At 43.4% G+C, this 63,368-nt stretch overlaps 1 protein-coding gene and 2 long non-coding RNA genes across 3 annotated transcripts; 1 reads left to right on the forward strand and 2 right to left on the reverse strand.

Annotated features, from left to right (window-relative positions):
* Positions 1-17,661: 17,661 nt before the first annotated feature.
* Positions 17,662-20,645, forward strand: LOC306930837 (E3 ubiquitin-protein ligase TRIM35-like; the record flags this gene model as incomplete). Its single annotated transcript, XM_079511933.1, has 4 exons — positions 17,662-18,015; positions 18,454-18,631; positions 18,719-18,811; positions 19,594-20,645. The coding sequence occupies 4 exons, from the start codon at positions 17,662-17,664 to the stop codon at positions 20,643-20,645; spliced, it is 1,677 nt and encodes a 558-aa protein (XP_079368059.1).
* A 7,876-nt stretch (positions 20,646-28,521) lies between these two features.
* LOC306931722 lies at positions 28,522-31,663 on the reverse strand. The gene is made up of 6 exons (XR_013791047.1): positions 31,600-31,663; positions 31,021-31,076; positions 30,595-30,663; positions 30,276-30,397; positions 29,715-29,778; positions 28,522-29,265 (listed from the first exon to the last, which is right to left on the reverse strand). It is a non-coding gene; the product is annotated as an uncharacterized lncRNA (long non-coding RNA).
* Positions 31,664-33,506: 1,843 nt separating this feature from the next.
* LOC306931723 lies at positions 33,507-42,711 on the reverse strand. The gene is made up of 3 exons (XR_013791048.1): positions 42,657-42,711; positions 42,068-42,123; positions 33,507-33,574 (listed from the first exon to the last, which is right to left on the reverse strand). It is a non-coding gene; the product is annotated as an uncharacterized lncRNA (long non-coding RNA).
* Between the last annotated feature and the right edge of the window lie 20,657 nt (positions 42,712-63,368).

Genomic DNA, 63,368 nt, shown 5'->3' on the forward strand with positions numbered 1-63,368 from the left:
TCACGCTGCTCTTACTGACATTCTGACAGGAAGTGCTTATCAACGCGCCAGGTGGAAAACCCAACACATCACCAGTAAGCCCAGTGCACACTGGGTCAGCACCATTATTCAGACGGCATGTTGGTCTGACTCGCCCCATTACTAACCCTATTCCTAACGCTAACCCTTATTACCCACTTCCTGGTGTCCCTTTTGGGGGGCGTGTCTTATAGGCATGCATGACATTTATTATATTATTGTCAAAAATAGCTCATGTACAAGCTCACATGTTACAATGTGATCCATCAGCAATTTTCACTTTTTTTGAGCACTGCTAATGTGTGGCTTTGTGTGTATGTCTGTACTATACTCTCTCCATCCCGGTTTCCTGTCTGCAACCCACCTCTTCAAGATAGCCTTCCCCAGCTGAGGTCTGGTTAAGATGTCCCCCCATGCCCCATCCCTTGCTTAGCCTTTCATGTTTTTAACCTAGCACTGACATTTTACTTGCCTTTTTGTTTTTATTTTTGTTTCTTGAATTAAAGTTGTTCCTACTGTTTTATGTAAAGCGCTTTGGGTACTTAGAAAAGCGCTATATAAATCTGAGCTATTATTATTATTATTACATACTCATCGAAAAAGGCATGAAAGCCCAAAAAATATCTTTAAAAAAAGAATGTCTAAACTAAAGTGTAGATATCTGTTAGTGAAATGAGGCCTCTGGTACACAGGACTATAATAGTGAAATGAGGCCTCTGGTAGCCACACAGGACTATAATAGTGAAATGAGGCCTCTGGTAGCCACACAGGACTATAATAGTGAAATGAGGCCTCTGGTAGCCACACAGGACTATAATAGTGTCTATTTTACGTCATGATGATGCACGATGATGAGAGCGCCCCTCACTTCACACGGGTGTGATTTTTATACTTTTGTACAGCCATTTAAAAGTAACCAATCATGAAGCTCTATACAAGCACAAGCTGTGAAACAAGAACAAACACATTAAATTTCAATTCAGCAATGCATTGATATAGAAAAATGTTTTTTGAATTATTTGGTGATTTGACTTTGACTTTGACCTGACTGGGACTCACACTGCTGCAGCTGGAACAGAGCTCACTTATTAATTGAGATATATTAACGAATGCCTTTAAGACAACTGGATGGTGAATGGTGGTGGTAGTGTGCTTTTTTTCATTTCTCATAGGATTTAATGTTTAAATGACCATAATGTGGATGCTAAGTTTGTGTCACAGACCACATGACACCAAAGAGTACACTGACTAAACCTGCACTGCTTTAACAAATTAATGGACGCCAGTCAGTCTTTATAGACACTACAGCGGTGCGCGTTGGGCACTGGCCTACTTGGAAGGAACGATGCAAGTTGGAAATGGATGCCCCACCCATTATGTCTGCGTCCCTTTTCTGCCCAAATGTGTCTTTGTGGCGGTTCTGGTCAACTGTGGGTAAGACCGACTCAAGGCCGGGTTTCGGTCGTTAGACCTTCATCAGGACGGAGTAAAGAGCAACATTTTTGTCACCAACCTGTCACCAACCTTATGAGGTGTGCATTGGCCTTTATCTATAGGATCTTAATTTTATTTTTAAGCCAACACACTCATTCTAGATTACACTTACAGGAAAACCCAAATTCTACACATGCAGCAGATCTATCAGAAATGACGTCTCTAACCACATCCTGCGGTTGACAAGTTTCCATCTAAATGCTTTTTTCCAAAACTACTTTTTAGTTATTTACTAATACCAACATTACTGTCAATCTCCAATGAATATAGCCTCGGGTTTGTCAAGACATTTGTTATTCAATCTTTATTTCAGACTCGGGGTCCAACACAATGTCAACAGTCTAGTCTACCCTCTCTCTTCTGTAAAACACCTCTATCAGTGTCTATCCCTCTGTCCTCTTCCATCAGTGACAGACAGACAGCCTGGCTGCCTGGCTGGCTGGCTGGCTGGCTGGCTGGCTGGCTGGCTGGCTGGCTGGCTGGCTGGCTGGCTGGCTGGTGCGTGCGTGCGTGCGTGCGTGCGTGCGTGCGTGCGTGCGTGCGTGCGTGCGTGCGTGCGTGCGTGCGTGAATATGTGTGAATAAAAGTTGTCAATCCACACCCATCATCTAGCGGCGGGGGATTTCAATCATGCTGACTTAAAGACACTCTTTCCATCGTAATGTGAAATGTGCCACCAGAGGATCATATACTTGATCAGGTTTATACCAACATAGCCCATGAGCCCAAGTGTACCCCCATCTAGGTCTCTCTGATCATGTTTCGCTCCTCCTGCACCCTTGTTGGTACACACCAAAAATCAGATCTAGTAGGCCCAGAGTCAGGTCTGTCAGGACGTGGCCTGAGGACACTATCCCTGGGCTCCAGGACGGGCTTCAGCACCACAGACTGGGATATTTTTAGTGGCCCGGCAGCGCTGACGTGTGGGTCTCTGAATTATTTCACAGACTCAGTGCTGGATTATATACATTTTTGTGTGGATATTGTTTCACACTGGAAACAGATCCGTGTTTTTCCAAACCAAAAACCCTGGATGACACCAAAACTATAATCACTAGTAAGAGCCAGGAATGCGGCACATAGATCTGGGGACACCAATGCATACAACACGGCGAGGTCAGCCCTGAGAAATGGTATCAGATCTGCCAAGCTGGCATATAAGACCCCCTCTCCCCTCTGATGGCTCCACCTTAGTCCTGAGCACTCATGTCTACGCCTACGCAACATCAACTCCAGGAAAGCGGCGGGTCCAGACGGAATGCAGGGATGGGTGCTCAAGGACTGTGCAGCTGAACTAGCACTGTCTCTGGGCTCATGCTGGGTCCCCGCACGTTACAACGCAGCGACAAGTCCCGGTTCCCAAGACAGCGAATGTCACAGGCCTGTGACTACACAGGCAAACATGTTGCATGTTTTTATGTGATCAGTGTGTTTGCTGTCATGCTGGGTCTCTTGACACTGTTTTCTATGTTTGTGAGTGTTTATGTGAGCTAATCAGATGCAGCCTCACACTTCTATAGAACCAGGCAGGCAGGCAGGCAGGCAGGCAGGCAGGCATGGCAGGCAGGCCGGCAGGCAGGCAGGCAGGCAGGCACACACGCACGCACGCACGCACGCACGCACGCACGCACACACACACACCACTAACATGCACTATTGCTCATGTCTCATCAAAAACTTCCACAGGATGTAACCACAGGAAGTGCTTACAGTCTTTAAAAAAAGATTGCATGCAGTCAATCCCTGCTGTAGGTGCGTGCGTGCCTGCCTGCCTGCCTGCCTGCCTGCCTGCCTGCCTGCCTGCCTGCCTGCCTGCCTGCGTGCGTGCGTGCGTGCGTGCGTGCGTGCGTGTGTGCGTGCGTGCGTCGGTGGTCCTTGAAGGGGCTCCCAGGGGGTCCACAGTAACATTTATTAACATGGCATCACAACCAGTATAACCGCTTTGACCTCATTTTATGCTTGTTGTACTTTTATTTTGTACAGCCATTTAAAAGTAAGCAATCCAATACAAGCACAAGCTGTGAAATTAGAACAAAACAAATTTCAATTTCAATACAGCAATGCATTGATATATAGGAAACAGGTAGGCTATACCATTTACGAAATATTTGGTAGTTTTTACTTTTTAGCTGACTGGACCTCACACTGCTGAACTAAAACAGAGGGGCCCTGTCCAGAGCCTGGGCAGAGGCCTTTTGTGGCGGTTCTGGATAGATGTTCCACATGTATGGATAGATGTTCCACTTTTGACACATTGTTTGTTGCTCCTTATTAAACGACGTTTCGGTCGTCAGACCTTCATCAGGACGGAGTAAAGAGCAACATTTTTGCCAAGTTTCCGACAGTGTGCTTTTCTGCTTTTCAAAGATTCCCTTTTAATAAATGCACTTTTGTCCTACGCAGTACGCACCTGCAGTCAACGACCTTATGAGGTGTGCATTGGCTTTTATCTGTATAGGATCTTATTTTTATTTTTAGGCCAACACACTCATTCTAGATCAGAAGATAACATCTTCACTTCCAGCTGAGCTTGGGAGTGAAAAACCCACATGCTACACAGCAGATCTATGAGAAATGATGTCTCTAACCACATCCTGCGGTTGACAAGTTTCCATTTAAACGTTTTTTTCCAAAACTACTTTTTAGTTATTTACTAATACTAACATTACTGTCAATCTCCAATGAACATAGCCTCGGGTTTGTCATTATAGGCAAGACATTTGTTATTCAATCTTTAGTTCAGACTCGGGGTCCATATATCACAAACACAATGGCGATACAGTCTAGTAGTCTACCCTCTCTCCTCTGTATAAGCCCTCTACTCAGTGTCTATCCCCCTGTCCTCTTCCCTCAGTGTCAGACAGACAGTGTGTGTGTGTGTGTGTGTGTGTGTGTGTGGGTGTGTGTCAGAGAGAGAGAGATCAGCGGGGCTGACGGCATTGTACTGTAGTATGAGAAATTGACTGTTTTGTAAAATGTTGAATTAAACAAGATCTCTCTCATCATCATTAACTAGACCTGTACGTGCCCGTCGGCCACCGGCCTACTTGAGAACGATGCAACTTGGGACCTAATAATACCCATTGTCAACTTGTCATAGCACCCGTTTTAACTGTCTGTCTGTGTCCCTTTTGAGCCCATACTGTATATGAAGATATCTGTATCTGTCTGTCTGCCTCTGTCTGTCTGCCCGGCTGTGCCCGAAGAGTGCAAACTGACTGTGAAAAGTGTAGTCGTTAAGAAATCAATTTGCAGGTGTGGGGTTGCCATGGCAATCAATTGGCTGAGGCAGAGGCTGGGAATTGCACAGGTGAGGGGCCTTAGGCTGATTAGGCCCACTGGCTGAGCCTGAGCATAGCCTTTTGTGGTGGTTCTGGAGAACCGTGGGTCCGACGCGTGTGTCGAATGTGAAGTCGGTGGGGCAAACGGTTCTCGAGTTACGTGCATTACAACCGTACACGCACGCACGCACGCAGACACGCAGACATGCAGAGACGTGGCATTTATAGTAGGAAGTAACATCAAGCAGACTACTGTCATAATAGTGCTTCTTTAGAGAGGAGAAAGTGGAAAATATTCCTCATGCTTCATTACATGTTCATTCACTTAGTAAGAGACCACACCTTCGCTCAAGTTCAACCGTTTATTGAATATGAAAAATGGGGGGAGGAGGGGAACCCCCGGGATGGGTGAGACTCAGGGTGGGGGAGTAGTCTCTGGAGAGGACGCCGTGTATGCGCGCTCGGAGAGTGGACGTCTCTGCTCCGGTACTGCCCCCGGGTTCCTGGAAGAGAAGGAGAGAAGTGTGATTATAGAGATTTGGAGATGGAGGTGGATGGGGTGGATGGAGGGTTTGTTCTCGATCACGTATGCAGTGAGAACAGGTAGTTGACGGCGCACAGGTGTATTTATACTGTGGTGATTGTGGCAGGATTGGCTAGGAGATAATGGAAGGCAGGTGAGTTTGATAAGGAAGGAGGAGTGATTGATAAGGAGGGGGGAGTGGTTAAGGTCGAGCGGAAGGAGGTCTCTTCTCCCGAAACTGCGTTGTATAAATACAACTTCCCTTATGGTTGATAGACCTAATTTCCTGTTGTTTTTTTCCTTCGTTTTGTTTTCATAATTACCATATTGTGCATTTGTGCATTTGTAGGCCTATTCATCCGGATAAATTAATCAGTTGAAAATAGTGGAAACTAGAAAAAGTGCCCTACTGGGCACAGGTCTCCACCAGGAGGATAGGACTGTGTGAGATGTTTGGTAAAATGTTTAGGAGTAATATAAACATGTTTTTTTGTTTGTTAGTTTTTTGCAACAATTTTCTTCATTTTGTTGAGGAAATGCAGAGTGCCTGGTGGCACTATAATAGGCCAATGTGAAAAGGGTGCCATTTCTTCATACGCCTGTAATGGCAATAGAGGGTATGCGCGTGACATCATCATCAAACCCGGAAGTTATGCAGGAATGCCTACTGAGTGGCAAAAAACTACTTTCTGGCCTTGACAGCTCATACATCCAAACAGAAAAGTCCTATCTGATTGCATTAAACAACATTAAACAATGTTAAACTAATTTTGCATGTTGCTTTGCCACTCGATTTGCCACTCGATGTGCCATTCACTTTAAGCATGCGCATACCCTCTATTGGATGATTTGAGGCATTTTGTTCCAAAAATGTGTTTTGCAAAAATCAACCTGTTGGTGGCGCTATAACAGGCCAATGTGAAAAGGGTTCCTCAGACTAGTAAGAAAATGTGTGAAAGATTTCACGTAAATTGCATGCTGCGTTCATGATTTGAGGCTTTTGTTCAAAACGGTGCAATCTTGCAAACTGTGAAAGCCAATTATAGCCAATTAGGATGGAATATGAAATATCGGACAGATCCGACTTGAGCACATGACCATAGAGATACTGTGTAACAATTTGTGAGATTTTTGGACAGAATCTGGAGGAGTAATATCAAAAAATGCAGGTCAAAGATTTGTCCTTGGCCTCTAGGGAGTGTGCATGCAACGTTTCACGCAGATCGGTGCAGTTTTAGGTAAAAATGTGAAAAGCTGCCTCATGGTGGCGCTATAACAGGCCGTTCTGGAAAATGTGGGGCAGAGGTTCATCGTTGGCATCCAGGGAGTGTGTGTGCAAAGTTTGGCATCGACCGGGTTAACGGTCTGTGTGTCCGTGTGTCCGTGTGTGTGTCCGTCCGTCTGTGAACAGCTAATCTCCGGCACCGTTAACCCGGTCGATGCCAGATTTTGCACACACACTCCCTGGATGCCAACGATGAATCTCTGCCCCAACATTTCCAGAACGGCCTGTTATAGCGCCACCAGGAGGCCGCTTTGTGCAAAACAAGTTTTTGCACAGTACACCTACAGATTTTGTCCAAACATCACGCAAATTGGTACACAGTCTCTCTAGAGCCATTCAACGAAACGGGTCTTTCAGATTTCTCAGACTCCATCTTGATTGGTTAAGTTGGCTTCCAAAGTTCGCAGGAGTGCTCAGTTTCAAACAAAATGCTGCAAATCATGAACACATTGTGTGATTTCCGTGAAATTGTGCACGCACATTCCCAATAGGCCGAGGAAGAAATGCCACATGAACATTTTCAACTCAGCCTCATGGTGGCGCTATAACTGGCCGAAAAGTGTTTTTACCTCTAACTGCACGGATCTGTGGATAACTTTGTATGCCAACTCCCTAGAGGCCAATTTTTCACATATGCTCTTTATAGCGCCACCAGGAGGCCGACATATGTAAAACACATTTTCTAATATTACTTCCAAATTTCACGCAAATCGGTACACATGCTCTTCATAGTCATGTGATCAAGACGGGTTTGTTTGATTTCTCATAATCCACCCTCATTGGCTATGATTGGCTTCTAAACTTTTCAGGAGTAGCCCGCTTTGTACCCGTTTTGTACAAATCGCCACAACTACTCAACGCAGTGTCCGATTGTGGTGAAACTGTGCATGCATATTCCCACTAGGCTTTGGAAGAAATGCCACTTGACAGTTTTCAAATCAGCCTCATGGTGGCGCTACATCAGGCCAAGCCGCGTCACACACACACACACACACACACACACACACACACACACACACACACACACACACACACACACACACACACACACACACACACACACACACACACACACACGTTTATATTGCTTCAAAACATTTTGCCAAACATCACACACACACACTCCTATCCTCCTGGTGGAGACCTGTGCCCAGAAGGGCACTTTTTCTAGTTCATACATATTTTTCACGTGGAACCTACAGGTGAGGAATTATCCAGATGAAAGTTAAAGTGCCTAGAGACTATAAATATACAGATGTAGAAAAGATAGTACAAAAATAGAACAGCATTTTTAGTTTAAGAGACAACTGTCAAGTTCATATTAAGTACATATAGGGGGGGGGCAGCACAGCAGCAGTGTAGAGCAGAAGCAGCCTGAGTGGTGGTCTGGTGGTGACACTTGAGGGAAAATTAGAGGAAGCAGGACAGTTTCAGTTCCTCATTTAGGCCCATGCGTTCCAATGTGTTAAGAGTATGAATCCAGTGGGCCTCTCTGCATAGCACTTTCTTGATAATGTCTCCACCTCGTGAAGAGGCAGAGATCTTTTCTATACCCCAGAAGCGTAATGATGCTGGGGAGACATGGTTGGCTTGTATGTAGTGCCTAGCCATGGCATAGTCTAGGTTACCAGTGCGTATTGCAGTTTTGTGTTTCCCAATTCTGATTTTTTAGAGGTCGTTTAGTTCCCACACTTGTAGAAACCTTGGGGGGGGGGGGCTGGGGTGAGGTCAGAGTGCACCAGACGGTCTCTCAGGCTGCGACTGCGTCTGAAACAGAAAAGAGGGGGGTCAATACAGGTATTGGACATTTGTGGATCACTTTGAAGGACATGCCAATGTTTTAAAATTATGTTTTGAATAGAGCCTGAGTCTATTAGATGACTTCTTAGGTTTCTTTTGTAAAAGGGTCTCACGGTCAGTGCGTAAAGCTCTGTTATATGCCGAGTCAATGTCGCTTGTGGCATAACCTCTCTCTAGAAAACTATTAGTGAGCTCCGTGGCTTTGTTTACAAAGTCTGGAGTAGAGCTACAGTTTCTCCTAAAACGTATGAATTGGCCTACAGGGATGTTGCTTGTGAGCCGTTAGGGTGGTTACTGTCGGCTTTAAGGAGGGTGTTCCTACTGAGGGGTTTTCTGTAGATGGTGGTTTCTAGTTTCCCATCATCCCCTTTGAAGATGGTGAGGTCTAGAAAATTAATTTGATGGAGATCATGTTCCATAGTGAACGACAGGTGGTCAGTGGTGGAATTTTCATAAAGAAGAGATTTAATTCATCTTGGCTACCTGTGTAGATCTGTGTTTGTAGATCTATGTCAGTTTTATTTTATATTTTTGAAAGTTTTAAATTATTCTACAGTCCTGTTTTGGCCATAGCATGTTATATTTGTTTGTTTGTTTATAAAGCCCTGAGTGGTCATGGCTCCTGCTTATATCTGTGATCTTTAAACTCCCTATGAGCACTAGGCCGTTGCCTATAGCTGAGATCATCAAGAAAGGCTTTATTGACAGTACCAAAATCTCGCCATGTCACAAAGGGCGACCAGGCTTTTGCCGCACGGGCCCCTCGGCTGTGGAACTCACTGCCTGCATGCAGGGACCTCAGGCAGGCAAACTGGTAACAGGTACGGTCGCCCCTTTTCCATCTCACCCCACTACTCTACCTAGCTGTAAATAACAAACATAATTCATGTTGGTGATTATATAAAAGGTATTATTATCATATTAATGTATCATTGTTAAGTTCACTCTGTATATCCATGGGCATAATAGCATGATGATGCCATTACAAAACATGGGCTACATGGAGGAAATGTGTTTAATAAAACAAAAATAACTATAGAAGATCCTAAATTAACTTAATTAAGCAGTCACCGTCTCTGTCTCATGTTGTTCTTTCTTAATTTTACAGAGGATCGACTACTATACAATCAAATAAATCTGTATGCAAGATAATTTCAGATTTCAGAGAGGGAGGAAAATACTAACAGGACAGTGTCCTCTTTTCAATCTCTTCTAAAAACGCACAGCCTTTTTATAAACTGTTTATACATTCTTTTTGATTGTTACTGTATCTTTTATTGTTGTTTTTATTGTTACTGTGAAGTACTTTGTAAACTTGCGAAAAGGTGCTGTATAAATAAAGTTATTATTATTATATTGAGTATTTGCACCAGTCATTGTTCAGTCACTTACAGTATGTGTGCATACCGTACAGGCCTATATTTAAGTTATCTGTAAAGCTGTTTTTGTTTAAATAGGCTAAATGAGCAAACAGAAAAATGATTTAGATGTTTATGTATTGTATTCCATGCCAAAAAACACAATCAAATCATTAATCTAAATGATAACAATCGTCAACCAAAATCTCACGACAGACCTAATGGTTCCAGTGTGTGTGTGTGTGTGTGTGTGTGTGTGTGTTCGCTAACAGCGTGCTTAGGGGCTGTCCTAAAAGTGCAAACTTTGCACTTTCAAATGGAGATGGACCATTTCTGAGCCTGCAACCAAGTGTGACCAATGTCCCCCACCCACTCATGAATGAATGAATGAATGAATGAATGGATGAATGAATGAATGAATGAATGACATGAACGAACAACAATTAATCATTTTAAACAAATAAACAAATAAATGAATTATTCATTCATGAATACATGAAGAATGGATGCACCATATTGTAGGCATTGTATTGATGACAGATCACCTTTGCTGAGTTCCCGATATAACAGTGGTTTTGGAGTCCCCCGAATGATTCGCCTAATGTGCAACATTGTTTTCTCACTCAACAGTAAAAAAAACCAACATATAGGCTATAGCAGAATCTGTCACGCTTTGTGCATAGAGCGTGCCATGCCTGGGTCGCCTTCCTTTTCAGAGTTTTGGTTGTTCTGTCATGTTTCCCTTCCTCCCTGCTGTGTGTGAGCACATGTGACGTCATTTCTCATCCTACCCAGTTTGGTTTATTCTCTACTGCCTGCCATGCTGATGTGTCTCTATAATCTAGTATGTGAGAAAGCACTTTGCTGGTGGCACTGGTGGCTATTATAACTACAAAAAGTACCAAGTAGTGTACAGTATGTGGCGTGTGCATCACACTGAGACAGCGAGAGTGAGCGTGTATGCAGTGCAGGGCTCTATACTGCTCTCTTCTCTCCGTTCTCACATGCACTCTGAAAAGTCTGACCACTGACAAAGTTCTCTTGAACCCTGTTGGGACCTGTTGGGTGACATAATCCTCTAGATTATGTCCAAAAATCTCACAAATCGTTACACAGTATCTCTATGGTCATGTGCTCAAATTGGATCTGTCCCATATTTCATATTCCATCCTAATTGGCTATAATAGGCTTTCACAGTTTGCAAGATTTCCCCGTTTTGAACAAAAGCCTCAAATCATGAACGCAGCATGCAATTTATGTGAAATCTTTCACACATTTTCTTACTAGGCTGAGGAATATATCCCACCCTTTTCACATTGGCCTGTTATAGCGCCACCAACCGGTTGATTTTTGCAAAACACATTTTTGGAACAAAATGCCTCAAATCATCCAATTGCCATCAAAGGCGTATGAAGAAATGACAATCGGTACACATGATCTCTGTAGTCATGTGATCAAGACGAGTCTGTTGGATTTCTCAGATTGTACACTGATTGGCTAAGATTGCCTTCCAAAGTTTTCAGGAGTGGCCCGTTTTGTACAAAATGCTGCACATGTCCTGCTCATCCAGAATTCTATCCTCAGAGATGCTATGAGTGATCTGGCTCTGCATTTCCTCAACAAAAAAAATTGTTGCAAAAACAAATTAAAAAAAACATCCTCCTAAATATTTTGCCAAACATCACACACACTCCTATCGTCCTGGTCGAGACCTGTGCCCGGAAGGGCACTTTTTCTAGTTTCAGTCTGTGTTGGTGTGTGAGCAACACCGCCGGTCCAACGCTGTGAGCCGTCTCCGTTGGCTGTATGAGACCGCTCGCCCAAACTGGAGAGCGGAACAAGAGCACTCCTAATTGTCCCCGCTATGTCTTTCTCTCCCTGCCTACGCAGGAACCTGGCCCTAAGTCCCTGGCTATCTTCGCTGCCGGCAGCCCTAAACAGCGTGCGAACGGCACCCACCCCCCCAGCAGTCAGTGAGTGCACAAACAAAGTAGCTCAGCTGGCTCAAACGCCAGTAACGCAAATAGAGCTCCGCTCTCCAGACACCCCGTATCGTACTGAGCAAAACTGAGTTTTATAGTTTCACCTTCCTCAAACCAATCATGTCCAGCTGTGAGTGATCAGCGCGACGCACGTCTCACTCACACTCAGGTGACGACCATCATCAGTCTGTGATTGACACTTGTCATTTCTGACGTCACTCCAGTTCAGGTTCACTACAATAGGTTGAAAAGTGGTGAAGTGGTCCTTTAATAAAACCGATAAGGATATTTTCCAATATTAAATTTGTATGCAAATATCAGACGATAATAATACATCCTATAGGCACAAAGTATTTTCACATGGAGGTCCGTGGACAAATACATATTCATCTGGAGGTCCTGCATGGATATGAAGAAATGTGGGACTCACCCATGGCTCCTGACTTGAGCAGCAGGTTACAACTAACCCGTGGCAGGTTAAAACTAACCCGTGGCTTCCTGTGAGCTTATGGTTTAGGGTTGGGTTTTGAGTAGTAGGGGAGAACGGGGTAAGATGAGCCAGTGGGTAAGTTGAACAAAATGGTAAATGGTAAATGGTGCATTTATATAGCACCTTTATCCAAGGTTCTTTACATAAATTGTGCATTACATTCACCCATTCACACACACATTCATACACTGATGGTGGCGGAAACCATGCAAGGTACCAACCAGCACATCAGGAGCAATTAGGGGTTCAGTGTCTTGCTCAAGGACACTTCGACACTAACTCTGGGGTAGCCCGGGTTCGAACTGGCGACCTTGCGGTTACCATCTGGAAACTCTAGCCCTGAGCCACCGCCGCCCCTTTATCTAGAAAACTAGAAAACTGTGTTGCCATGTGACCTTAAATCTAGTAAGCATCCATTATTTACACCTGGCTGTGAAGTTGGGAAGCACATGGGGAAAGTAGAAAACATTCTTTTACACAAAAAACTGTTTTTGTCGGTCAAAGTCAAATTTTGACACATCATGTAAAATGACTGTTATACAAAGCAAAATGTACCTAGGTCTAAAATCATTTAGCAATTCAATTGTCTGAAGTAGCTTATTCTAGTCATTGTTTTCTAAAATGGTGGCTATGGGTAAGGTGAGCCAATGTCCGGGGGTAAATTGAGTCAATGGGAATCACTATTCATTTTTTTTATTAAGTCTTTGCTACTCAAATTATACTGAATGACCTTTAATTTGCATGTACATACTCATTTAAGAGAAGTTTGCAATATTGTATTAACAATATTGCAAATATAAGGTTCTGAATAACAAACTTTATTTAATTGTCTTAATATTGTTTAAATAATAAATAAACAAATAAATAAGACTATTTGCAAAAGGGAAAACTGTTATTATATTATTATTGATAAGTGAATACATTATCTGTTCAAGTTTAAGCTTTTAACACACGACTTGCCCCTCGACTTGGATCAACTTACCCCTTACCTGGGGCAAATTGAGCCACATGACCACTTTCTTTTTAAAAAGGTCATATTTTCATGGCCCTTTGTCATAGATGCTTACTCGTCATTTCAATTGATAGAAGACATCCTGAAATATGGGTAGACCATTAGATTTTACTGCATGCCATCTCATTGTGCCTTGCTTCCAGGACAACTTAAGCAAAAAGTGGTTCATCTTACCCCGTTCTCCTAGTACGCCGGACCAAACACATGCATGGTGCACGGCTCTCTCATTGCCTCACTGGGTTTCAAGTAAATGGTAAATGGTGCATTTATATAGCACCTTTATCCAAGGCGCTTTACAGAGATTGTGCATTACATTCACCCATTCATACACCGATGGCAGCGGAAACCATGCAAGGCACCAACCAGCACATCTGGAGCAATTAGGGGTTCAGTGTCTTGCTCAAGGACACTTCGACAGTAACTCTGGGGGAGCCCGGGTTCGAACTGGCAACCTTGCGGTTACCAACAGTAAGTCCGATGTTAAGCAACTACACTTCAGAACAGACATGGCAATACTGGTGTAGCCTAGCCTGGCACGGCCAGACTTCATCCACCCCTATTGCGCATATGCATTATGCCACGCAGCCCAGCAAAGTGGTATATTATTATCGCAACGCGAGGCTAGGTGTAGCCCTAGAGGGAGGCAGAGGTCAAATTACATAAAAGTGACATAAAGGGACAAGGCCCTTAAAGCCTTTCTGATCAGGCAGGTAGCAGGTCTGAAATATCTGTGGCCTGTATACATTGCTACTGGTAGCATGTTGAGACAGGTGGTGTTTGAGTGCCGACCTGCCAATTGGTAGTAAGCCTGTTTCTGTATCTTCATTGTCTCCACCAGGCCGAAGGCATGGGGAGAGTTCGGCATGGGGAGAGAGTATGTTTTGCACTCCGTCCGTCCGTCCGTGTGTCCGTCCGCCCGTGTGTCCGTCCGTCTGTGAACAGCTAATCTCCGGCACCGTTAACCCGGTCGATGCCAAATTTGGCACACACACTCCCTGGATGCCAACAATGAACCTCTGCCCCAAAATTTCCAGAACGGCCTCTTATAGCGCCACCAGGAGGCCGCTTCGTGCAAAACAAGTTTTTGGACAGTACACCTACAGATTTTGTCCAAACATCACGCAAATTGGTACACAGTCTCTCTAGAGCCATTCAACGAAACTGGTCTTTCAGATTTCTCAGACTCCCTCCTGATTGGCTAAGATTGGCTTCCAAAGTTCGCAGGAGTGCTCAGTTTCAAACAAAATGCTGCAAATCATGAACACATCGTGTGATTTCCGTGACATTGTGCACGCACATTCCCACTAGGCCGAGGAAGAAATGCCACATGAACATTTTCAACTCAGCCTCATGGTGGCGCTATAACTGGCCGAAAAGTGTTTTTACCTCTAACTGCACGGATCTGTGGATAACTTCGTATGCCAACTCCCTAGAGGCCAAGGAAAAACCTTTGCCTGGAATTTTTCACATCTGCTCTTTATAGCGCCACCAGGAGGCCGACATATGTAAAACACATTTTCTAATATTACTCCTTCAGATTTTATCCAAATTTCACGCAAATTGGTACACATGCTCTCCATAGTCATGTGATCAAGACGGGTTTGTTTGATTTCTCATAATCCACCCTCATTGGCTACGATTGGCTTCTAAACTTTACAGGAGTAGCCCGCTTTGTACCCGTTTTGTACAAATCGCCACAACTACTCAACGCAGCGTCCGATTGTGGTGAAACTGTGCATGCATATTCCCACTAGGCTTTGGAAGAAATGCCACTTGACAGTTTTCAAATCAGCCTCATGGTGGCGCTACAACAGGCCACGTCACACACACACACACACACACACACACACACACACACACACACACACACACACACACACACACACACACACACACACACACACACACACACACACACACACACACACACACACACACACACACACACACGTTTATATTGCTCCTAAACATTTTGCCAAACATCACACTCACACTCCTATCCTCCTGGTGGAGACCTGTGCCCAGAAGGGCACTTTTTCTAGTTATACAATGTGTTGGCTGCAAAGCTGAGCAAAGAAATGGGTTGTTATATATGCTGTTGCATTTGATCGGCACGTGTATTGTGTAACAATAACATTGTGTAACTTATGATGTCGTTGTTACCACAGCTACAGGTGGAGACTGGGGCCTATTCTGCCTGTGTGTAGCTGTGTGTGTGTATATCTGGTAAAGCAATCATTGATTCCCCTATATTTAGTTATATATTGCCTGTGACATTTTATAGATAGCATGGTGGTGCATCATGTGTAATCTTTTTCCTTGTGGCAGTGGTGTATATATTGTAATGGGTGTATAGTTGAACCATGTGCTTTGTTTTTGATTGTAGGTCCATGATTGAGGAACAAGCGGCAACCATACGGACCGCTGTTCCTTTCCCTTTATTTCATTTGCTATGATTTGTATTTGTTTGATAACCATTCTCCCATTTCTAGTTCAATCTCAAACATTTCTAAACATTTTTTATATGCAAATAAATATACGTCTTTTGTAAATCTTTCTATTGAATAAAAATATTTGCTATTTTGTACCATACTCTTTGGTCCTTTCTCAATATTTATTAGCGGGGTTACACTGGTAAACAGGAAACCTCTTGATATGGGGCCATGCCCAGGGTGGGTGTGTAGTAACTTCACAGGACTAGGTTTGTATTCCTCAGTGTGATATTTATTAAGCGTCAGGTAAACAGTTACACAACAGCCTGGCTCTCTGCTCTAGGCTCTCCCAGTAGACTGACTGACTTCCGGTGCTGTCGCTCCATGACTCAAACCTGCATGGAACTCCACTGCCCTCCTGTGGGTGGGCAGGGTAAAACATCTGGTTCACTTCACATAATAAGGTGAATTAGCACCGCCTACATGACTGCTATAACACCTTCCTAAACTACAGTTTAACACTTCCTACTACAAGACCGTTATTTCTATAGAGACTGCTTGATACCTCTGCCAGGTCCAGTCGCACCCTCACTTTGCCAAAGGTTGTCTGAGATACCACATTTAGACATGACTTCTAAAACGACCAAAAAGGCCATCTCAGACGCCCTGTCTGATCTGACCAAGGAGAAGCTGGAGGAATTCTGTAGTGCTTTGCGTGATCGCAGAAAAGAGCCACGCATTCGTAGGAGTGCGATCCAGGGCAAGACTATAATAGCGATTACAGATGTATTAATTGAAACTTTTACCGAGGACGTTGCCGTTGAAGTAACGCTGAATCTTTTGAAGCAGATCGACTGCAACAAAGTCGCACAGGACCTAGGAATGGGTAAGATTTAATCCTAATCTTGTCTAACAGTGGTATATAAAATAAAATAAAATCCTGTATTCAACATTTTACTTGAGTAAATGCACTAAAGTATTGGCATCAAAATATGCTAAAAGAACCAAAGTAAAAGCTCTTAATTTATTCTTGTGCTAGATCGGCTCTTTTTTTTATTAACGGAAAGTATTTACATTTACACATCTTTTTGAAATCTTTTGAATTACACTATACACACATACACACACAAACACAGTGAGCTTGCTCACCCTCTCCCCCTCACACCCCCAGCCATAAACTGTTAAACAAACATACATACAATAAAATCAATGTCAGAACTAAAACAGTTTAAAAACAGAAACAAGTTGTTTCATGACGTTAATATAAAGCAGCCCTGGAGCGTCAAAAGAGGAAACATGTGAGAGAAAGAGGAAGATTGTCCCAGTCAAAATGAGTTTTAGAGTGGAATCTGGAATGACCTGCGTAATCATTTTAGGAACAGCAAAAAAAGAGATGTTGTGATGTATATGGAACCAAAGACGATTTCAAATAATAACGAGTCACGACAATATAAAATAAACACATTTAAAAATGTAGGCCTACCGGCCTGGGCCGTGGCTCAGCGGTCCAGGCACCTTGGCTGGTAATCCAGTCTGGCAGTGTGCCGCGGGTTCGACCCCCGATCACGACGGCCCTTACTGCATGTCATCCCCCCCAACTCTATCCCCATTTCCTGTCAGCCTACTGTCTGTCCCTCCATAAAAAATATAAAATAAAGGCAAAAGCCACAAAAAAACAAACATAAAAATAAATAAAAAAAGGTAGGCCTACCAGTGATAGGCCTACTGCCTTCTTGACTAAAGGGCCATTCACAGTCACCAAGCACGATAACAATCACGATAACTTTAAATGTAAGTTATAAACGAAAGTTCAACTGAGAGGTGGAACTAGCCTTCACCCACCTCAGTTCCCTCATTCCAACTCATTCGGCCCTGCTCCAATCAGATCAACGTAACTCATGTCTGCTCTCCTTTAAAAGGGCGGCTCCTCCTTCCCTGTCTCACTTGTGCTATCCGTTCAGGTAGTCTCAGGTAGCGTATAGCGTCATGTCAGACGCCGACGAAACCAGCACCCCTCGCCGCAGTTCCAGGCTAGCAGACGCCGAATACCACCTATGGCCAGACGAGCTAATCCTCGCCACACTCTCCGAGCACGGCATCATCCCCGAACCAGGTCTAAACCACCCTCAGTTGGTCGATCTCCTCCTTGCCTCCCTCGAGTCAGCTCAGACTCAGCAAACCGACTCCAGCACAACCCAATCCCAAGACGAGAGTAAGGCAAAAAAAAGAAAAACACAACACCACGCCCAGCCGAGCCCGCCCGGGATGAACCCGAGGTTCCCGGCGGCTCCCAAACCCACTCGGTTCTCGTCGAAACTCCTCATTCACCGCTGCCTCACGGCACCACTGCCCTGCTGTTGTCAGCCATGACCTCTCTAGCGAACGCTGGGAAAACACGCTTAATCATCGATTTGTCAGAGCCCCACTCCGGCCCGGAGCGGTAATTTCATGATTCCACTCGAAAACTTTTCTTTGCACTACGCTTCCATCGATCAATCAAGCTCATCAAAATCGCAGGCCAAGGCGCATGGCTGGCAAAAGCAGACATAACCGATGCCTTTAAAGTAATGCCAATCCACCCGTCCCATGTCCCTCTTCGGAGTTAAATGGGAGAAGTTGTTTTATTTCGCTACCCGTCTAACTTTCGGCTGTAGAAGCAGTCCCCATATCTTCAACCAGCTATCGGAGGCCCTCTGCTGGATCCTGCTAAACGTAAATCGCCTGCCGTTCGTCGTTCATCTCCTGGATGATTTTTTGCTAATAGATTTCCCTTCTCAGCCCAATTCCCAGCCAGTTTCCATCGCGCTTTTCGAGCTGTACCCCATCGCAGTAGCCTGCAAGCTGTGGGGCCCCCGCTGGTCCCGCAAGCGCATCGTGTTTAATTGCGACAACGAGGCCACAGTCTTCATCTTCCAATCAGATTATGCCCCTGATGAGATTCATTACTTGGTCCTCAGTCATGCTCAATTTCATAGTCAGAGCGGTTCACGTCCCGGGCCACCTTAACCATATTGCCGATTGTCTCTCTCGTTTCAAACTCCAGGAGTTCCGCCAGCGATGCCCTACAGCCAAACCATTCCCCCTGGTCTGCCCCGCGTCTGCCTCGCATGTTACGCCTCGGCCTGGTGCAAATTTGGTCAGTTCTGCGCCTGTTATTCCATCTCCCTATTCCCCGTGCTAATAGCTACTGTCTCCTCCTTCCTCACCTTTCATTTTAAGTTTAACCGTCTCAGCTGCAGTTACATCAACGGCCTACTGGCGGGGATTCAGTTCCACGCCCGCCTTCACGACCCCATTTTTCCCAGCCTGTTCTCCTCCTAAAGGGTTTTCTGCGATCGTCGCGTCACACTACGGACAAACGCCTCCCCATAACGCTAAACGTCCTCCATTCCCTCATTATAGAACTTATAGGAAAGGAGTCTTCACTCCCTATCTAGACTGCCTCCTCGAATATATATATATATATATATATATATATAAAACTATATTATTATAAAAAGCTTGGGGGGACCAAGCTTTTTCACATTTTTTTTTAACTGCATTGCAAAAGTAGCATTTTTTTGCGGCTTTCGCCTTCATTTTATATTTTTTATAGAGGGACAGACAGTAGGCTGACAGGAAATGGGGGAAAGAGATAGGGGAGTGACATGCACTAAAGGCTGTCGGGATCGGGAGTCGAACCCGCGGCACACTGCCAGAGTTGGGCCTACCGGCCAAGGTGCCTGGATCGCTGAGCCACGGCCCAGGCCAGTAGCATTACTTTTGACAGTGCAGACACATAATTGCCTTCCTTGATGTATTATCGCAAGACACACACAGCTCCCCTCTGCAGTACTCCTAAAGTGACTGCATGGAGTCTGTCTCATTTCTGTAAAATTACTGAGTTGACTGTTATGTTATGCTGTTCTTTTTCTATAGTGAATCCGGGGGCCCAAGTGAAGTCTGACATCAAATCTCTGCAGGACAAGAGGGAGAAATACAAAGAGTTTGAACAGAAATACAAAGATCTGTTTCAACACAACAAGAAGCAGGTGGTGGTCACAGAGAAGAAGATCAGAGCAGACATGGAAATGTTACACCAGTTCCTGAGAGAGGAAGAGGAGGCCAGACTGGCAGATCTGAGGGATGAAGAGAAGCTGAAGGCAGACATTGTCCGCAGAGAGATGAAGAACATCCAGGAACAGATCTCCTCTCTCTCTGATAACATCTCTGCTGCAGAACAAGAGCTGCAGGAACCCAGTGGTTCATTTGTCAGAGTAGAGTGTCCAGTGCCAGAACCACAGCTGGTGTCAGGAGTGATGATAGATGTGTCCAAACACCAGGGAAACCTGACCTACAGAGTCTGGGAGAAGATTAAAGACAAGGTCAAGTTCACACCTGTCCTTCTGGACCCAAACACAGCAGACTCCTGGCTCTGTCTGTCTGAAGACCTGACCAGTGTGAAAATACATTGCAATACATCACATTACGCTGGAACCAACTACAAGACAAAGAAGAGAGAACTTCCTGACAACCCAGAGAGGTTCACCTCTGGTTCTGGGTATGTTCTGGCTTCTGTTCTCGGTTCTGAGGGTTTCAGTTCAGGAAAACACAGCTGGGAGGTGGAGTTTGGAGACCTTTCTTACTGGCATATAGGTGTAGCGCGAGAGACTGTTGACAGGAAGGATTGGACAAGATATTCCTTACCAATACATGGGTTCTGGTGTGTAAACTATATGTTTGGGAAGTACATGAGTGGGTCTGAAGAAACCATCCCAGTCCAGAGGAATCTTCAGAAGATCAGAGTCCAGCTGGACTACGACAGGGGGGAGGTGTCCTTCTACGACCCCGAAGACATGAGTCACATCTACACTCATGAAGACGTGTTCACTGACAAACTCTACCCTTTTATCTTGATTGGAAGTGCTCTTGATGATGAAAAACCCACTGATGTCAGAATATGTCAAGTGGAGATATCTCACTCTATGTGATGATGAAGTGATGGCAGTGAGGTGTGCGTGCTTCCGTGCATGTGTGTACGTGGGGGTGAACTCCTAATACTAAACACAGTCTTAACAAAGAGAAAGCTGTCAACGGCTCTGTTATCTCAATAACAGAGCTACAGTATTAGCAACAAAATAAATTACTATAGATGTTCCAACTCCTCCAACACCAAATATTTCACACATCCCCGCACTGGTAAAAGGTTCAAAATTAAATCCTTCATCAATTGTAACTCTACACATGTGGTATACTTTGAAATGCCCATGTGGCTTGGCTTATGTTGGCCAAACCAAACGATCTCTAAAAATTAGAATTGGCGAACACAAAACTGCAATACGCACTGGTAACCTAGAATATGCCATGGCTAGGCACTACATACAAGCCAACCATGGCTCCCCAGCATCATTACGCTTCTGGGGTATAGAAAAGATGTCTACCTCTTCACGAGGTGGAGACATTATTAAGAAAGTGCTATGCGGAGAGGCCCATTGGATATATACTCTTAACACACTGGAACCCATGGGCCTAAACGAGGAACTGAAATTGTCCTGCTTCCTCTAATTTTCCTTCAGTTTCCCTCAAGTGTCACTACCAGACCACTACTCAGGTAGCCTCGGTCCCAGGCTCACTTACAGTTGTGATCAAAAGTTTACATACGTTTGTAAAGGACATACTGTCATGATAGTCCTGACTTTCCAATAATTTGTTCAACTCTTGTTTTTCTGTGATAGGTTGATTGGAGCAAATACTTCTTTGTCATACAAAAACAATCTTGAATTTATTTGTATTTTTATGAATGTTTAAGGGTTTTCTGAAAATGTGACCAAATCAGCTGGTTCATAAATATACATACAGCAATTATATTATGTCCCATGGTCATGTAGAACGTTGTGTCAATCAAATTAGCTTTGTGGCATGGCCTCTTAACTTAAACTGAGTGATTATGATTGTCTACATCTAGTGTTTTCACTTCTCTGAGCCTTATTTAGGGCTCGTTTGGCCACAACCCACAAACAATAAAATGTGAAAGTCAAAGGAGCTCAGCATGGATCTGAAAAAGCTGAAAATAGACTTAAACAAGTCAGGAAAGTCACTTGGAGCCATTTCAAGTCAGCTACAGGTCCCAAGATCAACTTTGCAAACAATTGTTTAAGTATAAACTGCATTGAACAATTGTGTCAATGCCACGATCAGGAAGAAAGCGCAAGCTATCACCTGCTGCTGAGAGAAGATTGGTCAGGATGGTCAAGAGTCAACCGAGAACCACCAAAAAGTAAGTCTGCAATGAGTTAGAAGCTGCTGGAGCACAGGTGTCAGTGTCCACAGTCAAGCGTGTTTTACATCGTCATGGGCTGAGAGGCTGCCGTGCAAGAAGGAAGCCCTTGCTCCAGAAGCGACACCTTAAGGCTCGACTGAAGTTTGCTGCTGATCACATGGACAAAGACAAGGCCTTCTGGAGGAAAGTTCTGTGGTCAGATGTGGTCAGATGAAACAAAAATTGAGCTGTTTGGCCACAATGACCAGCAATATGTTTGGAGGCGAGAGGGTGAAACCTTTCACCCCAAGAACACCACACCTACTGTCAAGCATGGTGCTGGTAGTATTATGCTCTTGGCCTGTTTCGCTGCCAATGGAACTGGTGCTTTACAAAGAGTGTTGTCTGTACTTTCCGTGGCACCCATTACAGTAGGCCTAATGCAATTTCGGATCTAACTATCGGTTCCTACAGACGTGCGCACAATCATGTATCCCTATTCCCTACTGTAGCCTAGTTTATTTGGTGAATATTGCATCTTCCTGTGATGGCGGGTGCAACCGTGCAATTATACATATGCATATATAGGAATGTTTTAATTAATGGTGCACCTGAGTTGATTTGATTTGATCGTATTTGTTAATTGTTGGTGCTTTGCATTGCATCAGGTAGACTCTTACTCTTAGCATGTTGTGTCATCTGGCTGGTTTGTTTCGACGGGTGAAGTTGAGCAGGTGAGTGACGAAATGCGGTTACAAATGTTTATATTACCATAAATGTTTTGAAACATTTTGATAAATCTTCAAAACATTTCCTTAGCAGAAAATAATTAGTAAATTATTATTATTAGTAAATATTCAGTAAAGTATTCTTGTGAAATATTCATATAGTATATAAAAGAGCTCAAAGGGTACATATTCAGTCAACTATAAAAAAATAAAAAAAGAGCTCAGACAGTCTTTGCGCAAACAGCCAAACACTCAACTCTCACCCAGAGACAACTCACCCTGAAAGTGAAGACAACTCACCCCGAAAGTGAAGACAGCTCACCCCCGAAAGTGAAGACAACTCACCCCGAAAGTGAAGACAACTCACCCCGAAAGTGAAGACAGCTCACCCCCGAAAGTGAAGACATCTCGGTCTGGTGAGTTGTCCGGACTTTCAGGGTGAGATGTCCGGACAACTCACTTGGAGGTGCAAAAAAGGTGAGTTGTCTTGTTACCTTTGCGAATAGCAGTGGTGCAGGAAGTACTCAGATTTTAGAAGTATTGGCATCAAAATAAAGTAGGCCTACCTAAAGTAACCATGTCCCATTTTCTAAATTTGTCAAAATCTTTCGAAAACCTGAATACTAGCCAAAGGACAACTAGGATGTTTATTAATGTATTTTTGTAATAATAGGCCTACATCCAAATCTGGATGTAGGCCTATAGGGTAAGCTATAGGGTAAGCTCAAACCTGTCATGTGAGGTCATGGTCATTATATGAATGCCATTCGCTCCAGGACTCCTCATTAGTGGGGTGTCAGTGTCATTCATCAGCGTGGCTCTGGGCAGATACAACCACTGGGCTATTGTGTTGAGGAGAGTGACTCGGATAAGCCCTCTCATCAGTAAGACCTGCAGAGAGAACAGAATCAGCCCATTAAAGAGAAAATCTCAAGACAGGTCAAAGTGACAAGCAGGAGGAAATAAGGCTTTAACTGCATGCAGACCCTGTTGTGTTTGTTTTAGTTGGTGGCTGCGCACGGCTTCAATGCATTTGATGTTTCATTGTATTGTTTCACAAATACATGGAGAATGTATGAAACAATATTTTGTAATTTTGCTCCCCACTGACATCAACATATCAAAGGGTCTGTCACTGTGCATTCTTCTTGGCCAGGCCAGCTATAGGCCATAACCCCTAAAACAACGCCCAGAGAAAACACTGACAGACAGCTACTATATGGTTTGATTGAAATTTGTATTCACAGCTTGTAGAATGGGTATAGGTAGGTACAGTTTAAACGAAAGTACAGGTCATTAACTGCTACGAGGGTAAAACCAGAAAAAGGACTAAGACTTGTTTATATCAGGGTCCTCCATTTTCAACTCATCAGAACATTTAAAGACGTACAAATACACACTTCTATGAAAAAAAGGAAATCATACAGTTAAATAAAGTAAAAAAGGGGAAACGTGTAGGCTACAGTATGGAAAAATAGGGGGGGGGGGGGGGGGGGGGTACTTTTAACTTTTTTACAGGGGCCAGTTTCGAATAGCACCTGCCTGTATAAGTGCTCTTTGAGAGTGTGAATATAGGGATTCACATTTCTTAATGGCTGTTGGTAGGGCGTTCCACATCTTTGTGGCATAGGAGCGCCCCTTGTTAATCTGGGTTGCAGCGGGTTTTTTGCATCAATCAGTGCTATTGAACACCCATTACGTCTGTGTGTTGGTTAAAAATATATTGAACCAATGAAAAGTAGTTAAAAGGGCTTCGGACAAATCCTCAACTCCATTGGGCCCTCAAACTGTCTGCTAAAGCAGCTAACTCCACACCTCTCAACCCCTCATGCAAGTCATTGACAATATATAAATTAATGTAAATCGCTCTGGATTAAGAGCATCTGCTAAATGCCTAAATTGTAAATTGTCACAAACCAACTTTAATGAAGCAGTATTGCTTTGTTTTCAAAATATAAGGTTTTCATTTTCTGAAAAATGAACATTTTGGAGTTGGGTTGTTTCTTCCCGACAGAGCAGAGATATGGATATATAATTTGTGAATATTTTTTCCCAAGAATTTAGGATTTAGAAGTGTTTTTTTTTTTAGAATCAGCCTTAGACCTAAATGGTTTAAACCTTCAACGGTTTTCAGATATTTTTTGTGCTCACACAACAGTATGAAATAAAGTATCAATCATTTTATATAGCAGAGCAGGAGGGTCATTTTGGTTTGTAATGTTTCCTCTTTTATATATATTTTATTAGGGAAGAATTACAGGTATTACTACATACTAGATATACAGAATACTGATGTATTCCCCTTATTGCATGGAAATCATTCACCGACTAAGACATTTGGCAGAGACAGAAATGTATAATTATTTAGCATAGGACTGATAGGAAATGTTAAATTGTAGAATGATAGAACCAAGTGGGTGGATACAGATTGAACAGGTGCTTGCACATTGTAATTAGTATTATGGTATATGCAATCATGAGTCTTAAAGGACCACTTCACCACTTTTCAACCTATCTTCATAAGCATCATCTTAAATAAGATTTAAAAAAAATATATATTTAGATTTTCATTATTGTGAGAACGATGGCTTCCATTATCGTATTGCAACTTTACAGGAATAGAATTACCTTTGATTCCCCATCGATGATATCACTGGTGGACAGGTTTCTGAACTGCCCACCACCCTCAAATGAGACACAGACAAAGTACAAGAAAATGGTGGCATCTTATCATGAACATCAATGAGGACCACTTATATGAAGGCAGGTTGAAAAGAGTGGTGAAGTGGTCCTTTAAGCATGTATTATTCTCTCTAACCATTTCTCCAAAGAATATAATTTCCTACATTTGTAAGTAATTTCATTTTTATTATTTTGGCTAACGGTGTACTCAATATGGCAACCTGGACACGTCAGGAATGTATCACTGGGAGACCTGGGCTGCACTGCCATGGGACCCATTTTCTCAAACAATTTTGAGCCCTCGTGGGGGTTAATCCTGGGCCTGGGCTGCACCACCATGATGGGACCCATTTTCTCAAACGGGTCTGCAGGCTTTGGCCTTGGCCCGAGATGCATGGTGGTGGGGAGTGATTACAATCAACATTCAAACCGTGACTGACAAGAGACTTTCATAAAGTACTCAAAATATACATGTACACTCACCACATAGAAAACTAGAATAGAATCAGAGACAAAAAAAACCAAACCATTTGACCATTCTAAACAAACAGTGCTTCATCTGACTCCTAAATCAGGGGTTCAACGTTTTTGGCCGGGGACCCCCGGAAATGCTTTGGCAATGTCTCGGGACCCCCGCCCGCCCCCTCCCGACCCCCAATATAAATTGACTGCTACATTAACCTTAAACCATTTTGGGCGGGAACCCCTTGGTGTTTTAAGCATTGTTATAATTTAGCTATTGAAAAATAGCAGATCTACAAGCTCATAGCGCGCCACTCGGTGGCACGCTACGACCTTGTAGGTCTGCTATTTTTGAATTCTTTTGGAAAATAATTTGGGGACCCCCTAAAATAATTTGGCGACCCCCCGAGGGGTCGCGACCCACGGGTTGAGAACCCCTGTCCTAAATGACTTTATATGGAGACAAAATACAACAATTCCACCAATGAATTGCAGATTCTCATTGTGGAATAGAAATGATCCCAGACAGCTGCCCTCTGTCCAACATATAAGGCTTTGGACCATACTCTATGCTTTGGACACAGTGACCTCTGCTGTTGGAACACAAAGATGACACCCCCCATTCTCCCAGTATGGATTTCCCCATGAATAAAAAGCTGTCTTTTCTAAGTATTTTCATAATCTAAGCACGCTCCCATAATCATTAAATCATGGCTGTTTGACATAGTTCAGAACAGAAAAATCACTTCCAATAAGATTTGAAGATAATTTTAATTAATTATAAAAAAGGAAAATGCTCACTCATACTCATGTAAATGCAATTCATAAGCTTTCTAGCCTTAGGCTCCACTGAAAATATACAACATAAACACAATACAAAAACACAGAAAAAATTTACAAAACAGAACCAATAAAATTATATAAGAGCATAGCAAATACATTTGATCCTCATCTCATTTGTAAATATGGGTCCTCGCCAGAGAAATGGCTCGTTTCCATTGGGGTCCCGAGTATTCAATTGATAGAAACCTTTGACAGATAATATAATATACAAGGACTTTTTTATGACCGTTGGTAGGGCATTCCACATTTGGTGGCATAGCAGTAGAACAAATTTAAGCCCTTGTTTGAGCCAAATCTGTTTTGAACATGATTTGTGGAGCTGCCTCTGGTGTTGTGTTTGTGGACATCTGGTTCAATGGACGTGGATGGTTCAAGTGAATGTAAAGAGAAAAAAAAAAAGAAAAAAGATTTGGTTGCCCCCCTGTAGAAACTCAGAGGACCCCCTAAGTGTCCCGGAACACATGTTGAAGAATCACGATCTGAACTGTTAGTAAAGATGACTTACTGGGTAGAGGTAGCATCTCACCCATATCACGTGCATCCTTAGTTTCCAGCTGTTGACAGTATCTATCTCTCACGCCGCACGCACGCACGCACAAAAAAACAAAAGTCAGTGTTCAAGGGTTAAATAAATTTGATGCTTTTTCATTATTAATGCTTATTTTTCTTCATTAATGGTCATCCGATACTGTCCAAGGCCCTTGTGAAGTTGTGAATATATCCTTTGAAGGCATGAATTAAATTAAAGCACACCTGTACAGTGAACTTGTCCACCCGTGCACACAATATCAGTACACGTTGTCGCTGCCAGGTGGAACGTGAAACTATGTCAAAAACATCACTTTTCAGGAAATTGAAGGAATTGGAAAGGTTCCGAAATTCTGAAGAATGGCCGATCTAATTATGCATTATACCTCACCCCTGCTCACTTTGACAGACTGGCATGGCTTAGGGTCGACGACAGAGTACAGCATCTTGCAATGGGTCTGGTCCACAAGATTCGATACTCCACCAAGATACCCATGTACCTGTCTAGATACTTCCTTAATGTTAACGAAGTCCACACCCACAAGACCAGAGGGAGTGCAACGAACCATATACAACCCAGATTCGGCACAAACAAGGGACTAAATTATTTTCGCTCCTATGCCACCAAAATGTGGAACGCCCTACCAACAGTCATTAAGACATGCGAATCCCTTGACTCCTTCAAAACCGCTCTCAAAGGGCACCTACGGATGGCTGCAATTCGAAACTGGCCCCCGTAAAATCTGAATACCCCCCCCCCCCCTCACTGTATGTGTTTCTTTTCCCTTTTTACCTCCATTATGATGAATTCCTGTTCTTTGTCTATATAGAAGTGTCTATTTGTACGTCTCTAAATGTTTTGATGAATTGAACATGGTGGACCCTATTGTAAACAAGTGTAATGCTTAATTGGGTCGTCCACTCAGTTAACAGCCTTTGTATTGAGTTTGTGCTTGAAATGTAGTGTAATTCTGCATACTGTTAATACAATTTTCAATCAAAAATCGGCTATTTCCACTACTTTTGCTTGACAATTATCTTGTATGACGAAGTAGGGCATTAAATGACAAAAAAATAAAGTTGCAGTTTGGAGATACAAGGTTTCTGCCCAACAGTGACAGCATGCTATGAAATGCAAGCTTGTGTACCTATACACATTCACAACCCTCAAGCTGGAATTTGCTTTCGGTGTCGCACACTGTGACAATACACAACCTACTGTACTACAAGCCAATCTACTAGTCAGGGTTTAAAGCCCCAAAACAATCCCAAGACTGAAAATGTTTTTTTGCAAATCTGCACTGATCTCATTAAATGACCCCTATGAAATCCTCAGGACTGAAATCCGTCCCCAGGACTGAGAACTTTAAGCCCTGTGTGTGCCCCAATTATACATAATCCTACACCTCCTGATGCAATCTTTCTGTATACAGAATATCCACCAATATAACATGGCTCAGTAGGGGGGGGTGAATCGCCCATCGTCTCGTAGACGATTGTTTTGGAGAGTGGTTGTTTAGTGTAGTGAGTTAAGTTTAGCAAGTGTTTTGTAACAGGGGCAGCTACATGACATGCACATTTGAGTCCCAGAATTGGCATCAACTCAGCTACAGGGACAAGAGCGCCACAGTGTATACACACATTATGTCTATAGAGCATGAAGTTCACAGGTTCATGTACTTTTATAATCCCCTTAGGGGGATTTTGGATCACTGCATATCAGAACTGTGTTCCGATATTAAACAAATCATCCCAGCCGTTTCACTCGTATGGAAGAATCAACTGACTGAGAAAACGCTAATGTTACTGCTGTCAAATTAGTTATTTTCACTAGAAACAGACAAATTGTGAGTGAGACCGACTGTCATAAACGATAGAGACACATGACAATTTGGGACCATAATGCTTATGAGAAGATTTTAAAATGACCATGTTATTCTCCATAGAGAATAACTTCCAAACCCCTTGGAACCAGGGAGTGACATCAGGACTTCAGCGCTCTATACACAACACATTGATTCTCAACAGGTGGAAATTTTAAGTCACCTTGTCGTATGAGGGGGACACCATCAACACCCTCCATCTGTTCAGTGCAGCCTGTCCGCATACCTGGATTGAAGGCAAAGAAAGGAAACCTTAAACTCCAGTGACAAAAACACTGCCTTCAACTTCACACAAGTGCTGCAAAGTATATAAAGTATCAAATTTGTCCATGACGCAACTCAGTAGTCAGATCCGTAAGTTGTTCTCATCAATAGATGATCAGTTTTGGGATAAAGACTCATCATTGTCAAGCAATAAACAGCCATCATCATGATACCCATTTGGGTGCGTTAAGGTTGTTAAATATCGAAGAGCACCACAGTTCAAAAAGCAAATGTCATGACAAACACCATTTGATATCCTTGCACATGAATCATATTGGTCAAGACAAGAACATTGGTAACGCTTATGCCTCAGATGGTAGTGCATGTTAGGTATTCTCATAGATAACGCTAATTAAATGTGTCAGTAAGCAGGTCAAACAGGATGCACCCTACAGTATTAATGCTACTAACATTTATTGCAGTAGAAGTTTCCAGAGATTTTCTTCCCCTCATCTCAGCACTACCACCTTGTGGCCTATAGGGAGGAAAGACAAACAAAACAAGTCTTAACTCAATAGACAACATCATATTGACACTTATTGGCAACAGTCAGTCTCAGATGGTAGTGCATGTGAGTTTTTTCATGGTCGTTAAACTCAACCAAGGCGAGTAGTGTAATCATAGACAGACAATATAGCACAAGATATTTAGAGATACTAGGCAAATTAGTTTATAGGAAATTGTTGTTGTTAGTCACATTAGACAGTCGACAGAAACGGACCATTTTTCCTTTTTTACAGATTGAATTAGATGGAAAGATTCACCCAATTCAATCTGAGAACCCAACAGTTGGTCCTCCAGAAGATTTCACTATGAAATCTTAGGAGCTCTGAAGTTTCTCATAAAGAGTTATCAGTTTTGGGATAAAGGACTCATCACTGTTAAGCAAGGACAATAGTCATGGCCATTGAATTGTTTAGAGGCCGTAACAGACAAGTAGAAGTTAATTTTGTAACTTGTGGGCATTAGTACCTAGTCTGGTAAACCATCCTGGGCCAACAATTCACATTTCATGAGTCTACTGCAGACCGGTCTTGCCGCAAGCACTTGGGGCATTTTGCAGAAATCAAACGGTGGGATGACCAGTACGTTTCCTGTGAAAGAGGTCAACATTAGATACAGGAGCCAACGGCAGATAAACTTCAGCACAAATGGCATGTCTCAGACAAGTGTATCATTTCAGAGTCAAGACTCAAACAAGGCATGGTAAGGATAAAACAAGTTACATCACAGACTGCACAGGTTCAAATAGAAGACCCTTGGTCCTTCCTGGTTGGAAAATTAAAGTCACCTTGTCTTATGGAGGGCCATGGACATGCATCAACACCTTACATCTGTCCAGTGCAGCCTGTCATCATACCTGGATTGAAGGCAAAGAATGGAAACGTTAAACTCTAGTGACAACAAAAAATTCTGCCTTCGAACTTCACATAATGCAATAGGATAAGTGCTGCAAAATATAGGAAAGTAACACATTTGTCCATGACTCAACTCAGTAGTCAGATCCGTAAGTTTCTCATCAAGAGTCAGTTTTGGGATAAAGGACTCATCACTGTTAAGCAAGGACAATAGTCATGACCATTGAATTGTTTGGAGGCTGTAACAGACACATGAATTCACATTTCATGCATCTACTGTAGACTGGTCTTGCCCCCAAGCACTGGGTGGGCGTTTTGCAGAAACCAAACTGTGGACAAGCTAATCAGTGTCTGCTCACCTCGTCTTTTGGAGGGCCACGGACAGCATCAACACAGTCAGTCTGTCCAGTGCAGCCTGTCATCATGCCAGGATTGAAGGCAAATAAATGAAACATTAAAAACACAGACGCAATGGTATAAGGGGTGCAAAGAATATCCAAGAAAGTTAACAGAGCAAAACTAAAATTCCAACTTAAACACAGATCCAAAAGAATAAATGTGAAGATTATGAAGATGTATGGCCAAAATTGTGTCCATGACTCAACTCAGTAGTCAGATCCGATAAATGTCTCATCAATGGATGATCAGTTTCAGGATAAAGACTCATCATTGTCAAGCATGAGACAATCGCCCTGATCATGATACCCATTTGGGTGCATTAAGATAAATGTTATAAAGGCTCATACCACCTTATGTTAAATAGCCAAGACCACTTGATATCCTTACACATGAATGATAGTGTGTCAGGGTTAGAAATTTGGCATTGTTAAGAAGGAAACACTTATGGCTCAGATGGGTAGTGCATGCAAGTATTCTCATGGTTAAAATGTGTCAGTAAACAGGACAAACAGGATGGATCCTACAGTATTAATACTGACGTTTGTGCGGTAGAAGTTTCCAGAGATGTTGATTCCCTCACATCTCCCCACTACCACCTTGTGGCCTATAGGGAGGGAACAAAAAAAAACATGTGTAGCAAGTGGATGACTAATTAAAGGTTGGTATATGGTAAAGGAATTGACTGCACATAAACCACAGTACCAGGTTCGGAAGGAGCTCAATGTGTGAGTGAAAACCAGAGAAATAAGGAGGCAGAAACTGGAGTTAAAGGTTAACGGAAATATTATTATTGACTCAAAAAACAGAACTTAACAACTTTGAACATTTATAGAAAATAGAAAATACAAAATGGGGGCCCCTTTAAAGGTGGTGACTTTGAGAGTCCATGTTGAGTTCCTATGTTTCTAGGGGGAATTCAGTCTCTCTCCAGTGTGGAGAACAGGGTTACCACATTTGTGGAGGGAAGGGGGGGTGTCGAGATCCGGGTCGGCTCGCCAGGTCCAGGTACCAGCCGGTACCAGAACCATCCAAAGGAGATTCCTTTTAAGGACACAAAAACCTGACCTGCAAGGCCAGGTGTCTAAATCAGTATTGTTCAAAAATCATCGTTGTACAACTTTAAATCAAAAACTATTAATGAATAAAGAGTTCGATGTGATCAGTATCAATCTCTTTAATAATTTTTCTAGTAACAGTTTATATATCATTACATGCATGCTTTTAGAAAATAAAATTCAAGGTATTTTATAAGGGAGGCATACTATGGTCCAACGGAGCATTGGTTCGACATGCGTCCGCACCTCGGACTAGCGCCTGCTCCCGTGCTTGCGGTTATGGTTAGGTTAGGGTTTGAGGTGGGTTGTCGTGTTTCGGACCAATGACTAGTCGGACCAAACACATGCACTCATTTTATAATATCAATATTAATTATTAAACCAAAAGTTCAAACATAAATCATAAATCAAATACTTTCAATATAAACTCAAACAGTTAACCAGTTGATCCAAGTTAACATGACACCAAGCCTATATAACTCACCGAAGAGTAACCAAGGATTGTCACAGTAGTGAAGAGGAACCTGCTGCTGCCATGCCAAACATTTCAGCCATCTTGAATGAGGTGGGAGTGGAGAGTGTAGGAACTGATGTCACCTTTATACTGTCTTGATTGACAGTTGACATGGGTTGCCATTTTCGGGTTGCCATGTTGGCTGGGTTACACTTGTCTTAATATTTCGACAGACAACTACTGACACTTATTGGTGACAGTCAGTCAGTCTCAGATGGTAGTGCATGAGAGTTTTTTCATGGTCGTTAAACTCAACCAAGGCGAGTAGTGTAATCATTGACAGACAATAAAGACGACAAGTCTCGAGATAGGCAAATGTATTTATAGGAAATTGTCATCTACAAGCTCACCTCTGACAGATATTATAGGAGCTCTGAAGTGGTATGGTCCACAGCAGGGATTCCGCGACAGGTTATTCACGTACACAGCAGTATCCGGTTATCCACACGAGCAAGATGCCCAAGTAGATGATGTCTGCCATCAAGGTGCAGAACCTAAATTAAGGACACATTACACAGAATGAAAGACATTACCACTCATTGATGGGCATGGTTGCCAGCACAGCGTTTACCAGCATAATAGTGTACTGACAAAGCATCAAAAGGTTTCCAATAGGCTCACCTTGCAAGTGAGGCTTCAGGTGCACAATTGGCGGCTGGGACAACCATGCAGTACATTTCCTCTGTGAAAAAGGTCACCATTAGATACAGTAGCCAAAAGCACATACTCTTGAGAAAATAGCATGTCTCAGACAAGTGTATCGTTTCAGAGTCAAGACTCAAATAAGGCATGGTAAGGATAAAACAAGTTACATCACAGACTGCACAGGTTAAAATAGAAGACCCTTGGTCCTTCCTGGTTGGAAAATTAAAGTCACCTTGTCTTATGGAGGGCCATGGACAGCATCAACACCTTACATCTGTCCAATGCAGCCTGTCATCATCCCTGGATTGAAGGCAAAGAATGGAAACGTTAAACTCTAGTGACAAAACAAAAAATACTGCCTTCGAACTTCACATAATGCAATAGGATAAGTGCTGCAAAATATAGGAAAGTAACACATTTGTCCATGACTCAACTCAGTAGTTAGATCCGTAGGTTTCTTATCAAGAGTCAGTTTTAATAATAATAATAATAATAATAAAACTTTATTTGTATAGCACCTTTCATGACATGAAATGCAGCTCAAAGTGCTTTACACAAAAAAGAAAAGAAAAGCAGGGCATAAACAATACAGTGAGGACATGAATAACATTTTTTTTAAAAGACAGATAAATCAATTAAAAGCAAGGGTGTAAAAGTGGGTCTTGAGCTGAGCTTTAACACTTTGATTGCTGCAAGATCTCAACAGGCCTATTTGGATGTTGCTGCCGTTTAACATTGCACAAAGGCCTTGTTCGGGGGCCCACAGTAAAATGTTCTCTTATAGCGAGAATCACACGCCTACATCAAAAGAAAGCTGAACTTGTCCACTTCAATTAAAAAAAATACATTTTGATTTTACCATGTTCCATTCTGGAGATATTGACCTTTTTGCAACACCTGCATTTGCCTGGAAGTGGTTATCTTGAACAGCGAGCAGAGTTATGGATGGTTTAAAGTCAGAGACATTGACAGGCAGATATAAAATTGAACCCAATAAATATCCTATACATCCTATACACCGAATGAAAGCCCTGAATGTGTACTTTTACGAGGAAAACAGTAAACATTGATCCCATCTACAGTTAGACAGTAATTGGTTATTGAATGCAGCTTGTGCCCACCAGATAACTTCAGAGAAGACATGGACGTGAACTCCTCAATATTCACAAAATAAGGCCTATAGCGACATATAAATACTATATACCGTATGAAACAGAAGACTCTCTGCTTTCATAAGGAAAAAAATTGTACTGTAATAATAAAAAAATCACACCCCTGTGAAGTGAGCAGTGCAACTCTACTTCTCTACTTATTCACTACAGCTCGCTATATACGGACTGAGGCAGAAAGTCATGTAAACCTTTTATTTACAGTTTGGTCTGTAAACTTCTACTGTAATAATAAAAATCACACCCCTGTGAAGTGAGCGTTGCAACTGTTCTGTACTTATTCACTACAGCTCGCTATATACGGACTGAGACAGAAAGTCATGTAAACCTTTTATTTACAGTTTGGTCTGTAAACTTCTACTGTAATAATAAAAATCACACCCCTGTGAAGTGAGCGGTGCAACTGTTCTTTATAGTTGCGCGGTGCAACTGTAGAGAACAGTTGCACCGCTCACTTCACAGGGGTGTGATTTTTATTATTACAGTAGAAGTTTACAGACCAAACTGTAAATAAAAGGTTTACATGACTTTCTGTCTCAGTCCGTATATAGCGAGCTGTAGTGAATAAGTACAGAACAGTTGCAACGCTCACTTCACAGGGGTGTGATTTTTATTATTACAGTAGAAGTTTACAGACCAAACTGTAAATAAAAGGTTTACATGACTTTCTGCCTCAGTCCGTATATAGCGAGCTGTAGTGAATAAGTAGAGAAGTAGAGTTGCACTGCTCACTTCACAGGGGTGTGATTTTTTTATTATTACAGTACAATTTTTTTCCTTATGAAAGCAGAGAGTCTTCTGTTTCATACGGTATATAGTATTTATATGTCGCTATAGGCCTTATTTTGTGAATATTGAGTTCGGGTCCATGTCTTCTCTGCAGTTATATCTGGTGGGCGCAATGTGCATCCACCCAGTATCCAATTTATGACAAACTGTACATGGGATCAATGTTTACTATTTTCCTCGTAAAAGTACACATTCAGGGCTTTCATTCGATGTATAGGATGTATAGCATATTTATTGTGTTTATTGTTATATCTGCCTGTCAATGTCTGACTATAAACCTTCATAACTATGCTTTCTTTTTGATGATGATTGCCGCCTCGCCTAATCTATCTCACTGCTTTCATTGTTTTGATCGCAGTAACATTGGGGGGGGGGGGGGGGTCATGGGCACATTGGGCAGCAAAAGTCTTGATCCGTACGGCTATAAAAAGTCCCATTCCACCGTTCGGTTCAGAACTATAGTACAACGGTGAGACGCGTTGTCATCAGCTGATTTTGTTTTTCAAGCTAGTGTAGGGGAACATGCCTGGGCATGCTAGCCTGGCACGGCCAGACTCATAGCGAGGGTTCACTGATGTTTCCTCCGGGGAAGAATCTTCAGTGAATCCCCGCTATGAGGCTGGCCAAGCCAGGCTATGGGCATGCAGCTTGGGGGCGATGGAGGGGAAAAAAGCGTCACCCGGCTGTGATGTCGACGAGAAGGAAAAAATGACTTCCACAGATGACAACACCACGGTTTAGGTCGCGGAAAAGTTCGTTATACATTACACCCGGGTCGATTACGTCCCCGACGCGTTCATTGCGGTCTTATCACTACAATTATAATGAATAAAAAAGCGTTACAATCACACGTCTGAGCGATCTCCGATTATGACGGCTCTGCATGGCGATACGTGATCCACCAACGGAACACTGTCTTGTCGTGGCGGCCCCCCTCGATACTGTGGTTAGTTCGTAGTATTGTAGGATCGTTTGGTCGCTACAGTATGAAGAAGGAAACATGCATCTGTCCATGTGTGTTGCAGATGTTATGCATTGCAATGCCGATCTGGTGCATATGTGTTTAGGCAATAGGCAGCGTTCCGTTCAGCGTTCAACTGGCTTCTACACGTAAAGCGGCCAGCCCTCCTGTTTTCAGGAGGGGAGGGGGGTTTTTGTTTTTTGTTTTTTTTTCTGATCACGTGAGCGGGAGTAAGCAGCAATGATAGGGCGATGGTTCTTCATTGTCCGGGTGGGTAAAAAGATGAATGAAAGTATTCTATAAAAAAGTGATTGAAACGTATTGATACGTGATCCGCACCCGACGTTTGATTAATTGATAACGTATTGATACGCGATCCGCGTTGGGAGTGTTAAAAATGTCTACAGAGGCTGCCTGTCGAAGGTACAGTGGGAGTTTGTTCCACGCCGTCGGCCCGTAGAAGCAAAAAGCTGCTTCCCCGTATTTTTTAGTTGCCATTTTTTTAGGCAAAGCGAGCAGGCCAGCAGTGGAAGACCTTAGGGGGCGGTTTGGGACATATTTCGGCAGGCAGTCATGTAGGTAGGAAGGTGCGAGACCATTGAGAGCTTTATAAACAAGTAAAAGAATTTTAAAATCAATCCTAAAAACAACCGGAAGCCAGTGCAATGAGGCCAAGACTGGAGTAATATGTTCTCTCATCTTAGTTCTAGTTAAGACTCTGGCTGCTGCATTTTGGACAAGTTGTAATCTGTCAGTTGATTTCTTAGGCAATCCAGAAAAAAGTGCATTGCAGTAATCAAGCCGAGAAAAAACAAAGGCGTGGATTAGCGTTTTTGCATCGTCCAGTGACAAATAGGCTCTGATTCGTGCAATATTTCTAAGATGAAAAAAGGCAATCTTGGTAACATGATTAATGTGTGAATTAAAATTCAGTTCAGAATCAATAGTGATCCCCAAGTTCTTTACTGTACTGTTACTTTCTACAGTCAGGTTGCCAAGTCTGCTTTTTATCGATTCTTTCTGCTCACTAGAACCGATTATGAGAACTTCTGTCTTATCCTCATTTAGCTTGAGAAAGTTCTCACTCATCCAGCATTTAATGCTAGACAGACAGGTCAACAGCGGGTCTAAGGCACAGAGATCATCTGGATCTACAGAAAGATAAAGTTGGGTATCATCAGCATAGAAATGAAAATTGACTCCGTGATTGGTAATGAGTTCTCCCAATGGCAGTATGTACAGGGAGAATAACAGAGGACCAAGAATTGAGCCCTGTGGAATACCAGAACTGATGTTGTGTTTGTCTGAGTCAAACTCAGCTAGATTGACAAAATAGCTTCTGTTTGTTAGGTAGGAGGAAAACCAGGACAGGGCCGTGCCAGACAGGCCTACCCAGTGCTCCAGACGCTGTATTAAAATTGAATGGTCAATAGTGTCAAATGCAGCCGTTAGATCTAGAAGTAAAAGAACGGAAACATGTTTCTTGTCAGCAGACACCCTAAGATCATTCATTACTTTTACAAGTGCTGTTTCTGTGCTGTGGCCTTTCCTAAAGCCAGATTGGAATTTGTTATGCACATTGTTGTTCTGTAGAAACACATCCAATTGATGAAAGATGCATTTTTCTAAAACCTTGCCCAGAAAGGGCAGATTAGAAATGGGTCGGTAGTTACCCATCACAGAGGGATCAAGATTGTGTTTCTTGAGTAAGGGCCTAACTACAGCCGTCTTCAGTGAGTCTGGAAAGACGCCTGATTGTAGAGAGCTGTTTACAATTTTTAGGATATCTCCAATCACACTGTCTAAAACCTCTTTGAGAAAGGTGGTGGGAATTGTGTCCAATGAACAGGAGGATGATGTCATCTGAGATATGGTTTTTCGGAGTTAGTCTTCATCAATTGTACAGAAAGACAATAGGCTCCCCCTGGAGAGATCAACCCTGGCACCATTAGCTGCTGTTAGAGGGCTTGAGCTAGCAGCAGCACCATTCATAATATCAGCTCTAATGTTACAAATTTTGTTATCAAAAAAGCATGCAAACTCATTACACTTAGCTTTAGAGGCCGGGAACGACTGCTTGTAGGACTGGGGGGGGTTTAAAAGTCGTTCAATGGTAGAGAATAAGACTCTGGCATTTTTCTTGTTCTCATTAATAATGCCAGAGAAATAAGCCTGCCTTGCCAGACGCAGGGCTTTGTTATATGTGACTGTTGACTTTTTAAGAATCTCTAGGTGGATGGTGAGTTTGTTTTTTCTCCAAGCTCGCTCAGCTCTACGACAATCTTGCTTCAGTGAACGTGTATGCTCATTTATCCAGGGTGTTACTCTGGTGTTCTGTTTCTTTTTAGTTTTCATAGGAGCCACTATGTCAAGAGCTGACTCTAGTTTAAGATTAAACATTTGGACCATATCATTCACTGGGGGAGTATCGGATAGGGGGGGGGGCCAGATGACGAGAGAACTCGTTGGCTGCAGATGAGCTAAAAAAACGCTTTTTTATAGTATATTCAGTGATGTTTTTCTCTAGATCAGAGACAGTCATATTAAAACACAGCAAATAGTCGTCTGATAGCTCAGGCATTTCAATAGTCCTTTCAACAGTGATGTTCAGACCTCTAGAAATCACCAGGTCCAGAGTGTGCCCCTGTTTATGTGTAGGCCCAACAACATGTTGGATGAACTCAAAGGAGTGCAATAACTCTAAGAAACCCAGAGCCACCGCATTTGAAGCATCGTCCAGGTGTAGATTAAGATCGCCCGAGATAAGAGTTCTGTCATAGTTAGTGGAACAGATAGATAAAAGTTCTGATATTTCTGTTAGAAATACAGCTTTGCTGCACTTTGGAGGACGATAAATGCTGATCATTGGGATAGAGGACTGACCCTGCAGTATTGTGGCCTGGTATTCAAAGGATGAAAAACTGCCGAGCGTCAGAGCCTTGAATTTTAAAGTGTCTGAAAAAATGATTGCCAGTCCACCTCCTTTCTTAGCCTCGCGAACAGAGTGGATGAAACTGTAGTTTGCGGGACAGGCTGGCGCTAGGAGAACAGCTCCATCCGAGCCAAGCCATGTCTCTGTTAGAAAGATAATATCTAGCTTCTCTTTACATATTATATCATTTACAGAAGAGGACTTATTTGTTAATGACCTGATGTTAAACAAGGCAAGGTTTAGCTTGTTATCAGATTTTTGGGGGCTGTGATGCCTGTGAGGTACATTAACCAAGCAGCATTCTCTCTTCAGGCTACTCCTTGTCTTGGACAATCTATTTGAAATAACAGTGGAAATGTTGTGAACCTCAACCTGTACGGTGATTGAAACACCAGGCTTTCTAGAAGCAAGGGGTCCATACATGTTTGTTGCTACGCATAATGGACCCTGTTCATATCAGTTATCAAATGTATTTTCTAGGCTATATGGGCGTGGCATATAGCGTGGGATTAACTCTGGCCATGGTATCTCTCGCATTTTGGGCTGTTGGGCTGGCCGTAGGGTAAGGGGGGTCAGCCTTACTCCAGCGTTTATCAGGTCCATCATGCCCGGAGTGAATTTGAGGTGACGTATTGGTGAAGGAGTTTGAAATTCCTCCATTCGACTGTCATTGATGGACCTCTCGGCGGCCTCAGTATCCTCTCCACCAGTGGCCCCTGTGACTTCACGCTCTGTGAGTTTCTCCACCAGGGGGCGCTGTGACTCCACGCCCTGTGAGTTTATCTCCACCAGGGGGCGCTGTGACTCCACGCTCTGTGCGTTTTTCTCCACCAGGGGGCGCTGTGACTTCACGCCCTGTGAGTTTTTCTCCACCAGGGGGCGCTGTGACTTCACGCCCTGTGAGTTTTTCTCCACCAGGGGGCGCTGTGACTTCACACCCCGTGCGTTTTTCTCCACCAGGGGGCGCTGTGACTTCACGCCCTGTGAGTTTTTCTCCACCAGGGGGCGCAGTGACTTTACGCTCTGTGCGTTTTTCTCCACCAGGGGGCGCTGTGACTTTACGCTCTGTGCGTTTTTCTCCACCAGGGGGCGCTGTGACCTCACGCTCTGTGCGTTTTTCTCCGCAATAGTCACCCCCTATGAACACGGGGGTGAGTTCATAGGGGGTGAGTTTTTCAGGGGGCCATGCATCACCAGGGGACCATGCATCACGCTCTATGTAGTCACAGCAGATGCAGATATACCAGGGGGGATGCACTTCCTCTTCTCCATCAGAGGAGGACCACTCTTCTGCATCAGTCCAGAGCACATCAGGAGGAGTTGTGTGTTCACTTGATTTGACTTCTCCACCAGGAGGAGCTGTGGGTTCACTATCTGTGGTATTCCTTGTTTTGAGAACATCCTTGGCGAGGGGGAGAAGCTTGGCACCCGCCGCCACAATATTATCTGTTTTGGCTAGGGCGCTATCTCTTGATTCCATGTTGTGGAACAAGTTGCTGGAGAATAGTTTAACCCCCAGCTTGTTTAGGTGAATTCCATCAACAAAGAGGTGCCTACGATCAAAGAAGAAATTGAAGTTGTCAATGAAATTGAATGATTCTTCTGTGCATGCCGTTGAGAGCCATTTGCTGAGTGCATACAGTCTGCTGAAGCGTTCACATCCGGTCATTGGAGGTAGTGGCCCGCTGATCCACACGTCTAAATCTAGGGAGCTGAGGGTGTGGAATAGGGCTCTGAAATCATTTTTTTAGGATTTCTGACTGTTGTTTTTCTGTATCACGTGTACCGATGTGCAGTATCAGTGTTTTCACCATAGGGTGTGCAGCAACAACGTCAGAGATTCTGTCATTCAAATCAGAGACTGTGTCTTTGGGAAAGCATAGAACTTTTGCTTTTTTCTTTTTGTTACTTTTAACATATTTCACAGCCTGATCACCAACAATCAGGAATTCATTAATTTGGTCTCCATTAGCTCGCCTTTCATTTTCTGTGATGTTGAATCTTACCCTGCTCGGTGTGGCGATATCTCTGTCGTTCATCTGGAGCAGTGGGCTGAATCTGTTAGCCACCTGCACATTCTCCATATGGGGAGATATGATTTTTGATCTGCTTTTCACAGTTTTCCAATTTTGAAGGGGGGTGGACGAGGCTCTGAGTCGGGCTGGTAGCGTAGGCCAGCTGGTCTTATCGGGGCTCCGAGCTCTTCCAGTTAGTCGTCCTTTCAAGTCCTGTACGCCGTTCTCTCTGTTTGTAATCACAGTGGATATACCGGGGGGGGAGACACCCCCAGTTTTTCGTCCTTTCATGTCCTTTGGCCTTGCGCCGAGAGAACTCCAGGCTAATGTCTTATCCTGCGTGCGGTTCTCCTGATTCCCATGTTGTTGTTTTACTTCCAAATTAACTTTTAAATAGTGTAATTCCGCTTCGAGCACTGCAATCTTTTGAAGCAGTTTCTGAAAGTCCTTTGAAGATATGACAGGGAACATCGCGGTGCTGGCTATTTGCCAAGTATCCAGTGCTAGTTAGCTATAGCTATGTGCCACGTACCCATTCACTGGAGGTAAAAAATGAGTATTTTGCAGTATGGCAAAAGCTTCGTTCTATAGAAGAAATACAGTCCCATCGGTTTACAAGTAATGAGGATCCACTTGTAGTTTCTCAAAGAAAAATAAAACATTGATATCAGTTGAAGAATGCAAGCATAGGCGAGAGCAGCGGAGCGAAGCGTCCTCACTGTACGAGAGCAAGCAAGCAAGTTTTGGGATAAAGGACTCATCACTGTTAAGCAAGGACAATAGCCATGACCATTGAATTGTTTGGAGGCTGTAACAGACACATGAATTCACATTTCATGCATCTACTGTAGACTGGTCTTGCCCCAAGCACTGGGTGGGCGTTTTGCAGAAACCAAACTGTGGACAAGCTAATCAGTGTCTGCTCACCTCGTCTTATGGAGGGCCACGGACAGCATCAACACAGTCAGTCTGTCCAGTGCAGCCTGTCATCATGCCAGGATTGAAGGCAAATAAATGAAACATTAAAAACACAGACGCAATGGTATAAGGGGTGCAAAGAATATCCAAGAAAGTTAACAGAGCAAAACTAAAATTCCAACTTAAACACAGATCCAAAAGAATAAATGTGAAGATTATGAAGATGTATGGCCAAAATTGTGTCCATGACTCAACTCAGTAGTCAGATCCGATAAATGTCTCATCAATGGATGATCAGTTTCGGGATAAAGACTCATCATTGTCAAGCATGAGACAATCGCCCTGATCATGATACCCATTGGAGTGCATTAAGATAAATGTTATAAAGGCTCATACCACCTTATGTTAAATATCCAAGACCACTTGATATCCTTACACATGAACGATAGTGTGTCAGGGTTAGAAATTTGGCATTGTTAAGAAGGAAACACTTATGGCTCAGATGGGTAGTGCATGCAAGTATTCTCATGGTTAAAATGTGTCAGTAAAAAGGACAAACGGGATGGATCCTACAGTATTTGACTGTATTAATACTGACGTTTGTGCGGTAGAAGTTTCCAGAGATGTTGATTCCCTCACATCTCCCCACTACCACCTTGTGGCCTATAGGGAGGGAACAAAAAAAACATGTCTTAATATTTCGACAGACAACTACTGACACTTATTGGTGACAGTCAGTCAGTCTCAGATGGTAGTGCATGTGAGTTTTCTCATGGTCGTTAAACTCAACCAAGGCGAGTAGTGTAATAATTGACAGACAATAAAGACGACAAGTCTCGAGATAGGCAAATGTATTTATAGGAAATTGTCATCTACAAGCTCACCTCTGACAGATATTATAGGAGCTCTGAAGTGGTATGGTCCACAGCAGGGATTCCGCGACAGGTTCGTCACGTACACAGCAGTATCCGTTTATCCACACGAGCAAGATGCCCAAGTAGATGATGTCTGCCATCAAGGTGCAGAACCTGAATTAAGGACACATTACACAGAATGAAAGACATTACCACTCATTGACGGGCATGGTTGCCAGCACAGCGTTTACCAGCATAATAGTGTACTGACAAAGCATCAACAAGTTTCCAATAGGCTCACCTTGCAAGTGAGCTAGGCTTCAGGTGCACAATTGGCGGCTGGGACAACCATGCAGTACATTTCCTCTGTGAAAAAGGTCACCATTAGATACAGTAGCCAAAAGCACACACTCTTGAGAAAATAGCATGTCTCAGACAAGTGTATCGTTTCAGAGTCAAGACTCAAACAAGGCATGGTAAGGATAAAAAAGTTACATCACAGACAGCACAGGTTTAAAGTAAACACAAGACCTTTGGTCCTCCCTGGTTGGAAAATTAAAGTCACCTTGTCGTATGGAGGGGGGACAGCATCAACACCTTCCGTCTGTCCAGTGCAGCCTGTCACCATACCTGGAATGAAGGCGAAGAAAGGAAACAATCATTACCTTCAAAGGACAAGTGCTGCAAAATATATTATATTAAAACATCACATTTGTCCATGACTCAACTCAGTAGTCAGATCCGTAAGTTGTTCTCATCAATAGATGATCAGTTTTGGGATAAAGACTTGTCAAGCAATAAACAGCCATCATCATGATACCCATTTGGGTGCGTTAAGGTCGTTAAATATCGAAGAGCACCACAGTTCAAAAAGCAAATGTCATGACAAACACCATTTGATATCCTTGCACATGAATCATATTGGTCAAGACAAGAACATTGGTAACGCTTATGCCTCAGATGGTAGTGCATGTTAGCTATTCTCATAGATAACGCTAATTAAATGTGTCAGTAAGCAGGTCAAACAGGATGCACCCTACAGTATTTTGAAAGTATTAATGCTACTAACATTTATTGCAGTAGAAGTTTCCAGAGATTTTCTTCCCCTCATCTCAGCACTACCACCTTGTGGCCTATAGGGAGGAAAGACAAACAAAACAAGTCTTAAAAACTCAATAGACAACATCATATTGACACTTATTGGCAACAGTCAGTCTCAGATGGTAGTGCATGTGAGTTTTCTCATGGTCGTTAAACTCAACCAAGGCGAGTAGTGTAATCATAGACAGACAATATAGCACAAGATATTCTAGAGATACTAGGCAAATTAGTTTATAGGAAATTGTTGGTGTTGTTAGTCACATTAGACAGTCTCGACAGATTGAATTAGATGGAAAGATTCACCAAATTCAATCTGAGAAACTAACAGTTGGTCCTCCAGAAGATTTCACTATAGGAGCTCTGAAGTTTCTCATAAAGAGTTATCAGTTTTGGGATAAAGGACTCATCACTGTTAAGCAAGGACAATAGTCATGGCCATTGAATTGTTTAGAGGCCGTAACAGACAAGTAGAAGTTAATTTTGTAACTTGTGGGCATTAGTACCTAGTCTGGTAAACCATCCTGGGCCAACAATTCACATGTCATGAGTCTACTGCAGACCGGTCTTGCCGCAAGCACTTGGGGCATTTTGCAGAAATCAAACGGTGGGATGACCAGTACGTTTCCTGTGAAAGAGGTCAACATTAGATACAGGAGCCAACGGCAGATAAACTTCACAGCACAAATGGCATGTCTCAAGTGTATCATTTCAGAGTCAAGACTCAAACAAGGCATGGTAAGGATAAAACAAGTTACATCACAGACTGCACAGGTTCAAATAGAAGACCCTTGGTCCTTCCTGGTTGGAAAATTAAAGTCACCTTGTCTTATGGAGGGCCATGGACAGCATCAACACCTTACATCTGTCCAATGCAGCCTGTCATCATACCTGGATTGAAGGCAAAGAATGGAAACGTTAAACTCTAGTGACAAAACAAAAAATACTGCCTTCGAACTTTACATAATGCAATAGGATAAGTGCTGCAAAATATAGGAAAGTAACACATTTGTCCATGACTCAACTCAGTAGTCAGATCCGTAAGTTTCTTATCAAGAGTCAGTTTTGGGATAAAGGACTCATCACTGTTAAGCAAGGACAATAGTCATGACCATTGAATTGTTTGGAGGCTGTAACAGACACATGAATTCACATTTCATGCATCTACTGTAGACTGGTCTTGCCCCAAGCACTGGGTGGGCGTTTTGCAGAAACCAAACTGTGGACAAGCTAATCAGTGTCTGCTCACCTAGTCTTATGGAGGGCCACGGACAGCATCAACACCGTCAGTCTGTCCAGTGCAGCCTGTCATCATGCCAGGATTGAAGGCAAATAAATGAAACATTAAAAACACAGACGCAATGGTATAAGGGGTGCAAAGAATATCCAAGAAAGTTAACAGAGCAAAACTAAAATTCCAACTTAAACACAGATCCAAAAGAATAAATGTGAAGATTATGAAGATGTATGGCCAAAATTGTGTCCATGACTCAACTCAGTAGTCAGATCCGATAAATGTCTCATCAATGGATGATCAGTTTCGGGATAAAGACTCATCATTGTCAAGCATGAGACAATCGCCCTGATCATGATACCCATTTGAGTGCATTAAGATAAATGTTATAAAGGCTCATACCACCTTATGTTAAATATCCAAGACCACTTGATATCCTTACACATGAACGATAGTGTGTCAGGGTTAGAAATTTGGCATTAAGAAGGAAACACTTATGGCTCAGATGGGTAGTGCATGCAAGTATTCTCATGGTTAAAATGTGTCAGTAAACAGGACAAACGGGATGGATCCTACAGTATTTGACTGTATTAATACTGACGTTTGTGCGGTAGAAGTTTCCAGAGATGTTGATTCCCTCACATCTCCCCACTACCACCTTGTGGCCTTTAGGGAGGGAACAAAAAAAACATGTCTTAATATTTCGACAGACAACTACTGACACTTATTGGTGACAGTCAGTCAGTCTCAGATGGTAGTGCATGTGAGTTTTTTCATGGTCGTTAAACTCAACCAAGGCGAGTAGTGTAATCATTGACAGACAATAAAGACGACAAGTCTCGAGATAGGCAAATGTATTTATAGGAAATTGTCATCTACAAGCTCACCTCTGACAGATATTATAGGAGCTCTGAAGTGGTATGGTCCACAGCAGGGATTCCGCGACAGGTTCTTCAGGTACACAGCAGTATCCGTTTATCCACACGAGCAAGATGCCCAAGTAGATGATGTCTGCCATCAAGGTGCAGAACCTAAATTAAGGACACATTACACAGAATGAAAGGCATTACCACTCATTGATGGGCATGGTTGCCAGCACAGCGTTTACCAGCATAATAGTGTACTGACAAAGCATCAAAAAGTTTCCAATAGGCTCACCTTGCAAGTGAGGCTTCAGGTGCACAATTGGCGGCTGGGACAACCATGCAGTACATTTCCTCTGTGAAAAAGGTCACCATTAGATACAGTAGCCAAAAGCACATACTCTTGAGAAAATAGCATGTCTCAGACAAGTGTATCGTTTCAGAGTCAAGACTCAAACAAGGCATGGTAAGGATAAAAAAGTTACATCACAGACTGCACAGGTTTAAAGTAAACACAAGACCTTTGGTCCTCCCTGGTTGGAAAATTAAAGTCACCTTGTCGTATGGAGGGGGGACAGCATCAACACCTTGTCGTATGGAGGGGGGACAGCATCAACACCTTGTCGTATGGAGGGGGGACAGCATCAACACCTTCCGTCTGTCCAGTGCAGCCTGTCATCATACATGGAATGAAGGCGAAGAAAGGAAACAATCATTACCTTCAAAGGACAAGTGCTGCAAAATATATTATATTAAAACATCAAATTTGTCCATGACTCAACTCAGTAGTCAGATCCGTAAGTTGTTCTCATCAATAGATGATCAGTTTTGGGATAAAGACTTGTCAAGCAATAAACAGCCATCATCATGATACCCATTTGGGTGCGTTAAGGTCGTTAAATATCGAAGAGCACCACAGTTCAAAAAGCAAATGTCATGACAAACACCATTTGATATCCTTGCACATGAATCATATTGGTCAAGACAAGAACATTGGTAACGCTTATGCCTCAGATGGTAGTGCATGTTAGCTATTCTCATAGATAACGCTAATTAAATGTGTCAGTAAGCAGGTCAAACAGGATGCACCCTACAGTATTTTGAAAGTATTAATGCTACTAACATTTATTGCAGTAGAAGTTTCCAGAGATTTTCTTCCCCTCATCTCAGCACTACCACCTTGTGGCCTATAGGGAGGAAAGACAAACAAAACAAGTCTTAAAAACTCAATAGACAACATCATATTGACACTTATTGGCAACAGTCAGTCTCAGATGGTAGTGCATGTGAGTTTTTTCATGGTCGTTAAACTCAACCAAGGCGAGTAGTGTAATCATAGACAGACAATATAGCACTAGAAGATAATTCTAGAGATACTAGGCAAATTAGTTTATAGGAAATTGTTGGTGTGTCTAGTCACATTAGACAGTCGACAGAAACGGACCATTTTTCCTTTTTTACAGATTGAATTAGATGGAAAGATTGGTCCTCCAGAAGATTTCACTATAGGAGCTCTGAAGTGGCATGGCCACAGCAATGGTTGGTGTTCATTAGACAGGTACATTAACCTTTCACATACCCAGCAGTACCCGTCCATTAGCCACAGGAGCAAAACACCAAAGTAGATCCCGCCTGCCATCAAGCAGCAGAACCTACATGGAATAAGGATGCAATGCATTAGTCAGAATGAAGGACATAACGACTCATTGATGGGCATGGATAATTTACCAACATAATACAGTACAAGCATTAGAATGTTCCTTAATTACAAAAGGTAAAGAAGTCCCCAATTCAGCTCAAAGGCGTTAAATACATTTTGCTCATATGCAACTAAACTGTAACGCCACACCTTAACAGCAGTTAAATGTGAATCCCTAGACTCCTTCAACTTACAGGCAGCTACAATTCAAAACTGGCCCCTGTAAAAAAGTCACCACCCGTTGTTCCCTTTTTTCTAGTGTCTGTACACAGTATGATAATTTATTTTTTTGCATAGAAGTGTAGAGTATGTCTTTAAATGTTATGAATTGAAAATCGACCCTATGTAAACAAGTCTTAGTTTTATCCTCTTAGCAGTTTCAAACAAATTCTATAAGGTCCACATTTTTAGCTTTTTTCCTGAGCTTTACTTTTGACTGCACAAAGTGCACATGGACAAAACGAATTAACCGAGTAGTTAACCGTTATGGGACAGGAGCGTTTGTGTAAGAATCTCAAAAACCATGCGTGTAGGTCTCAGATACAATGGTTATGTTATACATCACATGTTCACAGGGTTTAAAGCCCCAAAAAATCCCAAGACTGAAAATGTTTTTTTGCAAATCTGCACTGATCTCATTAAATGACCCCTATGAAATCCTCAGGACTGAAATCCGTCCCCAGGACTGAGAACTTTAAGCCCTGTAGTCAATCTACAGCACAACGCGCTGTGAGCTTGTATATCTGCTGTTTCCAGAGTGCAACACTGCAAACAACAAATTATATGAGGTGTTCATTCAACGCTGAGAATGGAATAATTCTCACTTTGTTTTGACTGTGTACACTACAGCATCTCCCTGTCCCTTCTATGGGTTGATTTCAACGTTGGTCTTCCCATTAACGTATGTATTAAATGAATCTTACCGTTGTCACAGTAAAGCACAGTGGAGTTTTGGGATAGGCTGGGGTCAAAGTTCGCCATCAGAGGTGCAATATACTGAGTGGCTGTTAGCATCCTATGGATGATGTCGCCTGTGTAAATGAAACCTGTGAAGGAAAGCACACACATGCACACACGCACGCACACAGGTCACCCTAAGTTATTTTGTAGGGCGTGAAAACACAATGGATATAAACCATTTCATGACCTTGGAATTGTATGGTTCCATCTGATATTCTGGACTGAAACAAATTATTACACTGTACCTTATCCCTTAACACATTTTAATGATTTATAATTATCACAATGTGCAGACAAAAGCCGTAGAACACTTACCTCCAGTTGCCACAGTGATTTCCTTTAGTATATGGCCATAGAAAGGGAAGTCAAAGGACAGATTCACTCTCTGAAAGCAAAGGGAAGCATATAGGCCTACAGTAAGTCAGACAATAAGGAAAATACACACAAGTATTGAGTTCAGTCCCAGTGTGTCTTTGTTCTATTCAGTTGGGAAGTAAAATCGATTCCCTGAATTAAGATTGCGACGATTCCAATCTTGCCTTCTATACATTTTCACTTTTCTCATGTATTCCTCCATTGGCAACTATACACAGAAGATAAAGACTATTCAAACGAATCTCATGAACAGAGTCCATACCGCTGCTTGCAAATGTGAGAACACTCAGGTCTTCAGGTAAAGACCTTCTTAAAGTTCCTAAAACAAAATTAAAAACTAAAGGCGATAGAGCTTTTGCGGTTGTAGCCCCTACCTTATGGAATGAATTACCCCTTTCCCTAAGGAGGGCAGAATCTGTTGATACCTTCAAAAAGCTGGTAAAACCCATTTGTTTCATAAACACTTGGTTTGTAATACTGTCTATATCTATGTACTGTACTGCACGTTTATATATTTTATCACTACTCTACTGTATTGCATTGTGTTGTCGTTTTATTGTTGATCTATGTGATGCTCTTGTTTTATTTCATTTTATTTATTGTACAGCACCTTGTGACATTTGTTTTGAAAGGCGTTTTATAAATAAAATGTACCTTACCTTACCTTACCTTACCTTACCTTACCTACCTTACCTTGTCTGCGGGTGGTGGACAGGAAGCTATATGGACCTTCTAGCTGCCCTCTTCCATCACATCGATGTCCACCCACAGCTCTCTGCTGGCAGGGTCTCCTGAGCCGTACATTTCAGATGTATAGTAGATGTGATCAAGTCCTGTCTCCTGTCAAACAAAAACTCTGTTGTTGAAACCAGTGGTGGACAGTAACTTATAGAAGTCCATTGGTCCAAAAATGTAGATGGGTGCATTCTCAGAGCATGTTTATTTGAATGGTAATTTAAAAAAGAAAATATTTGGGGGCCCACTTGCGCGCAATTTGGAATCCCACCAAAGCTCCAGGACCCGCCTTACAATGTGTCTGATTGGCTCCCAGGCAGGCATAGTTTTATTGAGGTTAGGTTTAGGCATAGTTGCAAAAACGAGAACTGTCAATCACAGCGACTAACGGGCCAATCACAGCAGGGTTTTCCTGGAGCTGCGGTGGGATTCCATATAACGCCCCACTTGCAGTATCGTCACAGCCCACCAGTGTCAACCCCACAGGTTGAGATTCACTGGTCTAGACTCTAGACTTGGGTGTAAGTTCTGCTTTAACTGCTCATAAATAGTGTACTGCACTGTACTACAATATTCACCTACCGCTATCTGTGTAGAATTGCCATGTCCTTCCTCAATCAGCAGGTCAATGTCAGACCCCTCTAGGTGGTTGGTGCTGATCTAGGTAGTGCTTATTAATGGCCCAACTATAGGGACACAGACTTGGTCCTTGAACCCCCTCCTGCACCTCATCCTGGGGCGCTCTTCATTTATGTCGGCCCCTACTTCTGGAGGGGCCAGTGTCTTGGTATCAGGCTGGTAGACTCCTGTGGATCATAAATGAAATTAATTATTGTCACCTCTTTCTTCGTGTTTGAGAGAACCTTTAAAGGTCGAAATGTACCACCGGGAAAGCATTTGTGTCAATTTTGAGTTGGCTATTCAAAAATGGCAGATATACAAGCAGACAGCTGTTTTTGAAAAATCTTGAAAGTGTTTGAAAATGTTAACTTTTATAGAAGTGTCCTTGAGCATTTGCAAGATGCCGAAACCCTAATCGTGTCCGATGAGCAGGTTGGTGCCTTGCATGGTCTCCTCCGCCATCGGTGTGTGAATGGGTGAATGTAACGCACAATCTATGTAAAGCACCTTGGATAAAGGCGCTATATAAATGCACTATTTACTATTTACCTAACAGCACCCTTAATGGCCTAATCAATGCGTAAACCTCTTTATATCCAAAAGGGTGTCCAGTGAGCATTGCACCTACAATATTAGCAGTGCCAGTGTGGCTCTATGGGGCCTGATGCTCTAGTATCATATTTTATACATGCAGTACTACAGTTAACAACTGTTTAAATGTGGTGGAGAAAGTAGACATTGTGTCGTCTCATGATGGAATGACATTTATGACCATTCACTTAACGGTCAAAATATAAGATTGTTATTTATTTGTTGGTCACCTCTCATGCAGGCCTTCATTTTTGCCACAAAAAAATAGAAATGTGATAGGCTTACTTGGTGTGAATAATGTGCAACATGCACAGGACCAGAACACTGTATAGTACAGCGGATTACCAAAAAATTGTGCACTTTTTCAAAAAAGCATGAAACTTTTACCATAGTTAGATGATACCATGAGGTGTATTTTCAGATGTGGAGTCAAGTCAGATTTGACCCCTGAGGCCCGGTAGAGCATAATATGTGACCAATACCCATAACATCCTATATAAGGCAAAAAAGTCCAAATTTCATCATTCTTCAAGTAGCATGTGACATATGAAACTAGGGTGATTTCATGATGCTGAATCCATTCCAAGCATTAGTTTTGCAAAAAAACACTCATTGGGCTAAAAACGGCCAATGCCGTCATCACAAATTGATGATGCCAGCACATTTGGGCAAGTGGGCATGGCCGTTTTAAGCCCAATGAGTGTTTTTTTGCAAAACTAATGCTTGGAATGGATTCAGAATCATGCAAACACCCTAGTTTCATATGTCACATGCTACTTAAAGAATGAAGAAATTTGGACTTTTTTGCCTTATATAGGATGTTATGGGTATTGGTCACATATTATGCTCTACCAGGCCTCAGGGGTCAAATCTGACTTGACTCCACATCTGAAAATACACCTCATGATATCATCTAACTATGGTAGAAGTTTCATGCTTTTTTGAAAAAGTGCACAATACCTCTTGTATTGGGGTATAAGCCGCTGTACTAGTAGCTCTAGTCTACTCTACATCATCAAATACAAGAAGCCTATAGGCCTACTACCTATTTACCTATGCTCTTATGGTGATGGAAGTGTCCAGAGCCGAGGTCATATCTAGACCATTGCTTTCATGCCATGTCTGCATATTAAAAAAATAAAATAAAAAGATTTTGAAAAGAAGAAAAAAACGATTTTGAGACTTACCATAAGCAGGCATTCACATCCAACTGACTTATAATGAAGTGTAAAGCGGCCATGCATCGCCATACCCGTGGTGAGATGGACTATCTTTGCTAACCACCATGCTTCCCGAATCCCAATCATAGTTCGAACTTTACAAAATGTCAGTGTGACATGTCTGACTGTCACTGTCACAATTTGCTTAGTCAGCCATCAGGTCAAAAAAGGCTCTTCTTTCTGAAACACCAAATTCCGTACACTTAAAATGAACATGTCAACTCAATGTCATTGTAACCAAGATATCGATAGAAATTCAAACTTTTTTAACGACATACGAGCGCAATATCCATGGAGTCCCTCCCAGCACTGACAACACCCCATAGCCTGAAGTGACGTCACCTGGCTGAGCGGCTCGGCCAATAGAATGACGGGGGGAGGGGGGTGCGAGCCTGCCTGCCTGTGTGTGTGTGTGTGTGTGTGTGTGTGTGTGTGTGTGTGTGTGTGTGTGTGTGTGTGTGTGTGTGTGTGTGTGTGTGTGTGTCCTATTGTGCTATATTTGGTGATCTTAATTTAATTTTGCCCTACTTAAAAAATAAATAATAATACAAATAAAAAAAGCTTTCACTCTTAAACAACACAGATGGTAGACTTAATCTACATGTTAATTTCACTCATCCATAAATAGGTTAAAATATTATACTCGGCTGATCGGTTGCTAGGCTACAGTGCGCAGTTCAACAGAGCGGAATGGCCACGCACACACCACCTGTGTGACGTCTCTGAACCTTGACAGTTTGGACCAATGAGCGCGACGCCCGTGCCAGCCACGCACACGCTGATTCGCTCTGCGCGGGCGCCTGTCAACCAATCACGAGCTTGGGTGCGGGAGGGGGAGGGGCAAATAGTCAGGTCCAAACCCAAACGCTCCCAGAATTTCAGAAGACGTTGCGACAGCCTGACCAGCAGCACCCGCAACTGACTAGTTTATCGAGACAGACTGTTGACTAGTCTGTCTCGGAGCTGTTTTCCCTTTATTTTTGGACGATGGGCAATTGGGCATGGGCTCTCAGATTGGCAACTGAACTAACCAACGACACGCACCGTCCGTGACGGTGTGACCCCAACTTGATCTGGACGGAGAAAGGAGCTAAGCAGCCGCAACGGCTCGTTTCGCCAGCAGATGGCCCTCCAAGCTTGGCGACGTTCACCACTAGGCCCCGGGGCGGGGAACTTCACTGGATACCGTTACATGCTTGCAGGTAACGGTTGATTTATTTTAATAATGATGCAGAATCATTAGGCCTACGTTTCGTTTGTACTTGGTTTCTGTGTGTGGTGTCCGTGTTTGTGTGTTTAGGGTTAGTGCTGGTCAGAGCCATCTAATAGTATGTCAGATGTGAGATGTAGATATCTAAGGCTCTGGTGTTGGTTAAATTGCAAGCAATTTTGGCCTGGCTCTGGCTCTGATTTTTCAGTTCATTTGCAGTCTGGGAAACTGTTTTGATCGTGTCATTTTCAGCTGTTAAGTTAGCTAGCAAGATTGCTGCCTTGTTTTGTCGCTAACGTCCATTCAGGACAAGGCTAGCAACTGTTGAATGCGAATGTCATCTGATGCTAATATGTACATCATGTCCCCGCGACCTATTTAAAACTAACGTCCGAATTGATCTTTTTTCCTCAAACACAGATATTAGGCTATGTTAAAGTCAGTTATAATATGCTAACGTATGTAGCCTAATGCTAACGTAAAGGTACACAACGATTTTAAAAAACGTTTCCTTCGTAATATAACGTTAACTAGGTGCGGAGTATTTTTGAACTTGGCACTTGGCGCTTACGACCAATGAGTGACTCATTTCGCGATGACGTCACGGGCGGCCAATCACAACCGTCCTTTTCCGGGACTTTCCAGAGCCATGGGACTTTCCAACTGTCTGTTCTGCTAGTCTCGCGTTGCCAGACTGTTAGTTGTCTGGCTACGCGAGACTAGCACTGTTTGAAAATAGCTGGACTACAGCTCAGGACGCGAATCGTTGTGTCTCACTGTTTGATTGTGCTGCGCTCGTTGCATATTCCTGTGTTGCCTTTGTGATGATTCGGGGGGTTGTCTGGGATCGATTACTTCAGTCTTACTGCAGTGTGGTGAAGATGATGTTGCTGCTTTGTGAGTTTGGAAGTAAAATAAGAGTAGAGTTGTGTTAAGCTAGTTGTGTCATGGTCTGCTGATTCACAAACACAATACGTTGTGAGCTTGTAGATCGGTAATTTTCAAATATCCAATGCATGCATATAGTTTTAAAGTCATGACCTCATAGTCGCTTCTTCTTTCGGTAGTTTCTGGCTTGTTTTCATAGACCTGGTTGCTTATTTCTCCCGCAAAATCTGGCAACGCTGCTCGTACAGTGGACCCGAACATAGATATATATAAGAAAGCTAGATGGCTCACCCGCGCTCTGGCCAATGGAGAGCGACGTTGCTACGTGGCGGCCATCTTACCTCGGGGCCACATAACATTGTGTCTATGGGGCATGTACTCTTAAATAACCACAACTTGCTCAATTTTCAACCGATTTTCAAACGGTTTGGTTCGTTATAAACGTCAAAGACGTCCGCATACTTATATGCTTTTATACGATGCTCATATAAATAAACAAAATTACAGTACAACCCGAAGTACACGGGTTGTACTGTAGCCCCGAAGTAAGATGGCCGCCGGGTGAACGACGTCAGAAACTCCGCCTTAAGGCATCTAGATTTTATATATATCTATGGACCCGAATGTTAACGATTCAGGGACTACTCGTTTTACCAGTGGAGGGCGCTAAAGTTCTGTAAGTAATGCAAAATGAAACATTTAAGTTCATTATTTTTGTGTGTGTTATTTGTCCCATTAGAAAGACGCTAATAACGGTAATGGTTGGTTGTCTGTTGGAATGGTTAAATAAGTTGTGGTTGGTTAACATCTTATTGAAGGTTGGTTGTACATAGTTAAGGTGTTGTTGAGGCTTGATTGATGATGGGTCATATTTCCCTTATGCATAATTTAACATTTCGGTTTTTGAAGTTGTTTTTATGTAGACCTATGTCTTTTAATCTACATAATTAATGTTTTATGTTATTGTACTAGTGTTATATGCTGTTACTGTCATCATGTGTCATGTGTCGATTGTATTTGTATTAGGCTAGCTAGGCTATATTAGGGTTGTTACTGGTGTTAGATATGCAGATCAGGTTTTCAACGTTTTTTTTCCAGGCTAAGGGATTAAGGACTCCTTAGCTTCCCACTGCATATTGGATGAAGTTGCATAGTTGCAGATGAAACCTTTCCATAGATTCCATAGACTTCCCAAAGCCAGCGATAAATTCAGACAAGCATTTTTGTCCTTCCCCCAGCTCGCCCACACGAAGCTGGGGAGAAGATGAGGTAGCAGTTCGATCTGAAGGCATTGAGAACATTTCGTTCCATCAGAGGAGGTAAGATGGAAGCTGATGGAATGACATTCTCCCAAGGCCCACGATAAATTCAGACGAGCATTTTTGTCCTTCCCCCAGCTCGTCCACTGGCAAACATGAGAAGAATGTTTCCTGGCATTACTACATATGCTTCATGTTCTGTGTACGGTAGGTATGTGTTGTGTTGGAAAAGACTGACACGCACACACGTTTCAACGTCAAAACATACTCTGCCTTTTACTCAAGTCTCACACAGTACAGATCATACTTCCTTGTTCTAGAGCGCACTCCGCGCGTAAACTCAACATCCCATAATAACCACACCTCTTAAAGGGAGCTAACCTCTATATAGGAACATACAGCAAACCCCCTGTATACAGTGTGTTATTAGAACATAACATTTCTCCCCCCCTCAAAAGAACCAACAGCATACCCCCCCCCCAAACTGAAAGTATAATCAAAATGGCAGAACAACATGACAGCATGAATAAATGTACTAGGCAAGAGTCTGTGACGAAAACTGCTAAACTAAGCATGGTAACTTGTGACATAGTCCTGCAAGGTAACAGGCCGAGCCCTGGCCCGCACCGGCCTTGGGTCCGGCACCACAGCCTCCTGGTGCGGCGCTGCAGGGGGTGGGGCAGGGGCGGGGGGTGGAACCGGGGCTGGGGGTGGCCCCGGATCAGTGGCCATGGTGTAGGGGAATGGTAACGGGGCTTGTGTCTTGGCCGTGTGCTCAGAGAAGGGTGCTGGGACTTTCCTCAGCCTACTAGCGTGCCACCGCGAGCCGTCGTCGAGCAGGAATGTGGCGGGGCCGAGAAGGCGTCTGACCTGTCTGGGCTCGGACCAGAACGAGGCCATCTTGTTGTGTCGGTGTGGCCGTCGAGCCCTGACCCAGTCGGAGACCTGAAGGGATGGTGGCCTCGCCCTGCGCTTCTTGTCAACCTTGTCCTTTGTCTCCCGCTGCCGCGCGGCAACAGTATCTCGGATTTGGGTCAGGGAGGGTCTGGGAAAGTTTCCATTTGGTGCTCGGAGCCTGTGCAATGGCAGTTCCAATTCTCGGCCGAGCATCAGAAACGCTGGTGACACCAGAGTGGTGGAGTGTTGGCTCGCTCTGTAGTGCAGCAAGGTCTGGTTGAGTGCCTCTTCGAATGCACAGCCTTGAGCCAGGTGTGCACGGATTCCGTTCTTCAGCGTTGCGTTGAAACGCTCTACTCCACCATTGGCCTGTGGGTGGTAGAAAGCAGTTCGGATGTGTTTGACACCCCTGCTGGCAAGAAAGTCAGAGAACTCTGCAGACGTCATCTGAGGTCCATTATCTGTCGTCACGGCCCGAGGCACCCCCCAGCGTGAAAAGAGGCCATCCAGTATCCGGATTAAGACGTGCGACGTCACTGTCCCCACCGGCACCACCTCCGGCCACTTGGAGTGGAGATCATACACGACCACCAGGAAGCGCTGGTGGTGGGGAACACCACGGCCATGGATCTCCCCACAGATGTCCAGTTGTACATGTTCCCAGGGGCGGGAAGGCCAGGGGAGCGGCTGTAGGGGAGGGGTTGACGGGGGTCCGGTTTTCCCACTGAGGAGGCATGGTGAGCAGTCCTGGACCAGATGCTCTATATCGCGGTCGATGGCTGGCCACCACACCAGCTCACGGCACCGCTGCTTGAGTTTCACGATTCCCAAGTGGCCTTCATGCGCCATTGATAGAACACGTGCACGCAGAGTGTTTGGGATAACGGTGCAGAGCCCCCTCGAGACACAAGTGTCTGCCCAGCAGGAGAGCTCGTCTTTTATCCTAGCAAACGGCTTCAACTCCTCAGGGATGCAGGACGGCCAGCCGTTTCTGATGTACGTGCACAGCTTGGATAGCATTGGGTCTCTTTCCGATTCAGTTTTCAGTTCCTCCAGTGTGACTACTGGCTGTAACGGTGTATAGAGCGCTTGGATGAGAGCCGGTTCCTCATCGTATGACGGGACAGAAGGGGTTGGGGCTGTGATGGAGCGAGAAAGGAGGTCTGCCACCACATTTTCCCTGCCTGGCGTGAAGATGAGGTCATAATGGTACTGGCGGAGCCGTTCCGCCCAACGATGGAGTCGGAGTGGCTTGTGACCCGAGCCCGACGTCGAGAGCACTGTTGTGAGGGCCTGGTGGTCTGTCCTGATGGCGAAATGACGGCCATAGACATACATGTGCCATCGTTCACATGCCCACACACAGGCCAATGCCTCACGTTCACCCACGGAGTACCTCTGCTCTGTGGGTGTCAGGGCCCGAGATGCGAAGGCGATCGGTCTCTCTGTGCCGTCATGAAGCTGCGACAGGACAGCTCCAACTGCAGCAGCGGAGGCGTCGCAGGTGATGAAGGTTGGGCTGGAGAGGCTGAAATGGGCGAGGACAGGAGGTGAGGTTAATTGTGTCTTCAGCATGGAAAAGGACTCAGCGCACTGTGGTGACCAGTCCCAGGGCTCCTCCTTCTTCAGGAGCTGGCGGAGGGGTGCTGTCGTGTGAGAGTAGTTGGGCAGGCAGGTCAAGGGTGCCCACTATCTCAATGGCAGAATTTGCATACCCCCGCAAGCTTGTGGATGGGGGTCCTAGTGGCTTGTGGGAAAAGAATTTCCTGTATGTGGTCAGATTGAGGAGCGACGCTGCAGCCGCAGTATCTAGGATGAGTGGCACACTAACCTCCCCCAGCTGCACTGTGCAGGTTTTGAATGATACTTGTGTAGAACGTATATTACTAATTTCTGTGTATCCAGAACCAGACTGGGGAAACCTGTGCTGCTGTGCCACATTGGTTGGAGCTGAACGACAGACTTTAGCAAAATGATTTAGTTTAGAACACTTTCTGCAAGCCTGTCCACGAGCAGGGCACTGTGATGCCCTTGTGTCATGGGAATTAGATCCACAGTTGCTGCAATTGCGTCTGGGGCCCACAGTGGGGCGCTGTCTACTCATTTGCTGCACAGCCAGGCTGTCGTCAGTGGGCGGGGCAAATTGTGATGACGCGTCCGTGTGCTGCAGCTGTTGTGCCAGTGTTAGCGTTGTGTGTTGTCGTGCTGCAGGGCTGGCTAGCAGAGCAGAGCATTCTAGGGCAGATTCCACTTGTAAAGCTACTTTGATTGCATCGGTCAATGTCAAATCGTCAGGTTCCATTAATAGTTTTTCTCGTGTCTTGTCACATGACGTGCCTTCTATCAGTTGGTCTCTGATCATTTGGTCATGCAACGCTCCATATTCGCAGGCTCGTGTTAGCTCACGTAGATCAGCCACAAAACTCTGTATTGACTCACCGGGTCGTTGGTGACGCCTCCTGAGTCTGTATCGCCGTATGAGGACTCGTTGTTTTCCAGAGAAATGATCCGTCAGCAGCTTGACTGTATCAGCGAAAGTTGTAGCTGTCCCGAGCGCTCCAAGGACTCGCTGGCCCTCGGTACCGAGACAGTGGACGAGGAGAGCCGTCTTCCTTTTGTCTGGAAGCTGCTCGTCGGAGAATCCCAACGCATCAATATAGGCATTAAAACCTGTAAGCCAACGTGTCCATGGCACTGTGGGTTCCCCGGGCACCGCGAGAAACACTTCGGGTGGGGGAAGACTAAATCCAGCCATCCTTGTCGCCAAATGTTGTGTTGGAAAAGACTGACACGCACACACGTTTCAACGTCAAAACATACTCTGCCTTTTACTCAAGTCTCACACAGTACAGATCATACTTCCTTGTTCTAGAGCGCACTCCGCGCGTAAACTCAACATCCCATAATAACCACACCTCTTAAAGGGAGCTAACCTCTATATAGGAACATACAGCAAACCCCCTGTATACAGTGTGTTATTAGAACATAACAGTATGAAGTGGGTAAGGTGTATAATCATGTGACAATGTCCACTTAACTATTGTTTTCAGTAGCATATTTGATTGTGTTTTCCCTTGCTCTTTGTAATGTCACTGCGTGATCTTATAATGATCTCATTTTGTGTGTCATTTTACAGGTAGAAGCTGCTGGACTCCAGAAAAAGGGAAGATGAATGATAGAAGGAAGTGAAATATGCTGATGTGAAGTCCGTGGACACGAAGCTGGGGAGAAGATGAGGTAGCAGTTCGATCTGAAGGCATTGAGAGCATTTCGTTCCATCAGAGGAGGTAAGATGGAAGCTGATGGAATGACATTCTCCCAAGGCCCACGATAAATTCAGACGAGCATTTTTGTCCTTCCCCCAGCTCGTCCACTTGCAAACATGAGAATAATGTTTCCTGACATTACTACATATGCTTCATGTTCTGTGTACGGTAGGTATGAAGTGGGTAAGGTGTATAATCATGTGACAATGTCCACTTAACTATTGTTTTCAGTAGCATATTTGATTGTGTTTTCCCTTGCTCTTTGTAATGTCACTGCGTGATCTTATAATGATCTCATTTTGTGTGTCATTTTACAGGTAGAAGCTGCTGGACTCCAGAAAAAGGGAAGATGAATGATAGAAGGAAGTGAAATATGCTGATGTGAAGTCCGTGGACACGAAGCTGGGGAGAAGATGAGGTAGCAGTTCGATCTGAAGGCATTGAGAGCATTTCGTTCCATCAGAGGAGGTAAGATGGAAGCTGATGGAATGACATTCTCCCAAGGCCCACGATAAATTCAGACGAGCATTTTTGTCCTTCCCCCAGCTCGTCCACTGGCAAACATGAGAAGAATGTTTCCTGGCATTACTACATATGCTTCATGTTCTGTGTACGGTAGGTATGAAGTGGGTAAGGTGTATAATCATGTGACAATGTCCACTTAACTATTGTTTTCAGTAGCATATTTGATTGTGTTTTCCCTTGCTCTTTGTAATGTCACTGCGTGATCTTATAATGATCTCATTTTGGGTGTCATTTTACAGGTAGAAGCTGCTGGACTCCAGAAAAAGGGAAGATGAATGATAGGAGGAAGTGAAATATGCTGACGTGAAGTCCGTGGACACGAAGCTGGGGAGAAGATGAGGTAGCAGTTCGATCTGAAGGCATTGAGAGCATTTCGTTCCATCAGAGGAGGTAAGATGGAAGCTGATGGAATGACATTCTCCCAAGGCCCACGATAAATTCAGACGAGCATTTTTGTCCTTCCCCCAGCTCGTCCACTGGCAAACATGAGAAGAATGTTTCCTGACATTACTACATATGCTTCATGTTCTGTGTACGGTAGGTATGAAGTGGGTAAGGTGTATAATCATGTGACAATGTCCACTTAACTATTGTTTTCAGTAGCATATTTGATTGTGTTTTCCCTTGCTCTTTGTAATGTCACTGCGTGATCTTATAATGATCTCATTTTGGGTGTCATTTTACAGGTAGAAGCTGCTGGACTCCAGAAAAAGGGAAGATGAATGATAGGAGGAAGTGAAATATGCTGACGTGAAGTCCGTGGACACGAAGCTGGGGAGAAGATGAGGTAGCAGTTCGATCTGAAGGCATTGAGAGCATTTCGTTCCATCAGAGGAGGTAAGATGGAAGCTGATGGAATGACATTCTCCCAAGGCCCACGATAAATTCAGACGAGCATTTTTGTCCTTCCCCCAGCTCGTCCACTGGCAAACATGAGAAGAATGTTTCCTGGCATTACTACATATGCTTCATGTTCTGTGTACGGTAGGTATGAAGTGGGTAAGGTGTATAATCATGTGACAATGTCCACTTAACTATTGTTTTCAGTAGCATATTTGATTGTGTTTTCCCTTGCTCTTTGTAATGTCACTGCGTGATCTTATAATGATCTCATTTTGTGTGTCATTTTACAGGTAGAAGCTGCTGGACTCCAGAAAAAGGGAAGATGAATGATAGAAGGAAGTGAAATATGCTGATGTGAAGTCCGTGGACACGAAGCTGGGGAGAAGATGAGGTAGCAGTTCGATCTGAAGGCATTGAGAGCATTTCGTTCCATCAGAGGTGGTAAGATGGAAGCTGATGGAATGACATTCTCCCAAGGCCCACGATAAATTCAGACGAGCATTTTTGTCCTTCCCCAAGCTCGTCCACTGGCAAACATGAGAAGAATGTTTCCTGACATTACTACATATGCTTCATGTTCTGTGTACGGTAGGTATGAAGTGGGTAAGGTGTATAATCATGTGACAATGTCCACTTAACTATTGTTTTCAGTAGCATATTTGATTGTGTTTTCCCTTGCTCTTTGTAATGTCACTGCGTGATCTTATAATGATCTCATTTTGTGTGTCATTTTACAGGTAGAAGCTGCTGGACTCCAGAAAAAGGGAAGATGAATGATAGAAGGAAGTGAAATATGCTGATGTGAAGTCCGTGGACACGAAGCTGGGGAGAAGATGAGGTAGCAGTTCGATCTGAAGGCATTGAGAGCATTTCGTTCCATCAGAGGAGGTAAGATGGAAGCTGATGGAATGACATTCTCCCAAGGCCCACGATAAATTCAGACGAGCATTTTTGTCCTTCCCCCAGCTCGTCCACTGGCAAACATGAGAATAATGTTTCCTGACATTACTACATATGCTTCATGTTCTGTGTACGGTAGGTATGAAGTGGGTAAGGTGTATAATCATGTGACAATGTCCACTTAACTATTGTTTTCAGTAGCATATTTTATTGTGTTTTCCCTTGCTCTTTGTAATGTCACTGCGTGATCTTATAATGATCTCATTTTGTGTGTCATTTTACAGGTAGAAGCTGCTGGACTCCAGAAAAAGGGAAGATGAATGATAGAAGGAAGTGAAATATGCTGATGTGAAGTCCGTGGACACGAAGCTGGGGAGAAGATGAGGTAGCAGTTCGATCTGAAGGCATTGAGAGCATTTCGTTCCATCAGAGGTGGTAAGATGGAAGCTGATGGAATTACATTCTCCCAAGGCCCACGATAAATTCAGACGAGCATTTTTGTCCTTCCCCCAGCTCGTCCACTGGCAAACATGAGAAGAATGTTTCCTGACATTACTACATATGCTTCATGTTCTGTGTACGGTAGGTATGAAGTGGGTAAGGTGTATAATCATGTGACAATGTCCACTTAACTATTGTTTTCAGTAGCATATTTGATTGTGTTTTCCCTTGCTCTTTGTAATGTCACTGCGTGATCTTATAATGATCTCATTTTGTGTGTCATTTTACAGGTAGAAGCTGCTGGACTCCAGAAAAAGGGAAGATGAATGATAGAAGGAAGTGAAATATGCTGATGTGAAGTCCGTGGACACGAAGCTGGGGAGAAGATGAGGTAGCAGTTCGATCTGAAGGCATTGAGAGCATTTCGTTCCATCAGAGGAGGTAAGATGGAAGCTGATGGAATGACATTCTCCCAAGGCCCACGATAAATTCAGACAAGCATTTTTGTCCTTCCCCCAGCTCGTCCACTGGCAAACATGAGAAGAATGTTTCCTGTCATTACTACATATGCTTCATGTTCTGTGTACGGTAGGTATGAAGTGGGTAAGGTGTATAATCATGTGACAATGTCCACTTAACTATTGTTTTCAGTAGCATATTTGATTGTGTTTTCCCTTGCTCTTTGTAATGTCACTGCGTGATCTTATAATGATCTCATTTTGTGTGTCATTTTACAGGTAGAAGCTGCTGGACTCCAAAAAAAGGGAAGATGAATGATAGAAGGAAGTGAAATATGCTGATGTGAAGTCCGTGGACACGAAGCTGGGGAGA

Source organism: Electrona antarctica (assembly GCF_951216825.1).
Source record: "Electrona antarctica genome assembly, chromosome: 10".
In the NCBI taxonomy this organism is placed as follows: domain Eukaryota; kingdom Metazoa; phylum Chordata; class Actinopteri; order Myctophiformes; family Myctophidae; genus Electrona; species Electrona antarctica.